The sequence below is a fragment of the Salmo salar genome, chromosome ssa18 (assembly GCF_905237065.1).
Source record: "Salmo salar chromosome ssa18, Ssal_v3.1, whole genome shotgun sequence".
Classification (NCBI taxonomy): Eukaryota; Metazoa; Chordata; class Actinopteri; order Salmoniformes; family Salmonidae; genus Salmo; species Salmo salar.
The window spans coordinates 21,369,450-21,440,557 of NC_059459.1; the positions used below are offsets into that span (position 1 = coordinate 21,369,450).

Genomic DNA, 71,108 nt, shown 5'->3' on the forward strand with positions numbered 1-71,108 from the left:
GTACAATACATTAACACTAGTGCTGTAGACTCTAATGTGTTTTTGTGAGGGCAGTCATATCCGGTCTAAGAGCTTGATCGACTACAACGGAGTAGCCTCACACACAAGTTATTTTCAAAGAGATGGCTAACAACAGCATACGAGTTCCAATAAAAAACACAGTTCCACTTACCAGATGATGATAATTTGAATCTTAACTTTTTGTTGAAAGTTATTCTTGAAAAGGGAGAAGCTAACAAATTAGCAAAAACATCCTCTTTGATAACACCTGCTGCAGTGACCTGGTGGCCTTTGAGAAGGCAGAAGTTTCCACACGTTTTTGTAAAAACTGTGCCACCCTTTACAAGTCAAAATGTGATTGGTTGATTCCACTGTCACTCCAAAATGATGTCCTAATACAGTTGAATCACAGAACAACGAGACAGATATTTCACGGATGTATAAATGTGAAGCATCCGCTTGGCGTTTCCACTACCAAACATGATAGTGAGAGGAAGCCAAGTGTCAGGCAGTGGGAGAAGATGAAACAAGATGGATTTTGGCTGACATTCTGCTAATATTCTCATTAACAATCTCAGTACAGTTTTCTGTTCCCAAACTAGAATCTGTTATGAACAGAGTAGACTAAGGTTTGTAGACTTTACCCTTTGCTAAAGTAATAAAAATTGCATTGTTTGGAAGGAGTGCAAAGCCGAATTGCGTTATTGCACACGGGAACTTTACAGAGTAGGAGTTCCCTAAAGGAAATATGCAAATATCTACTACAACGCGTCAACAGGATCTCGCTAGCTCGTGCTTGGCTCTGCCCACCTCCTTGCTCGTTCTGCCCACTATGACTCATTTGTTCCCATTTGAAACGACGGGCTGTAGTCTATATTGGTTGAGTTATAAAAAATCTTTGGTTGAATGGCAGATGCCTTCTGTCTAGCTTCTGATGACCTAGCCAATGGCTGATTTAGCTAGCTAGATTTATCTCCCCAGGGACAACCAAAGAAAAAATCCTGATTGGATATTTTTTTCTCTCTTCAGTGCTAACCCTGTCCTTTCCAACAAAAATTGAAGAGATTAAATCAGAACATCATTGAAAATAATATATTATTATTATTATTATTATTATTATTTAATAACTCCTTAGCCCTTCTCTGAAGGTGTAGAAGGCCCTCATTGTTTCCCACTGTGTTTGGGTTAGTAATAATTTGTAGTGGCTCCATTTTCCCTCAGTATGCATTTCTTCACCATTCCGAATGTCGTAAGAATCCATATGTTCTTCTAAAATATGAACACAGATATACTGAGCATTGTGAACTCTTATTACAGTGACGATTTGACAAAATTACAATCATTGTCTTGAATTGGACTTTTTCTGGTCTCGGTCTTGACTCAGTCTCGGACCCCTTGTCCCCCTTCCGGTCTCGGTTTTGACTCAGTCTCGCCTCCCTCCGGTCTCGGTTTTGACTCAGTCTCGCCTCCCTCCGGTCTTGGTCTTGACTCGATTTGCTCCTGTCTTGGTTTTGAATCTGTCTCGCTTTAGGTAGTCTCGAACACAACACTGCTGTCTTGTCTTCAGGTGCTACTATAACCCCACTACTTTGCCTACCGCAGCCATGTTCAAACCACTCACATAATGGAACAATATTATTTCACATCAGTGGAACAAAACATTTCAAGCATTGTCGGTATAAATCACCTTCAAGCAGTTGCTGACACTGACACATAAAACATTACAGAGCTGGAAGTCCCTACAAACTCATTTAGTTTAGGACACACTTTCCACTCTTAATATGTGACAGTGATTTCGGTGATTTCACAACAACATGGATGAATGTTTTCACACTTCATTCAGTTCTCTAAATGCTTTGCATTTGGTGTTTGCTGAAACTTGGCACTTATTTGTGAGTATTGCTCAAGGTTTCTCCCTTCCCTCCCTACAAACTGTACAGAGCAGCTGGGATGCTGCTAGCAGATGTTTGTCATTACCTCGCCCTCCCCTCCCTGTTTTAGATTAGTAACACATGATGACACATCGTTTAGTTAAACTTCCAGAGAGAACTGCTACAGTGGTGGCTACAGACCTGCATTGTACAGAGCCTACCTTATGTTGGTTACACACTATAACACAGTGCCCTCTAGTGAGGTTTCAGTACCAACACTACTCTTCAACTTCTGGTTTATTGTTCCTAGGACTGTGAGAAACCCAGTCCACCCCAGAAGCCCCTGCCTGCAGACCCTCTGGGAAGGAGGGCTCGGGTAGGACGCAGCACCTCGGTGGTGGGGGTTCGCCTCCCTGGACCCATCCCTATCCCCATCCCCACCGTACCCAGACCCCTGCTCACCAATCCACAACTGAACAGGTCTGTGCTACGGTGGCCTGGCTGGCACAAAGTTTATAGGTTTATGAGGAGTGGATGTTCTTTTTTTTTTAAAGTAATCTTTGCTCTGCATTGCATTCACTTGTGCTTTTTTCACTTTTCAGACCTGCACCCACACAACCCCTGAGACTGCCAAAGACTCATAATTTTGACCGCTGATCTCAAAGAAGATCTGAGGGAATGGAAAAGTGGAGCGCTCTATGGATGGAGACCCATATTTGCACTACAAGAATATCAGACCTTTGCAACTTTGAAAGTGTCTCAGAGTTTTAGGGAAAGGAGACTGACTTCAAACCTTGGTGCTGTACCTCTGCTTTTGTTGTCCTTGCTCAGGTACAAATGAACTATTTAATGTCTATATTTATTATTACTGTGTGCACAGTGCACTCTGGTAGACCCTATTGACAGTAGCATATTGAGACTTGCATCGCTGTTGGTGATTCTTTTTTTTTACCCCCAGCAAAATCAGAAGACCAGATTGCCATATAATGGAGGGTATGTTTTTATATATACAGTTAAGGCGAGTCATACTGAAAAAGGTATTTTATTTTTATCCTGTGAAGTTCCTAGAATAATTGAATAGAGAAACACAGATTGGGTTAAAGTTAAAGGGAAACAGAGCACTGCATGGAACACTGAGAGTAACTTGTAACTCACTAAGCAGCAGTGTTAGGGACTGGGAATTTTTGTTCAGTTTATCATTAATAAGAACTGCTTTTACATTCAAAGGCGTCCACTCACTTCATAATCAGAAACGGTGTTGACTGACATGTTGGACGTATCAATTGAGGTGTGTTTCGACTAATCCAATTCAGTGCAAAAGCAAGGGAATTGTTCAGAATGGACACGTACTTGAGAATTGACTGTTACGTGATCTTTGTATTCATACATGATCTTTATTCATATACAGTTGAAGTCAGAAGTTTACATACACTTTAGCCAAATACATTTAAACTCAGTTTTTCACAATTCCTGACATTTAATCCTCATAAAAATTCCCTGTCTTGGGTCAGTTAGGATCACCACTTTATTTTAAGAATGTGAAATGTCAGAATAATAGTAGAGAGAATGATTTGATTCAGCTTTTATTTCTTTCATCACATTCCCAGTGGGTCAGAAGTTTACATACACTCAATTAGTATTTGGTAGCATTGCCTTTAAATTGTTTAATTTGGGTCAAACGTTTCGGGTAGCCTTCCACAAGCTTCCCACAATAAATTGGATGAATTTTGTCCCATTCCTCCTGACAGAACTGGTGTTACTGAGTCAGGTTTGTAGGCCCCTTGCTCGCACACGCTTTTTCAGTTCTGCCCACAAATGTTCTATCAGATTGAGGTGGCCACTCCAATACATTGACTTTGTTGTCCTTTAGCCATTTCGCCTCAACTTTGGAAGTATGCTTGGGGTCATTGTCCATTTGGAAGAATAAGATCAGAGAATAAGATCACCTCTTGTAGATGGCAGCTGAATCATCTTCTGATGCAGATAAAACCAGAGAGGCCCCACAGAGGTTGAAATAAAGACCTAATCAGATTTAAGACTTCTTTCAAATGGACATGCTTTAACTTCCTGACTGATGTCTTGAGATGTTGCTTCAATATATCCACATAATTTTCTTTCCTCATGATGCCAACTATTTTGTGAAGTGCACCAGTCCCTCCTGCAGCAAAGCACCCCCACAACATGATGTTGCCACCCCCGTGCTTCACGGTTGGGATGGTGTTCTTCGGCTTGCAAGCATCCCCCCTTTTCCTCCAAACATAACAATGGTCATTATGGCCAAACAGTTCTATTTTTGTTTCATCAGACCAGAGGACATTTCTCCAAAAAGTACGATCTTTGTCCCCATGTACAGTTGCAAACCGTAGTCTGGCTTTTTTTAGGGCGGTTTAGGAGCTGTGGCTTCTTCCTTCCTGAGCGGCCTTTCAGGTTATGTCGATATAGGACTTGTTTTACTGTGGATATAGATAATTTTGTACCTGTTTCCTCCAGCATCTTTACAGGGTCCTTTGCTGTTGTTCTGGGATTGATTTGCACTTTTCACACCAAAGTACGTTCATCTCTAGGAGAAAGAACACGTCTCCTTCCTGAGTGGTATGACGGCTGTGTGATCCCATGGTGTTTATACTTGCGTACTATTGTTTGTACAGATGAACGTGGTACCTTCAGGCGTTTGGAAATTGCTCCCAAGGATGAACCAGACTTGTGGAGGTCTTGGCTGATTTATTTTGATTTTCCCATGATGTCAAGCAAAGAGGCACTGAGTTTGAAGGTAGGCCTTGAAATACATCCACAGGTACACCTCCAATTGACTCAAATGATGTCAATTAGCCTATCAGAAGCTTCTAAAGCCATGGCATCATTTTCTGGAATTTTCCAAGCTGTTTAAAGGCACAGTCAACTTAGTGTATGTAAACTTCTGACCCACTGGAATTGTGATACAGTGAATTATAAGTGAAATAATCTGTCTGTAAACAATTGTCGTAAAAATGACTTGTGTCATGCACAAAGTAGATGTCCTAACCGACTTGCCAAAACTATAGTTTGTTAACCGAGTTTTAATGACTCCAACCAAAGTGTATGTAAACTTCTGACTTCAACTGTACACCTTAATATTTTAATTGGCAGGGTATTGGACCCAATTACAGAACTACCCCAAAGAACAGTATATCTAACCTTGTAATTTTTCTCCACTGGCAAACTTGAACACATTTACTAATTGACAAATGGTGTTGGGCTCTTACATACCCTTATTAGTTCATGTTAGGACCACAAACTTGAAGGATATGGTGTATTCACCACTTTACTAAATAATCAACTCTCTTACACACAGCTTGGAGTATTTGCTGGCAGTTGTGCAATACGTAAGGCTCCCAGCGGAGCTTGGAGTGTGATATGACCTGACACTGCCAGGTTTCAGAGAATTACAGCAACACCAAATAATGCAATATAACAGGGCTTGTGGAGGAGCGTGCTACATGAACTATCTTAACTCACTTGATGCTGTAGTGTCAGGATGACTTCAGTGTTGTGAACAGTCCAAACCCAACCTAGATGGTGTCTGATGTTTTATTCATTTCTGTATTTTCAAAGTTCACTCAGACAAAAGTATGGCCAAGTGGTTTGGTTTATGAGGTAATTCCCAGTACTTGACATATTTATCACTATTCATTTGATATTGGAGCTTGGTGTCACACATTGGCATGAAAATCTATTTTTGAAGTTTTCAAGACTCCCATTAAGTTTAATTTGTCCATTGAAATATTACAGTCTATTACAGGACATACTTCCAATACCTGTATTGAGTGTTGAGTTTTTGTCCCTTTAAACTCGACCAACAATTTGTGGACTTTTAGATTTCCAGTACATTAAAATGTCCAAATGAAAGTAGAGACTGGGTGCATAATGTCTTGGTCACAATATGTTTAATTAAACATAGCTTTGATGAATGCCTAGTAAGAGTGTTCCTCATACTGCTCAGTTCTCTGGCATGGCACGGGGGGGCGTGCGTGTGAGATATGCTTTCCATATGCAGTTATGACCTCACTCTCATAACTACTCATAAGACTGTTTCAACAGGAGGGAACTTTTACACGTAAAAGCAGTCAGGACAGCAGTAAAACAGGGACACATGTGGTTGCATTATTGTAGGTGTAAAACAAAATATCAAACCTGGTCTGCAATGTAGTGGGTCATCACCAAAGTACTGATGTGCTTTAGTTAAATGGATGCATATGTGTGTGTATGCATATGCAATGTACGTCTTGTCGCTCAATATTGTGGAATGTGCTACTTACATTGGACTTGCATCAGAAGTTCATTGCATAGTTGCATTTACACTTTTAGTAAGCACTGTATGTGTTACAGTTTTACAGATGTAGATATACTGCTGTCTGATGTCAGCGTTTGTCAGTTTTGGAAGATCTTCAGGTCTGTTCATCTGTGTAAAAGTTGCTTTTTACAAATGTACTGTATTTTTTGGGGTATAACTATTACATTTTCAAATGAATAGCCATTGTACAGTTAGTGTAAATATAGTATCTGTCAGCAATCATGTTTCTTTTCTTTTATGCTTTATTTTTTACAAGAGCAGTTAGAACCTAAATAAAGTGATGGTTTCTCCTGTTCAATAAAACGTGTGTTTTATTAAACTCCTAAAAAGCTGGGATTTTGGGGCAGTTGGAGTACTTGAACATTGAGATTGCAGAGTCAAATGAGGTTTCTCTTATGCTGTTCATTTGATATATTTGCACTTATTTTGCTGACTGTACAGGTGAATGTAGGCAGACGACTTAACACTAAACATTTTGTTACAAATAATAATACATGACTAATTTGCACAGCAATGTGAAATCTCTGACTCCCTCTTGCAGGATGATGTTTAATCAGACACAGTGAGCTCCAAAAGTATTGGGACAGTGGCACATTTTTTGTTGTTTTGGCTCTGTACTCCAGCACTTTGGATTTGAAATGATATAATGACTATGAGGTTTCAGTGCAGACTGTAAGATTTAATTTGAGGGTATTTTCATCCATATTGTTTAAACCATTTAGAAATTACAGCACTTTTTCTACATAGTCCCCCCCATTTTAGGAGACCAAAAGTATTGGGACATATTCACTTACAGTACATGTGTATTAAAGTCGTAAAAAGTTTAGTGGTTGGGGACATATTCATAACACGCAATGACTACATCAGGCTTGTGACTCAGCAAATGCATCCAACAAGTTTGTAGTTTGTTTTGGTTGTGTTTCAGATCATTTTGTGCCCAATAGAAATGAATGGTAAATAATGTATTGTCATTTTTATTGTAAATAAGAATAGAATATGCTTCTAAACACTTCTATATTAATGTGGTTGCTACCATGATTATGGATAGTCCTGAATGAATCATGAATAATAATGAGTGAGAAAGTTACAGACGCACAAATATCATACCCCCATTACAATAACAGGGGAGGTTATCATTTTTGTGTGGGGGGGTATGATATTTGTGCGTCTTAACCAGCATGGCTACCACAGATTTCTGCAGCGATACGCCATGTCATCTGGTTTGCGCTTAGTGGGACTATCATTTGTTTTTCAACAGGACAATGACCCAAAACACACCTCCTGGCTGTGTAAGGTGATTGTGATTGTGCTGCATCAGATGACCTGGCCTCCACAAGTGCTCAGCATATATGGGAACTCCTTCAAAACTGTTGGAAAAGCATTCCAGGTGAAGCTGTTTGAGAGAATGCCAAGAGTGTGCAAAGCTGTCATCAAGTCAAAGGGTGGCTACTTTGAAGAATTTCAAATATAAAATATATTTTGATTTGTTTAACACTTTTTTGGTTACAACGTGATTCCATGTGTTATTTCATTGTGTTGTCTTCACGACTATTATACAATATAGGAAAGAGTAAAAATGCTTTTGAAAAAAAAAATTCTTGAGGGAATTCTTAATGGTTTATTATTTCATTCATCCTTAAAAATTGGTATACAGTATATGTATACATGTTTTGTTATACAAAACAAATATCCAGATAAAAATACAGCACCTACATACAATATGTTAATAAATAAACAACAGTAATAAAGCTATTAGAATAAATAATGCTGTCCACCTAAGCCCTTTAATAATGGACTATACCATCTCTGACAATACTCTTTAATAATGGACTATACCATCTCTGACTATACTCTTCCGTCCTTCTAATAAACTGATGATATTCTGGAGGGGGAAAAAATTATAATCAACATTTGCTTATATATTCACTATAACAGTAGCATACAACACAACAGTAATGGATATGGAGAAATACATTACCTCTCTTCCAAAGGCCTTTGCCATTTCAGCTGCCCCTGACCCAAACTGCAAACACAAAAATGTCAGTCAATTCCAGAATGATTTAAATTGCTCTAATTGCAACAGAGCCCATGCTGTAAGTTGTCATTACCCCGTTCTTCACATCGTGGTCGGCCCCACTGTCCAACAACAGCTGCACCAGCTCCTCGTGGTTGTTCAACACTGCCACCTAGCAGACACACTCATTATATTGACTGCTTGCCTCCTCTATCAACTTTCCTGTCCCATGTCCTGTTTCCTAAGGGGTCTCGCTGAGTTTGCACCATGAGTGGCACAACAAAGGTTTGTGAAGAGTGTGAAGCGTACCATAAGTGGTGTCTTGCCATCCTTGTCCCTGGTGTTGACATCAGCCCCGGCTCTGATGAGGAGAGAGGCCACCGCTGGGTTCCCACTGACCGCTGACACCCTCATCAGAGGAGTCCAGTGGGACACGGTGTCCCTAACGTCCAACTGAGACAACAATCAACATGCATTTTAGCCTCAAAATTAGAACTCTTTCACTCCCTTTAGTCTTTTACTTTTGATAATGAAACTAAGGGTCTGGTTAAAAGTAGTGTACTTTAGTGGAGCATCGCAGTGCTAGAGGCATCACTGGGCTGTGTTGCAGCCGGCTGCGACCGGGAGACCCTTGAGGCGGCGCACAATGGGCCCAGCGTCGTCCGGGTTAGGGCGTGGGTTTGGCCGCCTGGGATGTCCTTGTCCCATCGCGCTCTAGTGCCTCCCGTGGGGAGTCGGGCGCATGCACGCTGACACGGTAGCCAGTTGTACGGTGATTCCTCCGACACATTGGTGCGGCTGGCCTCACAAGAAGCAGTACGGCTTGGCAGGGTCGTGTTTCTGAGGACGCATGGCTCTCTTACAAGACTGTAACTACCAATTGGATATCACGAAATGGGTAAAAAGTTTTTTACAAGTACAATTTTTTTAATGTTTTTAGTAGTGCACTTTACATGTACAGTAGGGAATAAAGTGCCATTTCAGACATGGCCAGCTTATAAAGCTCATAAATGCTGACACCAGTCTTACCTCACAGCCATCCTGGATCATGTAGGCTATGACAGCAAGGTGTCCTCCGTCAGCTGCCCAGTGGAGGGGGGTACAGCCCCCCATGTCCTGGGACTGCCACGTGGCCCCAAATCTCCTCAGGTACTTCACTATGTCCAGGTGGCCAAAGAAACATGCCAGCATCAGACTGACATAGACACAGTAAATGGTCAATCACAAACCCATTGTTCATTTAACCACAACGTTTGTACTGTAAATGTGAGCAAATACAGTAGAAGTCTATTTGCAAAGGCAAGGTACATAATACTGTATGTGTTTGCAAACCTGTCTTTCCCACTACCGTTCTTCATATTCACGTCTGCACCGTGTTCTACCAATTTGTGAACCAGTCTGAAAAAGATCCATGTTCATAGAAAAGGTTTCAAGCATAATGGTGACATTATTGCATTACTAGGAGACCTTGGTGAGCAAGAGTCGCCCTATAAGGTTTTACCTGGCAAAGCCTTTTTGTGCAGCCACCATGAGAGGAGTGAAACCGTGTTTGTCATTGACGTTCACACTGACTGTCCTGGAGAGAAATAAAGCATGACATTAACCATAAGAGTATCTCAAAATTCTATCCTATAGTCCATCTGCTTATTGCTCACCCAGACGCCAACACTCTGGTCATGTCCTCCTCATCATTCATGTTGACAGCACGATGGAGGTTCTTCCCACTCATAGGCTCACCTGGATGACATTATATAGGCGTCAAAGAACATAAACGCATATCATTTTGATAAAGCAGATATGTCAACTGAAAGAGTGCTGTGTACAGTATACTCACGTGTGGTAGAGACAGACACAGCCGGGCTGTAGAGGGACTCCCCAGTTGGTCTTGTGATTCTCAGTCTGTACTTATAGGACGTGCTGGGCTCCAAACTTTCTACAGTGTGGTGACTACTGTACCCGCTGGTGGTGAGCCAAAAGCACAGTTAAGCCTACTCTTAGATTATGTCAATTAGAATTAGATATTATTCTAGGCACATAGGATGTAATATATGAATAGCTTATACTCACACATAGATAGTCCCATATGTGTGTGATTTGGGGTCCATCTCTTCTACAGAGAAGCGGGTCCATTTCTCTGGTGAGCCCGTCCGTGGTTCATTCTCCTCTGTCTCCCAGCTCAGGTCAATGCTATGGTGACTCACTTTACCAATGACAGGAGGAGTCGGTGGCTTGAATGGTTTATGGCTGCCTAAAGGACAGCACAGACATCGAAAGGGATAAGGTGGGGGTCTGGGAGAGTTGGCCTTAATCTTAACACATTTTACAGGCGAGCTATATAACTTACATTACAGTACAGAGGGTTGCATTTCTGGCCATGGCCACATGATGGCACTACTAGCTGTAAATTACACAAAACAGAAAACTTTCTGAGACTTTGTTTTACCCGTTTTAGCATTTTATTTATTGTAAATAAATGATTGTGCACCAAAGGCCGCCGAATTGCTGAAGGTTAGGTCCAGCTTGCCGTAACTTTAAGCTGTACAGTAAAGTTAGCTAGCTACTAACGCGTTACAGTATAGTATAGCTACTAAAATTGCTAACGTTAGCTAACTAACGTTACTAGCTAACTAAAGCCAGCTCTAAATAACTTCACGTTAGCTAGCTAAACCTGCTGTAGTTTGCAATCCTGAATTTCTGAAGACAGTCTTTGATTCAAGACGGAAATCAAAGTAAACCTAAAATGTACATGCCTGGATTTGTCATTGTCACAGAAAGCAGTTATCTTGTTGATGTCATTTTATGGTTGCTATGGGAACCACATGTGGCATGTGCAGGAAAACCTGACGTGCGAAAATCCTTAGAATTTTTGGACAACACTGTGATTTATCTAGGTTGAAAATATGTACCGTGAAATTTCCAACCTAGCTAGTGATTTATCTTTTGCAGTATTCATCTCATTCTATATTTCGGCAACATTGTTGCAAATGCATAACCGTGCAGCTGCGCACACTCCTCCACACAGACCATGTTCTCTATTTTTGTCCTTTCAAATTATTGTTCTCTATTCTACTATGCTTTGGCCTGTCCGGTCATGGCCTCATCTGTTGGGACTCTTCGGGATTAAGTGGCCACATGACCAATCCATCCTTCCCTGTGTCGCCGGAGCAAGTTTAATTATTCAGGCTCCCCGGCTTTGAGCAGGGCAGAAGCATTCGAAGCGATTTTATTTCGTTTGAACAACCTAGTTTTAAATTATATAAAATCACAAAACTTTCTTCAAATTCATTTTTGAGGCTGTTTCTCAATCATGGCGCAGGGCATAACAACCGGAGAGAAGTATTGGGAGGATAGAGTAGCCTTCGAAACAGAAGGAGCAGGTCAAGAACATGTGGAATATGATGATGTTTTGGCTTTTAATACATTTGACGGACTACCCTACTCCTCTCGATATTACACATTACTGAAAGAAAGGATGGCTCTACCAGTTTGGAAAGCCAAGTGTGATTTCATGGACAAGCTGGCCAACAAGCAGTTTATTATTGTCTCTGGCGCTGCAAAAACTGGCAGAAGCTGTCAGGTGAGTTGATTACTCTCCCTTCTGACAATAACTAGGTTTTATCTAACGAGACACTGAGTATAGAAAACATTAAGAACACCTGCTCTTTCCATGACATAGTGAATCCAGTTGAAAGCTATGATCCCTTATTGATATCTAACACTTCAATTAGTGTAGATGAAGGGGAGGAGACAGGTTAAAGAAGGATTTTTAAGCCTTGAGACAGTTGAGATATGGATTGTCTGTGTGCCATTCAGAGGGTGAACGGACAATTTAAAAAATGTGTCTTTGAAAGGGGTATGGTAGTAGGTGCCAGGCGCACTGGTTTGTGTCAAGAACTGCAACGCTGCTGGGTTTTTCACACTCAACATTTTTTCTTGTGTATCAAGAATGGTCCACCAGCCAAAGGACATCCAACTGTGGGAAGCATTGGAGTCGACATGGGCCAGCTAGCATCCCAGTGGAATGCTTTCGACACCTTGTAGAGTCCATCCCCCAACGAATTGGCTGATCTGAGGGCAAAAGAGTGGGGGTGTATCTAATGTTTGGTAGACTCAGTGTATATTTGTAATACATAATGACTATGGGTTGCATCCCAAAAATCACTCCTTTCTCACAAATTGTGCACTTGTTCAATTCCTTTCATGGATTTGAAAGAAAAGGACTAGTATAAGGAATAGGTCTATTGTGGAATCTCCCTCTAGTCTAGCCCATGCCTATACGAATCCATAGGTGAGAAGTACTGAACCAATGCACACTTCAGGAAAAATAAAGATTGTCCAACTGCTAAGTGAAATGAGGGGTTTAATGAATTTTTATTTATTTATTTATTTCACCTTTATTTAACCAGGTAGGCAAGTTGAGAACAAGTTCTCATTTACAATTGCGACCTGGCCAAGATAAAGCAAAGCAGTTTGACACATACGACAACACAGAGTTACACATGGAGTAAAACAAACATACAGTCAATAATATAGTAGAAAAATAAGTCTATATACAAAGTGAGCAAATGAGGTGAGATAAGGGAGGTAAAGGCAAAAAAGGCCATGGTGGCGAAGTAAATACAATATAGCAAGTAAAACACTGGAATGGTAGATTTGCAGTGGAAGATAGTGCAAAATAGAAATAATGGGGTGCAAAGGAGCAAAAATAAATAAATACAGTAAGGGAAGAGGGAGTTGTTTGGGCTAAATTATAGATGGGCTATGTACAGGTGCAGTGATCTGTGAGCTGCTCTGACAGCTGGTGCTTAAAGCTAGTGAGGGAGATAAGTGTTTCCAGTTTTAGAGATTTTTGTAGTTCGTTCCAATCATTGGCAGCAGAGAACTGGAAGGAGAGGCGGCCGAAGGAGGAATTGGCTTTGGGGGTGACCAGAGAGATATACCTGCTGGAGGGCGTGCTACAGGTGGGTGCTGCTATGGTGACCAGCGAGCTGAGATAAGAGGGAACTTTACCTAGCAGGGTCTTGTAGATGACCTGGAGCCAGTGGGTTTGGCGACGAGTATGAAGCGAGAGCCAGCCAACAAGAGCGTACAGGTCGCAGTGGTGGGTAGTATATGGGGCTTTGGTGACAAAACGGATGGCACTGTGATGGACTGCATCCAATTTATTGAGTAGGGTATTGGAGGCTATTTTGTAAATGACATCGCTGAAGTCGAGGATCGGTAGGATGGTCAGTTTTACGAGGGTATGTTTGGCAGCATGAGTGAAAGATGCTTTGTTGCGAAATAGGAAGCCAATTCTAGATTTAACTTTGGATTGGAGATGTTTGATGTGAGTCTGGAAGGAGAGTTTACAGTCTAGCCAGACACCTAGGTATTTGTAGTTGTCCACATATTCTAAGTCAAAACCGTCCAGAGTAGTGATGATGGACGGGCGGGCGGGCAGGTGCAGGCAGCGATCGGTTGAAGAGCATGCATTTAGTTTTACTTGTATTTAAGAGCAGTTGGAGGCCACGGAAGGAGAGTTGAAGCTCGTCTGGCATTGAAGCTCGTCTGGAGGGTAGTTAACACAGTGTCCAAAGAAGGGCCTGAAGTATACAGAATGGTGTCGTCTGCGTAGAGGTGGATCAGAGACTCACCAGCAGCAAGAGCGACATCATTGATGTATACAGAGAAAAGAGTCGGCCCAAGAATTGAACCATGTGGCACCCCCATAGAGACTGCCAGAGGTCCGGACAACAGGCCCTCCGATTTGACACACTGAACTCTATCAGAGAAGTAGTTGGTGAACCAGGCGAGGCAATCATTTGAGAAACCAAGGCTATTGAGTCTGCCGATGAGGATGTGGTGATTGACAGTGTTGAAAGCCTTGGCCAGGTCAATGAATACGGCTACACAGTATTGTTTCTTATCGATGGCGGATAAGATATATCGTTTAGGACCTTGAGTGTGGCTGAGGTGCACCCATGACCAGCTCTGAAACCAGATTGCATAGCGGAGAAGGTGCGGTGGGATTCGAAATGGTCGGTAATCTGTTTGTTGACTTGGCTTTCGAAGACTTTAGAAAGGCAGGGTAGGATAGATATAGGTCTGTAGCAGTTTGGGTCAAGAGTGTCCACCCCCTTTGAAGAGGGGGATGACCGCAGCTGCTTTCCAATCTTTTGGAATCTCAGATGACACGAAAGAGAGGTTGAACAGGCTAGTAATAGGGGTTGCAACAATTTCGGCAGATCATTTTAGAAAGAAAGGGTCCAGATTGTGTAGCCCGGCTGATTTGTAGGGGTCCAGATTTTGCAGCTCTTTCAGAACATCAGCTGACTGGATTTGGGAGAAATGGGGAAGGCTTGGGCGAGTTGCTTTGGGGGGTGCAGTGCTGTTGACCGGGGTAGGTAGCCAGGTGGAAAGCATGGCCAGCCATAGAAAAATGCTGATTGAAATTCTCAATTATAGTGGATTTATCGGTGGTGACAGAGTTTCCTATCCTCAGTGCAGTGGGCAGCTGGGAGGAGGTGCTCTTATTCTCCAAGGACTTTACAGTGTCCCAGAACTTTTGGGGGTTTGTGTTGCAGGAAGCAAATTTCTGCTTGAAAAAGCTATCCTTGGCTTTTCTAACTGCCTGTGTATATTGGTTTCTAACTTCCCTGAAAAGTTGCATATCACGGGGGCTGTTTGATGCTAATGCAGAACGCCACAGGATGTTTTTGTGTTGGTTAAGGGCAGTCAGGTCTGGAGAGAACCAAGGGCTATATCTGTTCCTGGTTCTACATTTCTTGAAAGGGGCATGCTTATTTAAGATGGTGAGGAAGGCATTTTTTTTTTAAATCACCAGGCATCCTCTACTGAAGGGATGAGGTCAATATCATTCCAGGATACCCGGGCCAGGTCGATTAGAAAGGCCTGCTCGCTGAAGTGTTTCAGGGAGCGTTTGACAGTGATGAGGGGTGGTCGTTTGACCGCTGACCCATTACGGACGCAGGCAATGAGGCTGTGATCTCTGAGATCTTGGTTGAAAACAGCAGAGGTGTATTTAGAGGGCAAGTTGGTTAGGATGATATCTATGAGGGTGCCCGTGTTTATGGCCTTGGGGTGGTACCTGGTAGGTTCATTGATAATTTGTGTGAGATGGAGGAGAGCTTAGATTGTAGGATGGCTGGGGTGTTAAGCATGCCCCAGTTTAGGTCACCTAGCAGCAGGAGCTCTGAAGATAGATGGGGGGCAATCAATTCACATATGGTGTCCAGGGCACAGCTGGGGGCTGAGGGTGGTCTATAGCAGGCGGCAACGGTGAGAGACTTGTTTTTAGAGAGGTGGATTTTTAAAAGTAGAAGTTCAAATTGTTCGGGTACAGACCTGGATAGTAGGACAGAACTCTGCAGGCTATCTCTGCAGTAGATTGCAACACCGCCCCCTTTGGCCGTTCTATCTTGTCTGAATGCTCTCATTATGACTGAAGGATGTGATTAGAGAAAGGAGAATCTGTTTTGACAGTGTTTCGTGTTCTTATCTTTCTTCCTGTGGCATGCTCAGATCCCCCAGTGGTGTGCAGAGTTCTGCCTGTCTGTCCAGTACCAGAATGGCATGGTGGTGTGCACCCAGGACCACAGGCAACATACAGTGGATCTGGCCCTGCGTGTAGCTGATGAGATGGATGTCAACATTGGTCATGAAGTGGGCTACAGCATCCCCCTAGAGACATGCTGCTCTGGTGACACTGTTCTCAGGTCTGTAAACACTATTACACACACTGCTCACACACTCTTTCTCCACCACACTTACATCACCCACCTCTTTCCAGTTTTTATTTTTAAAGAAGTGAACATAAGAGTTGAGGGGCCTCTTTTCAGAGGCTCCACTGCAGCTTCCCAGCTCTAACTCTGACCATATGCCACGCTCCCACATCTCTCACTGCCGTAAGTCAGCCGGGGAACAAAAACACAGGACAAGCTAAGAAAATAGGCAGCCGCGGAGACCTAATGAATCCACTGACCAGACTAATTACTAGAGTAAATGACACTAGCACAAAGCAGCTTCATTAAGGACTAGTTCAGTAGGACGGCTAATGCATCCTGTTGTCTTACACCTTTGGCTGTAATTTGCTATTAGTGCACTAGAATTTATTGCTTTTACGTTTTTGTAAGTCTTCCCTTCTTCACCACCCCAGGTACTGCACTAGCGACATGCTGCTCAGAGAGATGATGTCAGACCCCATGCTGGAGCACTACGGTGTCATCGTCATTGACCAGGCCCACGAGAGGACGGTCAGTACAGACGTTCTGCTGGGCCTGCTCACAGACATCGCCCTGCAGAGGCCTGAGCTCCGTGTGGTGCTCCTCACAGCTACACACCCAGGACCCAAACTACTGGGCCACTACAGGAATGTCCCACTGATCCAGCTGGAGGGGGTGTGTTCAGCGGAGGCGGTGTATACTGGTACCAGCCACAAGGACTACTTCTGCTCTGCCCTGCGACTGGTTCTGGAGATACACCACTCCCAAGAGGAAGGGGATATAGTCGTGTTTTTGGCCACAACTCAAGTAAGAACTGCTTAAAATGTAATCTCCTAGTCTACAGTCTGGGAATGTGGGAGAAGCCATACCATGACAACTGTTGCTTGGAGAATAGCTTTTTCCAACCTTCTCTCCTCTTGTGTTTTCCCTAACTCAGGAGATAGATCTTGCCTGCGATATCCTCCATCGCGAGGAGGTCAATATATCTCCACATTTAGGGGAACTTCTTCCTATCTCGGTGCACCCTGGGCTGGGTGGGACTCTGCCCATGCCAAGTGAAGAGGATGGCCGGTGCAGAAGAGTCTTCCTCACCTCCAGTCCAAACGAAGACCTCTTCTGGGCTGTGCACATGCTAAACTTTGTCATCGATGCCGGTGTCCAGAAAAGAAATGTGAGTAACATATTGACGAATAGTTATTTTAAGAGAAGCTTTTTGGTAACTACATTGTAATAAATTATAGTTAGTGGTTTATTTAAATGAATGAATGTCTGTCTTTCCTAATTTTATAGGTTTATAACCCTAGGATCAGGGCGAACTCAGTCGCCATTCAACCTATCAGTAGGAGTCAAGCAGAGAGCCGCAAACAGCTTGTAGGACCAACAGGTATGACAAAGACTGAAATCAGTATCAAAGTCCAGGAGTGTTACAGTCTGGAGAGTTGTGTTCTTGCTAAGCTGAGCGCATCACTTCCCGCAGGGAAGAGTTTCTGTCTGTACCCAGAGGACACACCCCTGCCCAGCGAGACACGCCCCCACATCCTGGAGTCTGACATCACGTCCACCGTGCTCTTCCTGAAGAGGATGGACATCGGTGGCCTGGGCCGCTGTGACTTCATCGACAGGCCAGGTACGGCGAAACAGGTTGAACAAGTACAGGGTCTTTCTTCACCATAACATTTAATGTATCTACAGTACCAATGTGACAGGAGAGCTAAATGTATACATACTGAATGGAGTGATACCTCAGTACAATGAAATTACATCCATAATGCAATAATGTCCCTTGATTGGTTGTCATAACACCAGTGTTGTTTTGTATGTAGGGTTTTGAGCTCCATGCATCCTGTAGAGAGACATTTTGGGTTGAGCTCAGTTAGTCAGTTTGGCCTGTGTGGTATTGGAGGGCGGTGAGCCGTGCGTAAGCTAAACTGACAAGCCTTGTTCTAGCGGTATTGTTTTCAGAGCTGACCTGCTTCTGTGAGATCTGGCTCTCTGGGCCTAGTGATGCAGCAGAGGCCATGGAGTGCTAACACTCATTAGAGATAAGAGCTTAGCCAAGCTCGCTCGCTCGCTCACTCGCTAACTCACTCACTCACTCACTCACTCACTCACTCACTCACTCACTCACTCACTCACTCACTCACTCACTCACTCACTCACACACACAGCCCTGCCAAGCACTACAGCTTAATGGTGTGCAGCAGGGCAATGTGGGCATTCCACTATAAGCCCCATGATTGGATGACATTTAGATTGAAAGTGTGTGCTAAATTGATGTGTGATGTTATTATTATAATGTTGTGATGCTGTTTCTCAGGATTAGACTATTACCATAATGACCATAACCTGACCGTATATTTGAGATGCTTATTGCCCTGTATACTCTAGTTTTGTTGTTGAAAACATCGTTACATTCAGTAGTGGCAGTGTAAAGCAAAGCCTCTCAGAACATTTATTTTGCACAGTGATTCACATCTGATATAAGGATATTGAGGATTAAGATTACAATCAATTTAGCCTGCTGTTGTACAATCTTACCAAATAATCTGTTTTACAAGATTGTAAACAAACAGTTTACAGATGATTATCTTTATGAAGTCAGATATTTCACAGTTCTGTCAGGCACAGTTTAGATTCATATCCATGGTTGTGTTATTTCCACCAGATCCTGAAGGTCTGATGCAGGCTTTAGAGGAACTGGACTACCTAGCAGCCCTGGATGACGATGGGAACCTGTCGGAGATGGGCATCATCATGTCTGAATTCCCCCTGGAGCCCCAGATGGCCAAGACACTACTGGCCTCCTGCGAGTTTGACTGTGTCAGCGAGGTGATCACCATCGCCGCCATGCTGGCAGGTGTGTGGGACTTCAACTTGTGCTCTGTGGTCTGTATACCACATTACAGATTCATGTTAACATACACACCACCACGCTGTCGTCATACTGCCGCACTTGCTGACCTCATACAAAGTGAAGTCATGTCAAACCTCACATATACTTCATAGTGTACAATATTGATGCACTAACCCCTTCTATCATGTTGCCCCTCTCTTAGCACCAAGCTGCTACCTGGTCCCCTCAATGGAGTTGAGGCTAGAGGCCTCTCAGTGTCACCTTAAGTTCCAGCACCCAGAAGGAGATCACTTCACCCTAATAAACATCTACAAGGCTTTCAAACAGAACCAGCAGGAGCCCTGTGAGTTCACATAGGCCTACCTTTAGCCACAAACAGCTTGAAGAAGAACTAGGTTAACATTGGCCATAGACTTGTCATTGATTGATGCTTGTAATGTACATTATGCAACCCTAAATTCCTCTCTGGTTTGGCGTGTTCCAGTTGTCAGTGTGGAGAAGTGGTGTCAGGACTACTTCCTGAGTCTGTCTGCCCTGCAGACAGCTGATGCTATCCGCTCTGAGCTGACTGACACCCTGAGGAGGATAGAGCTGCCTGTCTCCATGCCTTCCTTTGGTTCCAAGGGAAACACTCTCAACATCAAGAGGGCGCTGTTAGCCGGCTTCTTCATGCAGGTACGGTAATATGGCTTCTACCTTCTAGCATTAGATATCTATTGAAAACTGCTAATACTATGACACTTGAAAAGGTACAATCTACCATTTACTTGGAGTGATTATAAAAGACAGATACTGTACTGTTATGACTTTCAGGTGGCGAGGGATGTGGACTCATCAGGGAATTATTTCATGTTGACGCACAAACACGTGGCCCAGATTCACCCTCTCTCTGCCTACGGCACCAAGACGCCCAAACTGGGCCTGCCGGAGTGGGTCCTCTTCCATGAGTACACCTTCTCAGAGGACAACTGCATTCGCACCGTGTCCCAGATATCACCAGAGGAGTAAGTAGACTAGGTCTGCAGATCTGAAGTAACCATTTGTGAAAGATAAACATCAACAAAACAAACAGAAAATCAAAATATAGTATATCAAAGATAATATCCAAAAACAACTCAATAATAGGCTATAACCATGTGTAGCTTCAAATAGATACCTACAGGTATTCACTTCAGGGAGAGACGAGAGTTCCCAGACACTACTTTCCGTTTTGGCCCAGGCACATTATAGTCAGATTGTAACTGGAAAGGGTCTTCTTAATCCTGCCCTTAAAAAGGGATTATGGGTAGCACAGCTACAGTACTTAGACAGTGCTGTGTTAATGGGGACAGTTAATGACAGAGAAAGCCTGGTAGCTTTCACATGCTTTCTTAGGTTACACACCTAAAAATGTAGCTTTTTAATCACAAATGTTTACCCTCGCAGCTGTTTGATGTTGCTGTAAGTGCTATATCCAATAAAGAGTCATTCATAGGAAACCCTGGATTGAGAGATTCTGGTACGGTTGTCTTTGATCATCTCAAACTCATTTCAATTCCCACTTAGGTTGCTCTCCGTAATTGCAGGTGACCCAATGTTCCGGTGCTATGTTAAATGTGCACTTCAAGTGCAAGTGAATAAGATAATACTGTGTGAAATCAGAATGGAATGAATGGAAATCCAATTCACCAATGATTCCCACTCCCTCCACCCAGGTTCATTCAGATGGCCCCACAGTACTTCTTCTTCAACCTGCCTCCCAGTGAGAGCAAGGACATCCTCCAGAACATCTTAGACAAGGGAGCTGAACACTACAAAGCGAAGAAGATTAAAAAGAGCCCCAGCCTAGACAGCATACCAGAAGTCACAGCCAGTTGTGTCATACAGTGATTGTGAATGCCTTGGATGGGGACCTCTTTAGAGGCAGAAACACCCTACTCATTCCCTGGTACTGTATTATATGATCATTCTCACCTGTGTTACTTTTGCGTCATTGAAATTTAGAATCATGTCAAAATGTCAGGCTATAAAAATTCATATAATTCCATTTGCTAATCACTTGCATTTATATATAGGAAAAAAGTGACTGTCCAGATTTCCAATGTTTGTTTTAGTGATATTTATATAGGCAGTCCATGTACCTGTATGTGTTATTTTTTGGAACTTGCACTTTAATGATAAATTCATGTTTGGGGAGTGCTCAACCTAAATGCAGAACTAGTAAAAAAAAAGCCTATTTTGTGCAGTCCAAAAGCTGGGTGGTTGGAGCCATGAATGCTGATTGGCTGACAACCGTACCACAGGTATGACAAGTTATTTTTACTGCTCTAATTACGTTGGTAAACAATTTATAATAGCAACAAGGCACCTCAGGGGTTTGATATGACCAATATACCTCGGCTAAGGGCTGTGTCCAGGCACTCCGCGTTGTCGTGCTTAAGAACAGCCCTTAGCCATGGTATATTGGCCATATACACCACACCCCCTCTGGCCTTATTGCTTAAATAAGGGTGCATTCTCTGTACTTTTCCCTTACTCGCCACTGCTTTTTAACCATCTGTCCCTTTTTGTTAAATTCCTCGAGTCAGTCACAGTCCCAGACAGATTAGAGGTACAGAGCATCACAGGGACACAATTTGAGTTTGTTGAGCCATTTGCTGTAGAAAGAATGGGTGTGGTTGACCCAATTCAGTGACAGGGCATTACATTATTGTAGGTACACGAGGCATTACACCACCATGTGACCTCTTTAGTCCTGCAGACACACTTACAGACTCAAGCCAAGATCCACAGACAGAAATAGGTTGAACTGCTTGGCACCAAGGTTGGTGTTGTGTAGTTGTGTTCATACACTGTCAAGACCAACATGCATCAAGACAAGGTGATAAGAAATATCATTCAAACCTTTATTTCAAGTCAGGGCAAACATGCAGGCACACACATTCAAACATATAGCAATGAGTACAAATCATCCTTTGAATGGATAGTTCGCAGTCAACATTGCCTGCAGGCTATTGCACATTATCAGTTTGAAACGTTCTTACATTTTATCCAGGTTTATAAGACCAAATCCGGTACCGGTACTCCAAAGTTTGAGTCATGCGCATGCATCTCGCATTTAGAGAGAACAAAGAAAATATACATTTTAAAAGGTAATTTTCCAATCCTCTTTACAAAACTAGGCCAATTGAAATGTTGAAACGCTGCAATTGTAAAATAAACGATCTACCAGAGACTAAACTGTGGATTGCGCAGTCTGGAAGTAAGGCACAGCTGGTGATGCTTTCACATTGTAGGTGTGTAGAGCAGTGAACACCTTGGTAAGGGTGTTATTTTGGTTGTCGTCATGACGATGCCCCAAGGTCACCACTTCCTGTCTTTGGGATCAGCTGTTGCAGGAGGTCCAGGAAGAGCTCAATGCGGCTGAGGAGTGGAGCAGTCTTTTCAGCACGCAGTATCTTGGAGTAAACATTCTTATAGGTCTTCAGGAGCTCCTCGTCCTTATTGCTATTGTAAAAAAAGAAACATTCTGAAGAGATCTTGATTTGAATCAAAGCTATGCTTACATGTATTAACATTCCTTATTAATGGTGTAGGGGTACTGAGATTGATACCCTGACCCCTACTGCCACTGTGCACTGTCTTACAGAGACAAAGCTTTCTGCTAAAGAAGCATAACAATGATTGACACTTGTTAAAGAGAGGGCTAGAGGAACAGCTCTGTGTGGAGGGACATCTGTCACTGGGAGAGCTGTGGCAGGGCAGGACAAACACACTGGGGTTAAAATGCTACGGGTTCTTTAGATACTCAAGTTATCTGCTGGTCGTAGTACAGTGTATTGAGGGCATTCAGTGAACCAGTAGTGCTATTAGAAAGTCTACCTAACGACCAGTCTTACACAATGACCTTTTATGCATCTCTTATCTTCCCACTGAGTTCCCCTGCCCATTTTACTCCTCCTCCAAAACAGTGACCAATCCATCCAAGAAGAAATGGATAGAAAATAGCAGATGCTCTGAGCTGTCCTACAAAGACCAAGCTACTACTTACTGACTGACTAGTCTTAAGATGAAAAGATTTCGGGAAGTTTCAGTATTATGCTTCTACTGGATCTCATGTTTAGTCCTGGTTTAGCCCCCTGCAGGACAAGGTTAACCAGGCTCGGTACAACCAGTCCTTTCCTCACCTTGGTTTGCGCTTCATGGCCGTCATCAGCTTGACCAGCTGCAGCAGCAGGAAGGAGAAACTGGGCTCAAATACGCCAATCAATTTCATCACTTCTATGGTGTTCAGCCCTGAGGAGGTGGTGCCATCTGCACCACTGTCAAGGGGTCTTGTCAACTCTGGGCAGTCTGTCTACAAAATAAAAAAATTACATTCATGTGGAAATGTACACATAGAAATGTGAGTTATAGATCTATTATTCTACTTGAATGCAAGTCTAAGAAGCGACCGATATATTCTATGTGCACTATTTCTATGTTTCCCGTTCTTAAGTTGTGTTTTTGCGTATTTTACTTTCAGTTTCGTAAAAACGACTTCAAAGCAGAAACAACAATATTTTTGGTTATGGAGCGGTTTACATGGTACAATGACTCTCTACACCGGTGGTTCCCAAACTTTTTAATAGTCCTGTACCCCTTCAAACATGTTAATTATTTGACTAGGATACCTGTATTTGACATTGTGTTGTTATTTCGCTGAACTCTAGATTGTTTCATTTTATTTTTGGCAGTGAAACGAGGCTACTCAGGCGAGAAAAAAAAACTCACGCAAATGTATAGCCCCGTTGGACTGTTTGTTTTCTTTTTTTCCACATTTTCAATGTACGAAATACATTTTTTTTCCCTTCTTACATTTTTTTTTTTTAAATCCCATTTTTATTTGGCCTACCCCCGACGGCATTGTGCGTACCCCAGTTGGGAATACCTGCTCTACACTATACTTGCTTATTTTGTCACAGACTGAAATTAGGCAAACTATTAGTTTAGCAACCAGGAAATGGCGGCGCGATTTCGGCATAGTACAACAAGTAGGAGGAGTTGTGGAAGTAGTTGGTGGTTAAATGTAACCGATGACTGTCAAACAGAAGGGGAGTTCCTTTGCAAAAGCAGTAGGTTCTATTTGTGTTTGTGTCTGTACCTCTGTGTGGTCCTCTAGCAGCTCTTTGTGGATAAGCAGGAAGGCATGGCGAGTGTCTGTCAGTATATCCAGGGCTCCTGTCAGGGTCTTCAGCTTGGCCCCACTGCTGCTCTGACCTGTAAACATACATTGTTACTCAATGACACCACCTTTTAGGAGACTATGACAGTTCTGACCAGGCTGGGAGTGTGCCTGGCCCTGGCCTGGGTGAGTGAGCCTGACTGACCTGCCATGGTGAACTCGGCGAAGGCCACCCTCTCCAGAAGGGTGCGGAGCAGCTCGCAGGGCGCATCCTTCAGGCTGAGGAACAGGAGGACAGCCTTGCTGTAGTGCAGCTCTGCCAGGCTCCTGTGCTGCTTCCTCAGGTGCTCATCCCCCACCTGGCACAGAGGAGGAAACATCCAGAATGTACTACACAGACTGAACACCTTAATGCTTTTCTACAGATGCAACCACATTTAAATGGTTTAAAAACAGGACGACTGGTAGATATCTTGCTCTAGATAGATTGTTTGTCCTAGGTCAGGTCCTTACCTGGTTGCGGAAGCAGCTGTGGTACATGGAGGCCAGGCGGTGGTGGATGGTGGCAGCTCTGTACTGGTAGAGGGGCTGGCGGGCCGACTCGGTCTGCAGGTCACAGTACTTCAGAGACTTCAGCATGGCCTCTGTCACCTCCCGCTCAATCTGGCAACCCACAGCAATGAAAACTTAGTTATGGATTACTGTGCTCCTACAATTTTCACACCGGCGCTAACCATTTCACCTAAGGCAGAATGTAGAGTCCGTATGGTTAGTTAACTTGATAGACTTTGCCCATTCTGTTCATTCACCTACCGTAATTTCCGGACTATTAAGCGCACCTGAATATAAGCCGCACCCACTGAATTTTAAATAAAAAAATATTTTGAACATAAATAAGCCGCACATGTCTATAAGCCGCAGGTGCCTACCGGTACATTGAAACAAATGAACTTTACACAGGCTTTAACGAAACACAGCTTGTAAAAAAAAAAAAAATTAGCAGTAAGCTTTAGTTGTCTTTTTGCACTGAGTCAATTCCTAACGCTGCTGTTTCCAACGTCTTATCAGACTCATTAAGACCAAGCTCCCGTGCAGCAGCTCTATTTCCTTTTCCAACAGCCAGATCAATCTCCTTCAACTTGAAAGCTGCATCATATGCATTTCTCCGTCTCTTTGCCATGATGAGGGTGACAAAATGACTACCGTAATCAGAATGATGGGAAGTTTGAGAGCGCTCGATTTAATCTAAACAGTAAACAAAAAAGTTGTTTGACCTTAACCCGTTCGGCAATTTCATTGGTCTAATGAAAGCTTCATGCCGCCAAAAAACTGAGCACGTCGCAGAATGTGTTTTTTTGGAGAAAAAAAAATGGAAAGCGGGAAAAATACATATTAGCCGCGTCATTGTTTAAGCCGCGAGGTTCAAAGCCTGGGAAAAAAGTTGCGGCTTATAGTCCGGAATTTACAGTACTATGAATCTATCCAAGTGTTACCTGTTCCTGGGCCTTCCTGGACAGAGGGGCGTAGTCCTGCAGCAGAGTGGCCAGTGTGAAGTAGGTAGTGGACAGCTCCCAGTTGACTGAGTCCCACACTGCAGGGTGGTTCCCTCTGGTGGCCAGGGAACGCATAGCCCTGAGGTAGTAGTCTATAGCCTGGAGGGGGAGAGAGCGAGTGTAAAGGTCCCTGCTCCATTTTCATTAGCACCAACTCTTACTGAAAGTGTGGTAATGTTAAGTTGAATTTCCCTACTTAAAAACCTCAGAGCATTTATGCAGGAGTTGCCAATATGACAGGAAAGTGACTGGCACAAAGATAAGCAGATCGTTTAGCCTTCATGCCTTTCTATTTATTGTGGAAAGCAATACGGGGTTGGTGTAGTCACAGAAATCATGATATGTCTGTTACATAATGATATTTCTATTAGTGTGGTAGCGGTACCTTATTGTAATAGAGAGACTCCTCCGGGGAGAACTCTCCTCTGCTCAGGTCTGCAGATGTAGCACAGTGGGCCTGGGCACAGATCCTCATCAGCCTGCCTGTGTTGCACAGCAGCAGGGAGGTGTTGGTGCTGTCCTCAATGGCCTCAAAGTCCTTCATACCCTTCTCAAAGCACGAGAAACTCTTCTTCCATATCTCCTGTTCAGCTATAGATACAGATGTCTTCACTGAAAAGGAAGGGGGTGGGGCGAAGGGTTTAGAGTGAGGAAGAGGTTCATATTTGTTTATTTTAGGTCTGTTTCCTGAAGAAAGATATCGTATTTCAGAAATATTTCTTATATTGTTTACAGCATTCCTAAATTAAATCAATAGTCAACAAATAAACCATTTACACAAAATCATCCTCCATAACTGATAGGCCAGACTCCCTACCTTCTTTCTCGGTCTGCATGGCAGCAGCCTGGTTCATGTAGAAGACTCCTATCTCGTTGCGAATGTTGCCCAGTCTCTTCAGTACCTGGGCTAGCTGTTCAGGGCCATGTTCCTTCACCACCCCGGAGGTCAGCAGCTCGTAGGCCGCCTCGTAACACTTACTGCTCACAAACAGCTGGTACTCTGGGTCCGTGGCCAGGTCACTGGCCATGTTAAAGGCTGGGGGACAGTCACACAGGCCAGACTGATCTAATTTGTAACAACAATGATGCACTGCATTTATATATAGGATTGTTCAAGCTTTTAAATATTGTAATGTTAGCATTTGTTATTACAGGTTCTTGCTTCTGAAAAGCACCACAGCAGGGATTATCAACTAGATTCAGCCGCGGGCCTTCAAACCTTGCTTTCATTTGTATACAATCACATCTCTCTATTGTGCGTGGGAATACTTGGAAACACATTTCTTATATTAAAATCATTTGGAGCTGATTTCCTGGTGATTTTCCAGTCTTATGTCCAACAATGAAAAATACTCAAAACCACCCGCGGGCCACCAATTGGGGAACCCTGCAACATTAAATGGAAAATCTACAGAATACTGAAACCTTTTGTGTCAATTGTGAAGGAATGTGTTATGTGTTTATTGATGAAAGGTGTGAGTGTCTCCTCACCCTGGCAGCTGCTCTCTCTGTGCAGGCTGTGCAGCACCTCCTGGTCTTCCTTGGTCTGGTAGCTGTACTCCTCCAGGTAGGCAGCACGGTTACTGGCATTCTGGGCAAGCATCAGCTGGATGTCCCCACACAGAGACAGACACTGGCTGTGGAACAGCAGCACCCGCGAGTGCAGGGTACTGCTCACTGAACAGTAGGCATCTGCAGAGGAAGGGAGAGAGCGAGAGAAAGAGATGGATGAAGGAAGGGAGCTAGCAAGGAAGGTTCAACCCTATTTCAACAGGTCCCTCATTATCCATCAGTTCAATCTCAGACAGCCAATCCGATCACAGTTAACTACATTTCCCAGAATGCCTAACTGAACCAGAGAGGAGACACTGACCGTGGCACTGCAGGGCCAGTTTGATGTAGCGCAGGGCCCGGCCGTACTTGAGCAGGTTAGTGGCAGCGTCTGACAGTACGTAGTAGGCCTTGGACGCCTTGAAGAAGAGCTGCAGCTTCATACGGTGCTGCCAGGACCCTGGGATCATCCCTGACCGGGTCGGATGCTTCCGGTCCTCCTGGAAGGGACCAGCTGTACCCAAGAGATATAGGGGCAGAGAGAGGGGATAAGAGAGATAGATAGGGAAAGAGATAAGGGCAGAGAGAGGGGATAAGAGAGATAGATAGGGAAAGAGATAAGGGCAGAGAGAGAGAGATGGGGAAAGCAATATAGGGACAGAGAAATGTAGGTATTTATTAGGGGCTCTTCACATATAACGAGGAACCTGCTAATTATGGTACAACATCCTTCATTATCAATATTGTAGTATATCTATGCTTCTTGATGGGGTCAGTGATGGCCAACCTCTGTCCAGGAGGAGTGCGATCCCTTTCTCCACGGCCTTACTCCCATCCTCGTACTTCAGGGGGATGGGGGTGTTTGGGTCAGCAGCTGGGAGGTCACTCTCCTTCTTAATGCTGCCGTCCACTGCTTTTAGGCCCTGCCAATCACATCCAAACATTCAAACAATATATAAAACATATACAGACGCACACAAACATCAACGACGTCACACCTGCCCAGACCCACATGTTCCCACAGCATCCATCTCCAGTGCTTGAAAGACTATGCCAAATGGCTTCAAATTGCGCTATTCTGTTTCTCTCCGTCGCCCATACCTTTTCAATATTTAACTAATAATGCCTTTGATTCTTCCACAGTCTTAACAATGGAGGATCAGTTGATTTCAAGGGTCTTTTTTTTGTTGATGATGATTTACGAGAAAACTATGGTCCAACCCATTGGCTATCTCACCGCACCCTCATATGCCATGTCTTGAAATAAGCAGATAGACGTATTAAAAGTACATTTACATAACTATCACTACACTGCAGTAGAGGCTCACCTTTAAGACATAGCTGAGGACATGCCGACATCTTTCCTCCTTGTCTTGAGAGACGGGAAATGCGTAGATGGGCTGCAGCGGGGGGAGGGAATATTACTTCATTGTCTAGATAGATGTTCTTAAATGTTCTAAGACTCACTCTGTGTAGTGGCTAGTTTCTAGTTAGGTCAAGATATGTCAACAAACAGCGTAGCTAGCAATAAACGTGTGACACTCACCCTGATCTGGTGAGTGGACTTGTACTTCTCTGGAACAGACAGCTCCCCCACTGATTTGATAATAGCTACAGCTTTGCTATCATCCTGTGAGTCCAACGTGGTACTAAAGGAGCCGTTCTCATCACTGTCCTCTGGTAGGTCTTCTGGATCTTCTTCATCATCCTCGTCACTGTAGCTGTCCTCTGAGCCCCCGGCCCGCAGCGACTCCCCCCCAGCTCCCTCCTCTGGAGACTCGTCCAACTGGAACAGCTCTGCCAGCATGTAGTGGGCCGATGCTATGATCTGAGCCAATCAGAAAAGGGAGAGGACAGTTAGAGGGAACAGGCCAACAACAGAGAAGGAACAGGCTAGACGGGTTGTTCAACAAACGTGTAATTTATTTTTCTGCAAATTTCTCGTCTTTCGATATCAACGATTTGCACAAACATTTTAGAAACAATCAAAGGCCTTTGGTCTTGTGGAGTAAGTAAGAGTACGAGTCCAGTCCATTACCTGGGGGTGCCTGTCCTGGTCCAGGAGCTTCACACAGTTGAGGAGCAACGTTCTGATTGTTCCATAGTGCTTCCTGTTCTGGCTCTTCTTCAGCATCATGTTGCTAGCCACTCTGCAAGAACAACAACGCACATTCTACAAAACAGAATGTATAGTCTGGTGCCACCTGTTGGACTTAGTGTATTTGCAATTACTGCACTGACTGATAACCCTATGTTTTGTGTACTGGTTTCAGGAATGTGTAGATACTGTTCCAGGTTGCAGGTACCTACTTGTAAAGGAGCACAGCCACTGGCAGAGTGAATGGGTTCTGGCATTTCTCCTCTGCTGCTTCCTCACAGAGAGTGGTGAGGTCATACAGCTTTACGATGTCACTTCCACTAGCTGAGGAAGCACAGAAACAGGAGAGTAAGATTAAGTAGGGCTACTGCCACATAATACTGTTTAATTACCAGGTAATTATCACGTTTATTTTGTAAGTCCTACAGGAGTTAGCAAGTGTGATGTGTTATCTCCCACCTTTGAAGAGCCAGTAGGTATGGCCCTCTTTGGTGCAGTTAGACTTGAGGAAGGACAGAATGTTCTGAGCGATGTCTTTCACAACCCTCGTTGAGAAGGTGGAGTTCTCCAGATCAGGGATGTCTTCCGTTTTGATCATCTCATATTTCTGACCAAAGAACAAATCAGCGCTAACTTTATAACAGTGTTTACATTTTAATCATTTAGCAGACTCTTATCCAGAATGACTAACAGGAGCAATACAGGTTAAGTTCCTTGCTCAAGGGCACCGACAGATTTTTCACCAAGTCGGCTCGCGGATTCAAACCAGCGACCTTCGTTTACTGGCTCAACGCTCTTAACCGCTAGGCTACCTGCCGCCCAGTGTTAAATTGTGAATATGTACAGTACCAGTCAAAAGTTAGGACACACCTACTATTTCCAGGGGTTTTATTTAATTTTACTATTTTCTACATTGTAGAATAATAGTGAACACATCAAAACTATGAAATAACACATATGGAATCATATAGTAACCAAAAAGGTTTTACATCAAAAAATAATTTGAGATTCTTCAAAGTAGCAATCCTTTGCCTTGATGACAGCTTTGCACACTCTTGGCATTCTCTCAAACAGCTTCATGAGGTAGTCACTTCAACTAATTGTGACACATTTCAATTAACAAGTGTGCCTTGATAAAAGTTAATTTGTGGAATTTCTTTCCTCCTTAATGCGTTTGAGCCAATCAGTTGTGTTGTGACAAGGTATGGGTGGTACACAGAAGATAGCCCTATTTGGTAAATGACCAAGTCCATATTATGTCAAGAACAGCTCAAATAAGCAATGAGAAATGACAGTCCATCATTACTTTAAGACATGAAGGTCAGTCAACCCGGAACATTTCAAGAACTTTGAAAGTTTCTTCAAGTGCAGTTGCAAAAACCATCAAACTCTATGATGAAACTGGCTCCCATGTGGACCGCCACAGGAAAGGAAGACCCTGAGTTACCTGTTCTGCAGAGGATAAGTTCATTAGAGTTATCTGCACCTCAGATAGCAGCCCAAATAAATGTGTCTGTTACTTGAACTCTGAAGCATCTCAACATCAACTGTTCAGAGGAGACTGAGTGAATCAGGCCTTCATGGTCAAATTTCTGCAAAGAAACCACTACTAAACGACACCAATAATAATATTAATAAGAGACTTGCTTGGGCCAAGAAACACAAGCATTGGACATTAGACCAGTGGAAATCAGTCCTTTGGTCTGATGAGTCCAAATTTGATATTTTTGTTTCCAACCGCCGTGTCTTTGTGAGACGCAGAGTAGGTGAATGGATGATCTCTGCATGTGTGGTTCCCACCATGAAGTATGGAGGAGGAGGTGTGATGGTGCTTTGCTGGTGACACTGTCTGTGATTTATTTAGAATTCAAGGCACACTTAACCAGCATGGCTACCACAGCATTCTGCAGTGATACGCCATCCCATCTGGTTTGCACTTAGTGGGACTATCGTTTGTTTTTCATTTACATTTACATTTAAGTCATTTAGCAGACGCTCTTATCCAGAGCGACTTACAAAATGGTGCATTCACCTTATGATATCCAGTGGAACAACCACTTTACAATAGTGCATCTAAATCTTTTAAGGGGGGGGGTTAGAAGGATTACTTTATCCTATCCTAGGTATTCCTTAAAGAGGTGGGGTTTCAGGTGTCTCCGGAAGGTGGTGATTGACTCCGCTGTCCTGAGGGAGCTTGTTCCACCATTGGGGTGCCAGAGGACAACCAATTTTTCCACAGGACAATGACCCAAAACACACCTCCAGGCTGTGTAAGGGCTATTTGACCAAGAAGGAGAGTGATAGAGTGCTGCATCAGATGACCTGGCTTCCACAATAGCCTGACCTCAACCCAAATGAGATAGTTTGGGATGAGTTGGACTGCAGAGTGAAGGAAAAACAGCCAACAAGTGCTCAGCATATGTGGGAACTCATTCAAGACTGTTGGAAAAGCATTTCAGGTGAAGCTGGTTGAGAGAATGCCAAGAATGTGCAAAGGTGTCATCAAGGCAAAGGGTGGCTACTTTGAAGAATCTCAAATACATTTGGATTTGTTTAACACTTTTTTGGTTACTACATGATTCCATGTATGTTATTTCATAGTGTTCATGTCTTCGATTTATTCTACAATGTATTAAAAAGTAAAAATAAAGAAAAACCCTGGAATCAGTAGGTATCTCCAAATGTTTGACTGATACTGTATATAGGGTTAAAAATGACACATTTGGGCATTAAAGACAGGGCTTATTTACCTGGACGATGCCATTGACATGAAAGCACATCACGAGCTCTGGAACATTGCACATCAGATTGTCCAGCCAGTAGTCAATACCTGTGAGAATGTTGATTGGCTTGTTGTTATCCCTGAAAAAGAAGGAACCTTCTAGGTATTTTGCAGGAGAACATTGCTGTGGAACAGTAGTAAACCAATTAAAATGTTTTATATTGACTGCCATGAATGATGTTTCTGGGGCTTTACGTAATGTTCCCTGCTTTACGTAATTCTGACCTGAGCCGCAGGCTGACAGCTGGGTAGCGCCCTCCTCCAAAGATAGGCATGTTGGACCCCACCAGCATGTGGATGTCCTCAAATGTCCACAAGATGTTCCTCACAAAGTCATTCCTCAAACCCTGTAAAATAAGTTGAGGGAAAAGTTGAATGGATTCTTTAATTGAATAGATTAAACTAATGCAAACTAAAGATAAGACAGAAAATGCACATCTTTAATCATGCTGTCGATTAAGTTTCTTAGCAGTAGCCTACCTGACTGTTCTCCCCCTCGTTGAACAGTGTGGTAAGGTTCTGCTCTTTGGAAGCCACTTGTCCCAATGCATACTTGCTATCCATGGGAACCCCTTCCTGTAAAGAATGGACATACAGTCACCAAGGAAGACACAAACTCAACAAGAGCACAACAACACACAGACTTAAGGTACTGCGATTCCTGCTCATTTCCATAAAGGGAGACCTACCTCTTTGTGTGCTGCAGACTCCTCGGAGTCTGAAGCGGTGCTAGTGAAGGTAGCGGGCCAGGAGGGACCAAACTCCTCCGCCCCACACCCCTCATCAGGGTTGTCTGAGTCAGGGACAGGCTCTGCGGCTCCATCACCATTAATACTGGAGAATACATGGAGGAGTTAACCATTAGGATTTACTCTGGCTAAAATAAGGTTCTTGTTTCTATTGCAAGTCTTTTGTTCACATTAACAAGTAGGCTAGTAATCCAACTACGGCTGTGGCGGTCATGAAATGTTGTCAGCCGGTAACTGTCATGCAAAGGACTGTTGGTCTCACGGTAATTGACTTACATTTACATTTACATTTTAGTCATTTAGCAGACGCTCTTATCCAGAGCGACTTACAGTAGTGAATGCATACATTTCATACATTTTTAGGCTTTAACGAAACACGACTTGTAACAAAAAAAAAAAATTAGCAGTAAGCTTTAGTTGTCTTTTTGCACTGAGTCAATTCCTCACACTGCTGTTTCCAACGTCTTATCAGACTCATTAAGACCAAGCTCCCGTGCAGCAGCTCTATTTCCTTTTCCAACAGCCAGATCAATCTCCTTCAACTTGAAAGCTGCATCATATGCATTTCTCCGTGTCTTTGCCATGATGAGGGTGACAAAATGATTACCGTAATCAGAATGATGGGAAGTTTGAGAGAGCTCGATTCAATCTAAACAGTAAACAAAAAAGTTGTTTGACCTTAACCCGTTCAGCAATTTCATTGGTCTAATGAAAGCTTCATGCCGCCAAAAAACTGAGCACGTCACAGAATGTTTTTTTGGAGAAAAAAACTATTGAAAGCGGAAAAAAATCCATATATTAGCCGCGTCATTGTTTAAGCCGCGGGGTTCAAAGCGTGGGAAAAAGTTGCGGCTTATAGTCCGGAATTTACGGTAACTAATTTACTGCCTGGTGATGTCACCAGGAAGGCCAAAACTCCATCCCACCAAAACAGGCTGACATTTGAGGCAGTCTTTTCAAACAGAATTATCATCCTTTTCACAATTTCATAGTATTATTCCAACCTCATACTGTGGAAATCTATATAAAACACAGGCAAATCACATTTTCAACTGCACTGGGCCTTTAACTTAGGAACAACACCGGTGTGGAAGCACCTACTTTCAATATACTTTGTATTCCTCATTTACTCAAGTGTTTCCTTTATTTTTGGCAGTTACCTGTACATCTGACAAAGTGATGGTTAATAAGCCACTAGCGTTAAGATCTACTAAAATCCTGGAGTTTGTTTGTGACTAAACAAGTAGACAGATCCATGTTCGTAACCACAACCCTTTTCAGCAAAATTTTTAGCAGTGCTGCAAATCTGAGAGCCAGAGCTGGTCCCAGTGATCTTATCCTACTCCGGGTACCTAGTTCAACAGTCCTGCTGGTTTTGGTTTCTCTTGGGTACTTGACGTGATTGATTGGCCAGAGTGGTATCCCTGATAGAAATCCGTCCCCATTTAAAAGGCCAGGTGAAAATAAGCAAGACGGTGGACTTGGAGAACTGGATCCTGGGAGCCTGAGCGTGAATGAGGGTAAGAGAATATAAACAATATGATATGTACATTTCTCTGTAACTGCTGGGCTGGACAAATTGATAACTGGATGTTTTACAGTTACTATTTGAAACTGCAAATTATTGTCGATACGTATGTGTGGGGAGGTTTGTGGGTGGGTTTGTATCTGCAAGCATGAAGCCAAACTGTATTTTATGTGAGTCTCTGTGTGTGGGAGGGAATAGTGTGTGTTTTGTGTAAATAATTCAGGACTGGATGCCGCAGCGTGTGGAGTGTGTGTGTTCTGCAGGGTGAAATATTTATCCTCATATAATAACACCATCAGGGGGGGTGACCCTTCTGTTCCCCTGTCAGCACACACACACGCCTGCAAGCGTGCATGCGGACACACAAATCAATCTCTGCATAACTATGAGTGAACTATAACTCAAGTACAACACCATTCTCCAGCAAAAATAACCAACCGGTCACCACCATCCTCAGTCACTGAATACTATACATATCAGGGGAAAATATCATGTTTATAATATGGTCATCTATTATACGGAACTTACTTACTGACTTAATTAACATAAACACGTTTAGCATCTCCGGGCTTCCACACATAAAAGCTGCTGATATGCGCCTTTGGAACATCTAGGCCTACATTTTAATAAGTCGAATGGAGCGGCTACTGTGCTGAGCGTAAAAGTGACCATTTGAGACAGGTCCAATAGGCTACACTTAATTTAAAGTTAATTATTAACTTTTGTTGTGATAGGCCTACAAACCTCAGAATGTCTTAGAAATCAAAACATTTGGGTTGCATGATACGACTATATTGCTGATTTGTGTGGCAAGCAAGTTAGGAGATATCTAGTCAATGGAAGATGGAATTAAAATGACAGAATTAAAAGTGAAATCAGAAGGAAAGGCTACAATGACCAAAAGCCAACAGGCAAGCTGCTATTTATAATCTGAATGGAGTTGTTATTTGTAGGCTAACTGTAGGATGGTGAGAAGCACAGTAGCGTTATGGCTAGCCTCAATTAGCCTAGTTACCTAGTTTCTCTGTTTGATGCAGTCAAAGCAGGTACGGGATGATAAATAACTAGCACTATACTAGCATGAGTTAACAGTGGTTGCCGTCTCTCTCTCTACCCCTGCTCCGGTGCTCCGAGCCTCCCGCGTCTTACTCACACACACACCGCACAAGCCCTCGACCACTCCATGCCAGCTACAGCTGCTCACTCTGTGCCTCTTTCGCTCTCCCTCCCTCCAGTTAATTGCTCTGGTTAATAAAGTAGCAAAACAATTGGCTTTTCTGCTGCTTCCCTCACTTGGATTGGACCGAGTGTGGACCTGACCGGCTCCATACGATGATGGGTCTGGTTGTCCTTATGTCCATTCGTAATGGGTTTTAAAAATGTATTTACCCATATTGGGTGCAGGGCTTTCCCGTGTCCATTTCAGAACGGGAGCTCTAACTCCCATCACCCATTCCTCATCACATAGATTATTTAGATTCAATCATAAAGTGTTTAGAGAGTGATTAGAGAAGGACTATAGAGTGCTGAGTACCAGGCCATTATTGAGGACCGTTAGCAAACAGGGTAGGCTACCCATCAGCGCCATTAATTTGCGCAGTTTTGGATGAGATTACCATGACCAACGGTCAGAGGGAATTTGACTGCGGTCATGACTCATGACTGCCAGTGTGGTGGTAATGCGGTCACTGTGGCCCTAAGTCCAACCTCAAATAACTCACCTGTAGTAGAGGAACTTGGACAGGATTGCTTTTTGGTACCAGTGTTCCTTGCTCTTCTTTTTTCTCTGCCACTTTTGATCTATTAGTCTCTGGTAAAACTCCTTCAGCCATGTCCAATCGCCTGTCTGTGACAGAGCATAAATATAGATCTTACTACTATACTGGCTACAATCAAAGAAAAACACAATCAAATGTATTTCTACAACCATTGTCAATCAGACATTTTCAGGCTTTCTTGCTTCCATAGTGATATTAAAACAGGCTTATTCTCCACTGGCGGTCTAATTGTACCTGAGAGGACCTCATGAAGAGCTCCTGAATGTCCAGTTCATCAAGGAGGAGAGTCCTTCCCACGCGGTGGACGGCCATACTGACATGGGACTTACTGTAGGGGATCTTCAACAGCTTCTTGATGTTCTGAGGAGAAAAGAGAATGAGACTGTTAGGGTCAACAAACCATTTTGATTACCAAACATGTCAAATACATAACACAGTAGCAAAACAAATTCTTAGATAGACCTACCTCAGAGTCTGACACCACATCAACATCATCCCCAATAGAATCAATGAAGTCATAGGCCATCCCAAAACTGTAGATAGAAGAACATACAAGTACATGAGCACCTTGCAACAATTCAGTGATGATGCATACCACCAGATACCACATCTTGTTTTGAGGACTGAATAACCAACCAGCACTTCACCTGGAGAAAGGCTTGCTCTTGCTGCTGGACCCTAGTACAGTGGACCCTGCAGGCCCAAGCTGGGGACTCTCCCGGAGCCAGTTGGCAGGAGGCAGCTTCAGGTCTGTCTTCTCCTGTAGTAGTGCATAGGTGGTGGGTGGAGGGGCAGCAGAGTACTTCACCACCGCACGGCTCTTTATTTCGTTGTTGCCAAGGCACATCTCCAACTCCTTTGATACACGTAAACAATGGTAGCATTGATGGTAAACTCAAACAACTTGATTCAATATAACGAGTAGATAGCTAGATTATTGTGAAGTTAGATGCAACTAACTTAATACATGTAAATATCCCATGTATGTACAGCTAGCTAGCTACAGATATAACATGCATAGACATAACTGCCGTTCAAAGCTAGCTAGCTACTGTACAGTTTACCTGTCTGCCAGTAGTACTGGCAATATCACCCCCACTGTCATCTAACGTTACGTCTTCACTTCCACGGTCTGGAGGGACGCCATCCTCTCGGTTCCCTGGTGCTGAACTCATTTTCTGTCTGCAATTCAAGCTAGCTACTTGTCACAAAAACGAATGCTGCCTAAGGGGTAGCCGTCCTTAACTAACTAGCTTCCTGAAAATGTCAACAACAAAAACACAGTGACAACCTAAATGAATTGCAAGTGCTGGCTAGCTAGCCACTGTAGTTGCTAATCTACCACCAGCTGATTAGCTACCTAGCTAGCTGCCTAACGTTATAGCTTTACACACCAAGCGACATATTGGTTCATCTAAGCCAAACGATAAAATTGGCAAGATGGCTAACACTATCTCCGTTCTGCAGTCATCCAGACTGTATCAACACCACTTGCTGCGTTATTCTGTTCGCTGCTGTTGACAGAACACACGTTTGCGTAAAGACACACATTATCCATTATATTGACCAGATATTCTAGCCGCCGCTCTAACAATAAAATGAAGTGAGGGGTGGGACAAGATGGCGGAGTGAGTGGTTGCATTAAACTGAGCTCCTAAACTTTAAATTGAATTCAAGCCCTAATTTGAGTTTGACGACGAACACAGAGTTAAAGTTGCGTTTCTTACTGTATTTTTTTATTCTTTCAATTAGTTTAGTGGTTCATCGAACATCTGTTTTACACTTTGTTATACTTAAATTCAGCCAATAGAAGCTAGCAATAAATCAGCGTTAGCTAGTTAACGTTGTTAACATTAGCTGAGATAGAAGCTAACAGTGTAGGGGGAGCTGTCGTAACCGAGGTGAGTACTGTCAACTATATGGACGATTTTGACACCCCCAGAAGTAACGGTACCGAGGTTACAGAAATTCTTCGGTACAGGTGTCCAAATAACCAATTCGAACCCCCCAACCTGAAGAGACTACGAGAAAGTGACGCCGGGCAGACTCAACCACCCCAGCAAATGAAGCCATCTTCAAGGAAATCCAAGGTTTAAACAATAACGTTACATTTGACGAACACGATATTCGGCTGAATGGCTTTGATGAGAGGATTTATTAAAAATACCCTTTCGATTGCAAACGTTTCCAAAACTATAGAGTTTAACGCAGCAGGCATTAAGGATATCACTAATGATGTGAAACTGTTGAAAAATAAAGTTGATGCTGGCAAAAGAAAACGAGGAGCTGCGCACAGCCAGTGCTGAACCAGACTGCTGAGACTGAACGGGCTACTTGAAACTGATGGTGAGAATATCAAATAGATTGTGATTGACATTATTGGGAAGTTTGTTCCATATCCCCCTACTACCCTGAACATCGCGGTAGATGTTGTACACTGTCTCGGAGAAAAGATAAAGGAGAACAACAGGCATGTCATCATATGGAGTCTCTCCCCACTCAAGTGCAGTTACGGTATATTAACTATAGAGTCAGAGCATTTATTGCAAGACCAATGCAGTGTGATCATTGTAAAGCTTTTGGTCATGTATCAAGTGTTTGTAGAAGGGAAAAGCCGAGATGTCCAAGTTGTGTTATAAAAGTGATGCATATGTGACATGAACCATGCAGCCACGTCTTTCGAATGCCCCACAAGGGTGAAAGAGAATGAGGTGGCCAAAGTCAGGGTTGCACAGAGCATTTCATATGCAGCAGCTGTGAAACGAGTTGAGGGTTTGAATGGTGCACCAGAAGAGTCCATGGTGGTGGATAGGCCTACACTGCAGGCTGCAGGGGTTGCCTTTCACCAGCAGGATCCTGACATTTGAAAAGTTAAGAAGGTGGACTTTGTGGCCTTTATAGCTATGGTAATTAATGGTACTGTCAAGGCAGGGGCGAAAATCTGATATCAACTTTGGAGGGGACAATTACATTACATTTTCTCAAGAGCAATTCCTGAGGGGGACACCAAAAGTAGTGCTGTAACACATAGCCTATGTTTAATATGGTAAATGTATATTGAGGAACCAAAGAAATAAGGTGTTTGCCGTACTCCTAACTACCGGTACCCAAAACTACACAACTAATCACAACAGCAATACCATTGCCTTTAACAAATCTTAGTTCAGTCACCAGTTTAAGTTGAGAGTGGGGGTATCCATGGCATTTTCCAATTATGTTCCTATTTTACAAGTAAAAAAAATTGAGAACCTTTCATAATGTTGCCAAACAAAGACTCAACAAACTTACCTGAGACTCCCTGTCTCTGCCAGTCTGTCCCTGCATATCTGTCCCCAACTCTGCTGTCTGTGTGCCATCTGTTGCCTGCTCTGCCTAATGACATCATTGTGAAACATTTCCATTAGAATTTCATTTCTTTCTTATGAACATTTTATCAACTAGTCTTTGAGATATTAGGATACTAGGGTTCTTACTTTGCGTTTTGGTGTACTGAAAAATACTCTGATGTCCGTCTTTTTTCTGCCATTTTTCTGCCATTTTTCTACCTGGTTGGCTACACACACACAGTATGTAGGTTATTTACAGTAGGAGATGGGCTTCTATCATCTTATCTTCTATCATTCTATATGGGCTTCGATCTAAAAGGTAGCTAGCAAATGTGAAACGGATTGCAGTGACGAGTTGACAGCTGTATGAGTTCACCATTTACACAACATATGCTGCAACCTTTTGTAATTTTAATCGTTTGTTTCATATTGGCTGGCTTCTAACAATAACTGAATTTGCAAAGCTAGCGAGCACCAATTCAGTGGTGTTTGCTATAATCTTTGCTACCCGGGTTAAATAAAGGTGAAATAAAATATATAAATAAAAGTTCCCTTGCGACAATTTAGCTTTTGCAATGAGACCATTAAATATATTTAAAACAATGGTAGAAGAGAGTGTAGTTCTGTTCAGTTTATCGCTAACCTTATCACAGGGACTTTGAAGCACTAACTTACATGCATGCTGATCTTGGAATAAATTGACGATAGCAAAGATTCCATCTTTGACGACGCCACATAAATGGAATAGGTACTAGCTAGCTTAATAGTTAATATTTGCGAGCTAGCTCTGCATATTCAGCTAGTGTGTGTGCGCGATTGACTGGATTAACCTCACGTCAGTTACGTGCATTGAGTGCCTTTCAGACAGTAGATACGACCTCTACGTTACCTCGCAAGCTAAGGAACTGGCAGTGGATCAACCCATTGTGAGGCAAAGGGTGGGGGGGTCGCAATCTTTTGAAACTTAAAAACGAGCTATTAAGTGTCTATAATCAGCACAATTGCTTTCATTGCGTATTATTAATATTATTTAAATTACATAGTTATGTTTCAGTGATATATTGGGGGGGGGGCAAATCATATTTTTCCCAGGATGGGGGGGTCGTGTCCCCCCCGGGATTTCCGCCCCTGTGTCAAGGTGGAGAGAAGACTCTGGGGCGATTCAGAACAGGTGTATGTATGTATGTGTGTATATATATATTACTGAAATCATGTGACTTCTGAAGGTAATTGGTTACACCAGATCTTATTTAGGGGCTTCATAGCAAAGGGGGTGAATAAATATGCAGGCACCACTTTTCTTTTTTTTCTTTTAGAATTTTTTTTAAACAAGTTTTTTTTATTTTTTTTCACTTCACCAATGTGGACTATTTTGTGTATGTCCATTACATGAAATCCAAATAAAAATATATTTAAATTACAGGTAATGCAACAAAATAGGAAAAATGCCAAGGGGTTGAATACTTTTGCAAGGCACCGTACTCATTCAAGGGTTTTTCTTTATTTTTACTATTTCCTATATTGTAGAATAATAGTGAAGACATCAAAACTATGAAATAACACATGGAATCATGTAGTAACCAAAAAAGGCAACTGACTATAAGTTACTAGCCCATGTCTATGCCAATAGGCAACAAAAAAAAGGCCTTGATATAATAAGTGAAACTCAAATCAGCCTTCATTAAAGGAAGGAGTATTCATAACCATATACGATTGGTATTAGATATTTTAGATAAGTCTTCTATGTTGTTTTTTTGATTTTTTTAAATGATTTTTATTTAGAACTCTACTTTTGGATTCAGGGAGAATTTCTGTAAAGTGATTGATCGACTGGTATTTCATTTTTTCATTGTATTCACAGGAATGTCCCTGTATTGATGTGTATTGTTGCAATAAAAAAAAGAAAAACATTTTTAAAAAACAATGAAAAGAAATGTCTTCAAAAATGGAAGGCAGTCGAGAGGAGGCAAAATTCTAGCCAATGAGAGGGCAGATACGCGTTTGAACAACAGGCACAAAGGTTTCCACTAATTACCACAACCACAAAGCTATATGTAAAAATTCATGAAAACAAACATTTGCTTTTTATTCAAGGTTAGGGTTGGGTTTCAAATCACATTTTAAGAAGATATTTTGCAGAAATATGCGGAGTTTATTACTTTGTGGCAACTAGTGACGACCAGGCACAACTCCAATATAAAGTGTTTTTTTTCTCAATATCAGTACACTCGTAACAACCCAATAGTTACGTAACTTCTATTCGATCAAATAAGACACACTTAGTAAATAATTCATTAATTTTTTTGCAAACCAAATTCGGAACACTCAGTGACCTCCATACAAAAACTCCTCGCTTGGTGAACGGGGAAAAAAAAATAAAACGCCACCTGCTGGAGAAGACAGATTTTGTGCCCAGTTTCGCCTCTTCCTCTCTGCTAAAGCTAGATGTCAGAGCAGGGATAATTTTGAGGAGATTGGAAACTCTATTGTAATCATATTTCAGGACACTGTGGACGTTGCCCGTACGTCGTCAACGGGCCGCGCGGCGCATTCTGGGTACACTCCGAGAAGACGGTCTCTTCAAGGAGTCAATTGAGTGCTAGCACAAAAACGCAACATGAGCATGAATTACTTGCACAAAAAGCTCAGAATTACAAATATTTTCCAGGATTTGAGATTAATTTGTCCTCTGTAATATCGTATATCTTTAAACTCGTGTCATTACGTGCTTTCGAGGAAAATAGGAGGTTTCTCGAATCATACCCAGATTGACGATTAGCAGCATAACGTAAACGCGGTTGGTCGAAAGTCTGCTGTGCGGAGCGTTATGCGTTCCTCCATTTTTATTCATGCTGGGATTCTTATATCCTGCTTTTATAATGTCTCTGTTCAAAGTAGCGAGAGAGCTCACAAAAAAAAAGAGAGCTCACAACTTCCGGGTGAAAAAACGAAATAAAATACTGCATTTGCAGGATTATGAATTGAGCCAAACTCCAAATTAAGCTATGAAGGATAAGTAGCTTTTAATACAACCTGATATAATACAGTATCTGATATAATTGGATTTATACAAACACATATACAAGAATGCTTGTTTGGGTTGGACTTTTATATTGACAGAACATGTTGGTTGTGATGTTGCAACCGATGTACTCTGGGTCTTGTTAATTGCTGCTACCTTCACATTTGTTTACTTTTGACCCGGATATGCCATTTCCTTCTAGAAGTTTACTTCCAGTGAGTTTCCAGAAAAGGCTACACAAATTGAATAACTTTCTATTCATTATCTTATGTTCTGATAATTGTATTTGTCTATTCTTTACCCTGACTTATCTTTAGCAACATTAATTATTCCTTTATTTTCGTATTCCCTTTCCCCCAGTTAAATAATTGGAAGGGCCAATGCAGCCGTTTTTATCTCAATATCAAATCATTTCTGGGTAACAATTAAGTAGCCTACCTTACTGTGGTTGTTTTCAATTAAAATGCTAGGACTGTCTGGTAGTAGTCTGAGTGGAGGGGAAAACATCAATGTTATTGGCAGAGAGGTTTGGAACTCCCTTTGTTATTGGTTTATTAACACATTTACTGCCTGGTAATGTCACAATTTCACAGTATTATTCCTCCCTCATAGTGTGGAAATATATATAAAACAAAGAAAACTCCAGTTTTTGATTGCACTGGGCCTTTAAATTAAACTGTACCTAACTAGTTTCAAATTAATTGAAGTAAATTGGGATAATACAGCCACTACAAAGAAAACAAAGACATCATCTTTGGAAGTGTGAGTGGCGTGGGGAAGACAAGGGAAGACTTCTCAGCCTATCAGACACACTAACAGGACAGCCAGGACACAGAGGGCACCACCAGCAGGCGTTTCCCAGGAACCATCTGGAGAGGTCCACTGTGGCAGCTGCTGCCCAGGCAGGAGAGCACTTTATGTGGTTCGGGAGGCATGATGAGGACCGTCCTGTGTCCCTTGGAGTGCTGGCAGCTTCCAACTGTTCTTCCTCGTCCAAGCCTTCCAGATACTCCTACCATAGCAGGCATTAGATGAATACACCATATTATCCAGATACTCTTCTTTAGGAAATCTGAAAGCAACACATCTTGATAGTCTTACAAGTGTAAATAAAAAACGTAAACATTGAGATACGGAGATGTTGAATTGTATTATACATTTCTCTTAATGGGTTCTTACTGGAATACAGATATCCCTTTTGTTCCTCAGTAATTCATCAAGTCCAGATTAATTACGTAATGAAGGGCCATCTAAAGTACACCATTCATCATAGGATTTAATGAAGTAGATTTAAAAAAAACGTGTAAATCAATCACGTCATAAATGAGAAAGATTATCAGATGTGATGTATAAAAGACAAAAGAAGACACTGAGTAGACATTATGGCATTATATTCCTCTACTTATAAAATATTCACCAATAAAATGCAAGCTTTTCATTTAGAACTTTGTCGAATTGATACTGCCACAATCCATCTGAGGAACTTACACTAGCTGAATAGCAAACACGATTGAGGTGCAATGCGAGTGTGTGATTGCGTGCCTGCATGTGGTTTGCTCTGTCTTCCGTACTGCGCCTACAGAGTAGTGATGGGTCGTTCGTAGGTGAACGTTGGGAGCCGGTTCGCATATCAGAAGAGCCGAATCTATTTATAAATAAATGTAAAAAATTAAGATATGAATAATCAAAATATTTAAATAAATAGAATTAACAAATAAAAATAAATAAAATAATATAGGCCTAAATGCTCAAGCACACACATTTGTTCTGACTGTCTGCTCAGACTAACAGCCTCACCTGTTGTTCCTGTCAATCAGACACGCAGCGTCAACCAATGAACCAAAGATGCGTGAGGGAGGGCCGAGCCAACTCACTCACAGTCACACACTTAGCAGCCGAAGAGAGAGGAAGGACAGCTGTGAAAACAACAGCTGGAAAATGAGTCGGAAGCACAGTAGCATTTGGATGCATTTTAATAATGTAGACAATGTTAGAACACAGTGTAGAATTTGCCAAAACAAAATCTCATATAAAGCCGGTTCTACCCCAACCTACACCGGCATATGCGAACTGTGCACCCAACTGTGAAGCTAGCTGTAGTGGAGCTTTGAGAAACTAGCGGGCCTGCTAGTGATAGTGGTGGAACCAGCACCTCCACACGTCAAGTCAAGTAGTGAAACAGCAACGCAGTCTTCTATGGACCAGTTTATGCCAAAGTCTATGTCTGTAGCAAAACAAGGCCAAATTGATATCGCATTGGCTAAAACGATTGCCACCGATTTACAGACATTTTCGATCGTGGAGGACAGTTTTTAGAAATTATAGCAATAGTCTAAATCCAATGTACACAATTCCAAGCAGGAAAACCCTTTCAAAATCACGTATTCCACAACTGTACGAGAGCACACAGGCTTCAGTGCGGGAAAGAGTCCAAAAAGCTACTGCAGTTTGCCTTACCACTGACAGCTGGACATCAAGGGTAACCACTTACATGTCGGTTACATGTCACTTCATATACGATTTTTCGATGCCTAGCTGTCTTCTGGACTGCGTTGAGTTCAGCGACAGACACACCTCAGAGAACTTGGCAGATGAACTGTTGAGAGTGGCCAGAGAATGGCAAGTAGATGGAAAAGTGGTCTGTTGTGATAGCGACAATGCAGCTAACATAACTAAAGCCATGAACATTTTAAAATGGACCCATCATCCATGTCTTGCCCACACAATCAACCTGATTGTAAGAGATGCTCTGAAGGTGATGAAGCCCACTGTGGCCAAAGTGAAAGCAGCTGTGGAAAACTTCGACAGGAGCACAGTAGGTGCTGAAAAACTAAAGTCTACACAACGCCAGATGGGGATGCCTGAGCTGAGGCCTAAACAAGACTGCACTACAAGGTGGAATTCAACATTTTATATGTTGAAGTGTTTTTTTGAGTCATATGATGCCATCATCTTTACCCTGGCCGTTGTTAATGCCCCTGTTGATGCTCTGACCCAAGAGGAATGGGAGGTGGTGGAGGAGGTGTGCAGAGTCCTGGAACCCTTTGAGCAGGTCACTGTGGAGATCAGTGGAGAGAGATACAGTAAGCAGTTATTACTACATCATTATTTAATCCAGTATTATATATGTATTTGAGCAGTAGATGAGAATGTAGTATCAGTAGACAAAACATGAACCTGAACTAATAAGTTACTGTTCTCTCTTTTCAGCTATGTGACAGCCTTCAAAATGATACTCCTGTGTAAGGGCCTGCAGCGAGTCACAGCCAGCCGCCAGAGAGAAGCAAATGTAACCACAGGACATGTGACAAAGTTGATGGACACCCTATGTTCATCAATGGACAGAAAGTTCCACAAAATGGAATATAATCACGTGCTATCAGAAACCGCTGCACTTGACCCCAGGTTTAAGAAGTTAGCCTTCAGTGATGCCAGAGCGATTGATGAGGCTCTTCAAAGAATAACCTCAGCAGCAGGGAGGGACAGCCCCAGCAGTCAGTTGGCTCAGGCACCAGGGCATCAGGAAGAAGAGGGATCAGATGGAGCAGAAGCACCAGCAGTTGCGCCACAAACGTCTGCTGTTTGGATGCTGTTTGACGAGAGAGCAACTGGGGATGCAGCATGAAGGAATCCCTCAGCAGATGCCATAATGGAGCTCTGATCCTATTTGGAGGAGCCCCTCCTCCAAAGATCTGCAGATCCTCTGAGCTGGTAGAAGAACAAGGCCTCTGTCTACCCACGGCTTACTAAAGTCATGACAGGAAGACTCTGCATAGTGGCCACATCCGTTCCCTCAGAGGGTCTTCTCGAAAACGGGACAAATAATTACTGAGAGAAGAAATCGCATCAGCCCCTCGAAAGTGAGGCAGCTTGCATTTCTGAATGCAAATCTCTCATAAAAGCAAAATATGGTCAGCATTGCTGTGTGCTGCTGGTTATAACATGGCAATAAAGAAGAGAGAGAAAAGAGGGACCAGTTTAATGTTTTAAGTGGGATGTTGGAGTTTTGCACATTGTTATTTATTTTTCTTTGATGGTGCAATATTCTATTATTATGTTGTTCAGATTGTATTCATTTTGAATTGTTACATTTATATGAACTTTGTTTATATACATGTAAAAAGTTATACTTTAAATGCAAATGTTTAATAGCATTCTTTTTCATAACAAACCAATGCATTTTTAAATACATTGTGGATAAGGTAGATTATGATTTCATTTAATAATTTAATTAGAATTGTTTTAACACCAATCATAGTCAAAGAATCGCAAACTGTTTAACTTGAAAAAATACAAAACATATATTTTTTAAAGCTCCATTTGGGAGCCAAAAGAGCCAGAATGCCCATCACGACTACAGAGGGTTTCGTGGCTAAATTCACAATATCTCCAGCAGATGGCAGCTCTGTATGAGTAATGGTTAAGGTCTGACAAGTACAATAGTTATCTTTTATGTTGTGCATGACCTCATCAAGAAAGACGTCACCTGTCGGGGCCCAGTCTTGGGAAAGAAATCGGGTTTGAACTTCATGTCAGAGACAGGCAGATTAGAGCATCTGCATGGAAGGGAGCTTGATGATGTCTATTAGACATGCTACAACATGTCCCAAAGGCTGGCAGATACCCCTCAGCAGCAATCTGTTTCACTGTAACCACTTAAAGAGGACATGGCCGACTGTACTGGGGAGAGGAGAGAGAGGAGGGAGGGTCGGGTGTAAGGCAAAGAGAACACCTGCTTGGGATGTCTGTATATTCTTTATGCGGGCAAAAAGAGAGAGAGAGAGAGGTGGGCTGGGGAGCAGCTGCTCTCCTTCAATGAGCACTCTACAGGGAGATTGTTTTTCATTTTTTTCTTTCTCTCCAGGGTCTCTATCTTGCCTGACCTTTACTTCACTGTTAGATCATGCAGTATTTATAGAAGAGATGAATTAGACAATGAGCTGACCTTTTGAACCATCCATTCTCTCACAGTTAGTAGGTTTGCGGCTGGAGACGGTGGATTGACAGAACATGTGTTCAGTAACCACAGGAGCAGAGAAAGAGTTAGATAGTCATCTGTCTTCTATCTAAGATCATCCTCTTATCTTTTATCTTCCACCCTATGGGAGACTTGCTAAAAATATAACTCAACGAAACAGTAATGTAAGGAAAGGCAAAGATGTATCCACCTAGAATCGCAATTCATACGGCACCATCAAATCACCATCACATATCTTAGCTTACAGAGGCAGTTGAACTGAATTTGGATAAGGGAAGAAGAGTGGAGGTGGTATCAGGGTTTCTGTGGCCTTTCTTTGATTGATGAAAGTTATGAACCGGTAGATTGTGTGACTGTATTAATGCTTGGGAAGAGAATTGTACAGTATTCATGAAGAGGAGCCTTTAGCCGTATTGAGAAGCAGGTGCTGCTTACAAAGTAACACCTGCACCTCTCTGTCTGGCGGTCAGTCTGTCCATCTGTCTGTGAGTTACTTTGGACTGTATTTTCTGCCTGCACCTGCTGGATAGTGAGGCTATAGTGCTGGTCTTGGCCTTACCACAACATGCCTGTTCCATTCATTGACTGTGCACCACACCCCAGCCTCAAGCAGCTCAACATCAAATCAAATCAAATTGTATTTGTAAACAACAGGCCCTTCACAACCAATCAGAGAGAAAGAAAATAGGGAAATAATAGAAAAGCAATAACCCCCCCCCCCCACACACACACACTCACACACACACACACTTCATAGAGGAGGAAGAACTCATAGGGGAACACATTGAGAACCATGAACTCAATTACAGACGACTTGACCCCTTTCTCTGTCTGTATATTTGTAGGTAGCTTTGTTTTTGTTTCCTCTGCCCACTCCACCCACCCTCTGTCCCGATGTAGTGACGTATTTTAAATCTCTGTGGCAACAGCGTCCTAATTTATTCAGTTCACAGAGAGGTCATGAACAACCCACCCACCATAACTCTACAAAACACAGCAAAACCCATTCCCCCATCATAACCATGATAAGTGAAAGAACCCATACTCAATGGACCTGTTCGAGAGGATCAAATCCATTATGCATTGTGGGTAAATGGTGACTGACTTACTGATCTATTAATAATAATGAGCAGTTATTTATGATGCAAGGTGATCTGCAGATCAGGCAGTCTGTCAGCTGCAATGTCGAACAAGCCCAATGTGGTCCATCCATACCATGTTTGTATGCATTTGTGTATGTGCGTGTGTATGTGTGTGTATACACGCGCAAGTGTTACTGTGTATTTGTTTGTGCGTTTGTGTGTGTTTGTGCATGTTTGTGTTCACACTGTGATGTGTAAATATGGACCAACAAGTGCAAACAGATGCCAGCTGGCGTATCAGACTTCCAATCACTGTCTCTCACAGACAAAAGACACAATTCAGTAAACAAGCTTTCAACCACCAAAGCGTACCTTGATGAATATTAAATTAGACACTTTGAAATGAATCGTACCTCTTTGTTACTGGAGGTTCTAGCCTCAATCCACCCTGTCTGTTTGCTGTTATTTATTTGCAGGTGTGTCTCTTTGATGTGACGAGTTGAGAGGTTCTGCACCTGCTGGAGAGAAAAGGCTTTGATAAGGACCGGAAGATTGTCAGACAACCAAAGTTCTCTGTATCCCTCCCTGCATGAAGGTGCTAAAGCAAACGAAGGTGGCCTTCATGTTATTGTAAGGCACTTTCCCTCATCCTCTACCTCCCTCCGATTTTGATCTGTAAATTGAATATACAATTATTTTTGTGATCCTTCCTAAGTACATTAGCATGATAATATAGGTCAGCCTTGAGGGAGCAAAGTGCAAGGTGGCAACAAAATGAAACATGCATGTTTGGGTCAACAGTTCAGCATAACAAAGGTCCTTTTAGTAATAATATGATTGGATGATGTTCTTGGAACACAAAGCATAACATTGTCAAGTCTTTCCCATAAAAACAAATAGACCCATGTGGATAGAAAAAAGAGAGACATGTTGCAACAAAAAAGTATTGGTCAAACATTTCAATAACAGCTGATATTGTCTGGAGTCTGTTTCGTCAAGGATTCAATTTGCGTAGTCTTAGTGATTGGCTGTTCTCTGGAAAAAGCTACACTGTTTCCTCATACCACTATCTCCACCACCACCTGGACTAGCTGCCTATTCAGAGGTACCCTCATCTACATTATTAACAAAGAGCTCCAATACTGCCCTTCTCCCAGTCCCCCTAAACACAAGTTTACCCTCATGTTGTACCGGACAAATATTCAGCAAGCCAATTTCGGCAAATGACAGCCTCTGTAATTCCCTTTTATTGCAGATGACCGTTGCAGTAATGAAGTTTTGCGCTTTGCATTTCTTCCATTACCTATTCATTAAAGATGCGACTGGAAAATAGAGTTGTCATGGAGATGGCTCGGCAAATTCACACAACATCCTACGAATGTTTTCTGTTTACTCTGGTTCCAAGATAACTAATGGCAAAATACCCCCTCCTCCTCTCTCCCACCTACTTTGCGGCCTCGCCCTCTTTTTTTGTGTCCTTCCCTGCCCTTTTTATAAATTCTCCCTCTATCGCTCTCTCTCTTTCTCTCCCACCCTCACCCTCTCTAATGAAACAAATTTGAACTGATGCAATGAGCTCACATTAAGATGTGTGTTTATTTCTGCTCAGGCTGGTTCATTACAGTCTCAACCTCCAGACAAAAACAGTTCTCATCTTAGGCTGAAATGAGAAAGAGCCCACTCCACTCAGAGGCAGAGAGAGAAATGTAATTTAACAGCAGTGCTACGTGGTCCAACTGATCTGTCTATCTCTACTCTCTGTAGGACATGGCAGTCAGTCTGCATTCCCTGCCAACCCAAAGATCCTTGTTACCGTGTGCCTAAGCTTTCCAGAGGCTGTGATAAAGGTACCAGCTATCTCATTCCTACAGAGGACCAGAGGATAAGATGTCCTGCAAATGTCCCCATCATGGAGGGAGTTTGCAGAGTCGAGATAAGAACTCCCTAGTTAACCTCTATATGGCAGTAACATTGCTAGGAAGGTGTGTGTGTCCGTGTGTGCATGTGTGTGTACTGCACAGAGTAGTGGTGGGGCTTGTTAGCTGTGGTCTTGTCCAAGCTGCTGCCTCGTGTCCCAATTGGAGAGCCAATTGGTCTGGCGTGTTGTCTCCAGGCAGGATAAAACACTGGCTCCTACTCCACATCACACACACTTGTTTTTCACAAGTCCACTCTTTCATTTTTAGGTGATGAATAAGTAGTTGTGTATGCAGAATCACCTGTGGGTTGTGTGTAGGATAATATGACCTTATGTTTAGTGAAATAGATAGATGAATATACAACCTGAGGGGGAATATACAAAGAAAAACATCACAAGGATGGGTTGATCCATCGCGAACACACAGCACATGGAAAACATGTCAAAAGGCGTGAAGACTGTGTCAGTCAGTGAATCATTTAATTAGCTGTAATCAAATAACAGCATCCTTTTTATCAGGGTGAATGGGGACGGTTCATTTGAGTGTGTACATCATGTTGAGTGCTTGGCCTATGCCTTTAATCAGCCTGTAATTATCAGACAGATTCCCAATGCCACACTAATTAAGATATTCAAACGCTACATGGGAAAACATTGTAATATGGAGATTTCCTGCACAACACCAGGGAAATCTCTGTAATTCTCAGACCATTCTCAGTCCAGCTAGACAAAGATTGAGCGGATTTGTTATAGAGAATGTCTAAATGACATTGCATGTGTAATTACATCCGTATTAACTATGCATTAGTGTTCAGTCCTGTATATTATCATTTGCAAATTATTGAATGAATCCTTTCTAATGATATTGCGTGTTTATTATTATTATTATTATAGTCATTTTGACAAATTATTTTTTTAAAATGCATCAAGATGTTCATCCAAAATCATATTTCTAAAACAATTCTTGACAAGAAAAACTATCCCCACACACACTGCAAAACTTAGCCAATGGTCTTCCCACATATTGACCTGACAGCATTGTAGATAAACCCTCTCCCTCACTGTGCTTTTCTTATTTCAGCCAATAGCTTCCTGCCATTGCCGTGTGTTCATTCAACAGAGGACCCCTCAAGATTTCCACATTTCTACTTCCCTCAAACCACTCTCCCTCCTCAGTAAACCCCTGCCTCACAACACTTTAATCCCATTACCAAAGCCTGTTAAACCTATCCAGTTTTACAGATTAGGAATGCAACACAACTCTGCTCCCTACTCTGATGTTTGCTGCATGTATGTCAAAGCGAAGGTGTCTCAAACATTCAGATCAAAATGTCCAACAAGCACAGGTGTAGGCAGGTTAATTAGAAGTCAGGTGCTGTTGGCAGCTTGTAGCACAAAGCTTCTTCATTTATCCTTTTCCAACGTTGTTTTCTTCAGTGGCCTACTTGATATTGCCTGTGACCAGTGGAGGCTGCTGAGGGGAGGACGGCTCATAAAATGGCTGGAACGGAGCAAATGGAATGGCGTCAAACACTTGGTAAACATGTGTTTGATGTATTTGATACCATTCCACTGATTCCGCTCCAGCCATTACCACAAGCCCGTCCTCCCCAATTAAGGTGCCACCAACATCCTGTGCCGGTGATGTATGTGACAAATGGAGTTCGGGAGTGTTTGTCCTTGGAGTTGTTTACCTCATTTGAGCAGCACCACCGACAGTTCAATTAACCTGAACAAATATGTTTTTTGATTAGTCAAGCTTTAAAGCTGGCTGGCTTCCTTTGAAAAACTCAGAGAGACAATTATCTTATTTCAAATTAAATGTAACTTGCTTTCAAAAACAATTTAACTGCAATTTTCTACATTGTTATTATATCCTCTCTCATCTGGTTCTCCATTCACAGAACCTCTGCTCTTTAGAAGTCAGCATTGTGGGAAATCATAGTGAAGTAATAGGATACCCTCACTTTAAACAGCACTTGTCCTGTTTCCAACACGTATTTATCTACCGTAAAGAGACAGTCGTAAAGAGACTGGATCTCTCATTAAGGAGTAAACTGAACTCTCACACTCCTGCCAAAAGCTTAAATATTGAAACCCAGTCAGAGTTTCGGAGCATGAACATGTTGCTGTTTTGGGAGAGGGGCTATGGAACACAGCACATTTGGCAAGAAAACAAAAGAGAGAAACATGTGGGAAGGAGGAGGATGTGTCGGTATTCTCTTAGAAGGCTCTTTGAAAGTGTCAGAGTAGTTTTCACGCAGTAGACACCATGACATGAAACCAATCATGAAAACAAGGAGTGTCGTAAGCGTGCATTTCTCACCAGATAGTGCAGTCTAAATGAGAATGTTGAGAGATTGAGTATTAATGTCAGACTGTAGGGTTTAGACTCTAATGAGCGCCTTCAAAGCAAAAGATAAATGTGATGCACACACACGTACATACCAGATGGACGCACAGACACACACACACACACACACACAGAAACACACACACGAGCACACATTCACATGCATATGTGTAGGTGGTACATTTAGAGTTTGTATACTGTTCAACTTTTGAATCTAAATGATTCCCCATGAGTTAATCCTTGGGATATTGCATGCGTGTGTGGGTGTTTGTGTGTGAGGGGCTGTAATGTGCTGCTGAAGGGGAGTTAGGTTAAGGCAGAGTTTTACCTCTCATAAGTAAAGATAAACTTAAAGATAACTCCCTCATCGTTCTTATTTAATTAGACGTGGGGAGAGATACATGGGAAAATGGGTATAACAGATCTGACTGACCTCAGAAATGATTGATTATGGTGATGTAGCTACGGTACTTAAAAGCAGAGACTAGGAATGAGATTGAGAAAGAGGCCGTTTTATGAACTTTAATGCTCTTCTGAAATCAGTAGTCTATATGGGAGAGAATGAATAGACTGCAGGCTTCACTTTTTTGTGTGTGAAAAAAGGGAGAAGGAGAGGATAACACAATGAAAGCTGGAGAGGGAGCCTTGGTTTGAGGTAAAATATTCATTTAAATGACGTAAAGTGTGGAGCAGAATAAGAATAACCTGTCTTTAAAGATTAACATAACCCTTGAAGGTGTTATTGTATCCCCATAACCAAGTCAGGACTTCGAAAGTCATAAAATATCTCTCCCTCTCTGTGAGTTAAGTCCCTCAAATGCACTACCACAATCATGAGCCGCCCATTCGCTCTCCCAGTTGGAGAATTGTTTTGCATTTTAAAAAGGTCAAACACTCAGATGTCTGCCATGAGGAAAGAAACAAGGAGACAACCTTGTAATCCGTAGAAATATGCAGTCGCATACTACAGATCCTGTGGGTAGGGCTTAGCGTTGTGTTGAATGGTGTGTTTACCTTGCTCTGTCAAATGATGACAGATGCAGCACGTTGGTGTAAATCTTTGTCAACAACAATTCATCTTTCTTTTCTTCTTCTTTACGCGTGACTGTTCGCAACTCAACACCTGTTTCCCCAAAGCAACTCTAACTGATAGAGATGGGAATAGATATGCTAACATATCAGATATTGGAGAAAGAGCTTTTGACCACCAAATTGTTTGTCTTTTATTTGGGTGTTTGTGCATGCGTGTGTGCATCGTCCGTGTGTGTGTGCGCATGTGTGTGTGTGCTTCAGTGCCTTGGAACTAATCTAAACATCCCTGCTGTGTTTCTCAGTGAGTGTATCAGTACAACGATCATGACTAGTTCATTGATTTCACAACATTGTCCCTGCATCGATCTTGGTCTCCTAGAGTAAAGGAGTAAAAATGTGTAAAAGAGAGAGAGAAAGAGCACTTACTATATTATTCTACTCACATCACCAACAAAATACTGTATTACCTACTGTAGGCCCTACAGTAAACAACAAAGCACACACTGGTTATGAGACATGATAAACAGCCTCATATTCCACATATAAGGCTGTTTATGGGGTGTGAAACAATATGAAACAATAGTTGATCTGATTTTGAATATTTATTCTAGCTTTCGTTTTAGCTCATGGGATTTTTAAGTCAAATGCTGGTGTTTTTTTCTCTTAATGCATTGTTTTTCTCTTAATGCATCATCCTTGTGCGAAATCATGGTAAGTACACACCGTTAAAGTTAAGTACTTTGTTACACCCAAAACTAGTGGCAACTGAGCTGCTACCAGTCTGAAGGAGACGAAACCTTAACTTTGATGCAGTATTGAAACACATAATCCTGAGATGTTTTGAAACATGACATGGTGTATTGTTACACCGTATAATCAAGTATTGTGAAACAACTTGCCAGGGACTGGGAGCACTACCGGGAAAGGTTGAAAACACTATTATGGTGTTTTGAATCCTGTCTAGTGCAGAATTAGATCACTTCTTCTGGAGTATGTTTAACATTGGTTTATGTATCTGATCATTTGCCAGTTTAACCCATTTTGTCAGGCATTGTTGAGCACAGTGCTCAAACCACCAGTAGTGACTAGAGGTTTTACATTAAGCATTGCAGGATAAAACATTTTAATGTGGGAACGGGTTGTCTCATCATGAAACTTTATTTTGTCTGACTGTTTTGATATACGTTCATCATGATCCATTAGGCTTACACCTATAATAATTTTGTCTAAATGTTGAATTACCCATAATCCTTTGAAACAGAGCCACGTGTCAAGATAGGAAGGAGATTAAAACCAGACTTCCAATGTGTTCAATCACAAAATGTTCTCTATCTTTGTTATCTTAAAAAATATATACATTTGAGCAGCATATTAAGTTGGATTTATTTTTATTTTATTTTGTAAAATGAAATGAACAAATCACTGAAACAACTTGCATTCATTTTTTATTAACTATATGTTTTATTATTATATATTTTTTTTAAATAAATTTCAATTCACCACATAATACTTTTCTACAGTGTAGCTGTGTGGTTGAGTGTGTAAAATTCCAATGAAATTCCAATTAAATGTACCATCTTACTGCCCCAGAAGTCGGAGTTCAATTCCCACTTTCCACCTGTCCCACTTTCACTCCTTCTCTGTCTCGTCCTGTTTGTAATCTGTCTAAATAAAGCATTGGAAAATTAAGTTGAAATTCCACAAAAAAATATTCTCCATGTGCCCTTATCATCAATCAATATTTAGGCTATAAACCATTTGCATTTCTTAACCATTTGATTGTATGAGAGACACAGTCTGACAAAATAAATAATTGCATTGTGTTTTGATGCAGCCTTTTACATGAACTGAAATCCCCAAAAGTGTTTTCACAACACTCTCTTAAAAACACCAATATTCAGTTTGAAGAACCACTGGGTGTTTCAGAGTGCTTCTGTTTTGAAACACTTTTTGTGTATCAGAACACTTCCATTGGGTTTACATTCATTCACCCTCCAAACACCAGATCTCAGGTTAGATGCACTACTTTTCATGGTTTCATTATACAATCATGGTGTTTTGAGTCTTTCTATTTTTACATTGCAGTCTATGGAATGCTAGCATATTCTATCCACACCAAATTTAAATAATCAAACTGCTTAAAATGCTTCTATTTAACAACTCCTTTAATTAAAAGTAGATGGTAATAATGAATCATTGTGACATGCATTGTAAATGAACTTAGGCACACATTTATTACATATTTAATCATGTATGTCACATGCCATCCTTTTATAAAGTGCTACATTATTGCACATTCATCATCAGTTTTTCTCATTTAGGTGTGGCAATGGAACCTATAGACTTGGGCTCAATTCTTGAACTAATTATCAATATGTTGAACTTGCTTTTGACCAAAGCACCAAGCATCTCCCCTCCCTCCTCCTGAATGGCGCAGCGGTCTAAGGCACTGTATCTCAGTGCTTGAGGTGTCACTACAGACACCCTGGTTCAAATCCAGGCTGTATCACCACCGGCTGTGATTGGGAGTCCCATAGGGCGGTGCAAAACTGGCCCAGTGTTGTCTGGGTTTGGCCAGGGTAGGCCATCATTGTAAATAAGTAATTGTTCTTAACTGACTTGCCTAGTTAAATTAAAAAATCATACCTGTGCCTTCTCTTTTCAATACAAACATAATTATGCTCTGTCTCCCCTTGAGACTGCTCTGCTGTTGGTTTTGTCAACCTAAATGTTTGGGATGGTTCCCAGACAGACAGACAGACAGACAGACACACAGGCAGCAGTGCACAGCGGTGGTGTGCAGCACAGAGGGACAGACAGACAGACTCAGGGCCTACACACCTAAAGGGTAAATACACAATTAGCAGCATCACCACACTCCATGACTAATTAGACAGGACAGGCAGCAGCTGTTAAAGGTCCAGTGCAGCCATTTTTATTTATCCTTTAAGAACCAATTCATATTTACAATGACAGCATAGGAACAGTGGGTTAACTGCCTTCCTTGTTCAGGGGCAGAACAACAGATTTTTACCTTGTCAGCTCAGGAATTTGATCTATCAACCTTTCAGTTACTGGCCCAACGCTCGAACCACTAGGTTACCTGCCGCCCCAGGTAGCCTTTTTCATCTCAATATCAAATCATTTCTGGGTAACAATTAAGTATCTTACTATGATTGTTTTCAATTAAAATGGTCAAAAAGAACAAAAATAGCTTCTTAGCAAAGAGCTATTTCTCAAGAAAGAATGTTGCTAGGATTGTATAATTCCAACCTCATAGTGTGGAAATAAAACAAAGGCAAGTCACATTTTTGACTGCACTGGACCTTTAAGGCAGGAAGGGTGGTAAGGGGGTGGGGGGGGTTAATCCTATTTCTCTCTGTGACTCTCTCTCGCTCTCACTCTGCAGAAACATTGTAACTGAGTGATGTGTAAAGTATATGATGATGTCAGGGACAAATGCTGTTCAAGCATTGATTGTTTTCATTTGTATCAGTTTGATCTTTCCTTTTCACCTTTCTTAAATGTTAAAGGGAAATGTTATGCTAATAATGTACTAGAACACCGTAATGTGCATTAACCAATGGCCCTACAACTGCTCTCTGTCATGAAGTTACGACACTACTGAAATTCACAGTGGTTAAAATGTTCACAGACCTTGCTCTGCTCTTAGTTCCGTTTTAACCCCTTAAATTCCCTCCATTATTGGCAGGACTGATTCCTTGCTGCCTCTGGGGTTGGTCAGGGTATGTCTTGGTGCTGCTGTCAAGGAGGGAAACTCATTTGAGCTCACTGTATTTCACAAATGTAAGTGGACCAAGTCCCTCACTGATCATGCCCTCCACCATCCGTAACATATTTTACATTTCAGTCATTTATCCAGAGCGACTTACATGGGCAATTAGGGTTAAGTGCCTTGCTCAAGTGCACATCGGCAGGTTTTTCACCTAGTTGGCTCGGGGATTCAAACCAGTGACCGTTCGGTTACTAAACCAAAGCTCTTAACCGCTTGGTTTCATTGCAAATGTTCTAGAATTCTATTTCAATACAGAAAGTGTCAGTCCAAAGAAATGGACAGGAAACTGTACAGATTGCATGTTTAAAACATGACATGGACATGACTGCAGCTGCAGTGGATGCCCTACAAGTTGCCGGCAGTGAGTGGAGCAGCAAGCTGTCTCTCTCTCTCACACACACATACAAACACCACAGCAGAGAGACCATGCAGATGATTAAACACCATTGCTGTGTTAGCTGGGGTGGCATAAAAGAGAGAAAGGAGGGAGTAGTGAGTCTTCCATGGGTTCTAGTGTATAATCAAATAAATGTTTGTTGGGATGCAGACATGTCCATACTAGCCTCTCACATACAATCGGTTTAGGGCCAATGAGGATGACATCATCAAACAGATTTAGAGCATTGTCTTTATAGCTATTTGACAAAATATGTTCAAATTTGTTAGAAATGTATCCATCCTTATCTGATGATAGGTGACCCATCTGATCTGTGTGTGTGTGTGTGTGTGTGTGTGTGGCGAGGCGGGCGGGCGAGGCGAGGCGGGCGCATGTGGGGAGCCATTGGTTTGTATGGGCAAAAGCCCCGCCTCATTCAAAATTCGAGAAAAAAAAAGAAAAGAAAACTGATACACACCTCTCTCAGTCCTTGCAGGAGGGAAAGAATAGGAAGGAGTGTGCACGCATATAAACGGTGTCGCAATCTCAAGCATAGGCTATTTTAAAGGAAAAGGCTACTTTCTCCCAACAATCAAGATTAGGAATCCATTATTTATGCGACTGAGATTGGTCCTGTTGCTCTAGGATTAAGTTTTTGTTGCATCTAAAGGTGGATCATTAGCCTAATTAATATCCAACATAGGAAGCGATATTTTATAGCGTATGATGATATTTTCGGACGCCTAAAGCCACCGTTTGAACTCTCAATAAACATCTAATCGAGGTAGGAAGAAATATAATTTTCTAATGATTAAGAAAACCTCTGTTGTTCCACTGGTGTAGTTTTGAAAGATATCTTAGACGCTCGTCGGTGCCCATGTGTCTCTGCGCCATCAAGAACGGGAGGGACGAGGGAGGGAATTGTGTGCTATTCCGAGGACATCTTTGTGATAAGGAAAAACAATACAGTGGTGAAGGCATAACGATATCATTTCCGTCTCTCATACCAACAAAACAACCGTCTTTGGAACTCTTCAAAAAAGATTGAATAGAAAAATAGATGAATAAGAGGACAGAAGAATAATTCTATTTGAACTGGAAGTGCTAATTTCAACACGTTGATGAAGTCTATTTTAGACATTTCACATTATATCATTGGATAGAAAAGAGTAATTTAGATTTAAAAAGTTATATATCTCTAACCATTTCAGTAGATTATGAAAACAGATCAGTGTCATAATACCATGCCACCATGCAGCGCTTTGCTTTATTCATTTGAGGTTTACAAGTGTAGTCTCTCTCTCCCTCCCTTTACTTTTATTAACTTTAGGTTTAGAAGTGTAGTCTCTCCCTCCCACCCTTTACTTTTATTAACTTGAGGTTTACAAGTGTAGTCTCTCCCTCCCACCCTTTACTTTTATTAACTTTAGGTTTACAAGTGTAGTCTCTCCCTCCCACCCTTTACTTTTATTAACTTGAGGTTTACAAGTGTAGTCTCTCCCTCCCACCCTTTACTTTTATTAACTTGAGGTTTACAAGTGTAGTCTCTCCCTCCCACCCTTTACTTTTATTAACTTGAGGTTTACAAGTGTAGTCTCTCCCTCCCACCCTTTACTTTTATTAACTTGAGGTTTACAAGTGTAGTCTCTCCCTCCCACCCTTTACTTTTATTAACTTTAGGTTTACAAGTGTAGTCTCTCCCTCCCACCCTTTACTTTTATTAACTTGAGGTTTACAAGTGTAGTCTCTCCCTCCCACTCTTTGCTTTATTGCTTGCATCTACAGCACACATCACAGATGGAAGCAGGTGGGGTGATTTTAGAGGGCCAAATCACTTCTTCCAAGTCCCCTGGATTCAGCTTTTGTCATTGATTTTACTAAAGTATCCCACATAATCACTGAAAACCAATAATGTGCAGAATTCAGATTCCTCATACAGTGATTACTGTGGTGCAAACCAACATGAGCTTTATTGGACTCTCCATTCCCCCTACTTCACAATTTGGCATTATCATGTTAAAGGACCTGGCAGGGATTGGTATGAAAATATATCCTTTTTTTTCTCCATTTGAGGCTCAAGTGGAAGGAAGGTCCTTGGGAGAGGGTTCTTTTGTCTGGGCGTGGAAGGGGTCGAAGGGGTGGGGACTGTGGCTGTATGCAGATGTGCTGCTGGCAACGGACATCTGCTCTCCCCTGTGGGCATTGTCATGAAGTTTGTTGGTGCTGGCCTGTGGTGAAAAGGCCCTGTCAGTAACGCCTTAATACCCCCGCTGCCCTCTCCTCTCAAGGGGAAACACTGGGATGAACAGACCTCTGTTCCCTTGCCCTATTTAAGTATTTTCTGGGTTGGTCTAGAGTGGGAATGTTTTGATTTCAAGGTTGCTAAATTTGCCTGTTCATTTAAGTTTCTGCCTTTCTCTATCCTACATATTCCTACTAGGATTATTTGTGTGCTTAACCGAGAATAGAGTCTCTCCTCCCCCCATACCCTCTGTTTCACCCCTCCCTACCTCTATCCATCCTCCCTGTTGGGGGTTGAATTTCCCCTCACGTATCCCTGGCCTTTATGTATTCAGATATGAAAAGAGTGTTTTCCCCCTCCAGGCAGAAGCATCACACACGGAATCACAATGTACATGGCAGCTCATATCAGGGTGTTTGATTTATCCCAGACGGCAGGAAAATGCAAACCAGCACTTTAATATTTATTTCATCCCGGTGCATCCCAGAGTTGTGCAAGAAGGGTATCCAGGGAGTCGCTGTGTTGGAACTGATTCTCAGGTGGATGTGAATGTGTATCGCACAAACTTAAGTAGAGAAGGTGTAGCGCATGACTTGTCAATGGTGGATAGGGATTTATTGGTAGAAACCTATGAGTGCCACTGTGCTACTTTTTCATGTAAAATGAAGGCTGTTTTTATTGGATAACTGTATTTTGACTAAATGGTGATTATACAGTTGCATATTAACAATCACATGTAGCAAGAGACATTCCCAGTGGATCAACCTAAAACACACCTAAAAATAGGTGTGACACACAAAACATGTCTGGACATGTTGGTTCTGAACGTACTGATCTCCTTGAAGAACACTTGGTGTCTGAATAGAGGGCACCTTGTTCACAGCACATAGGCAGATGTCATAAGTGATTGTTTGACATGTATTGTAACTGGTATGACAGTGTTATGTAAGCTTCATAACTGAGGTGTTAATGCATGAAACACACTTCAATCATTTTTAATTTTATTTTTTTACAGATGATTGACTGTGTTGTCAGATTGCTGTCCATTAAGCACATGTAACATCTAGCCCTGTTTGAAAAGAATGCTATGTAGACAGGCAATTGAAGTCACACAATTGAGTGGCAAAGCAATTACAATTATTAATCATATCCTCACATCCCAATACTCTATTTAACGCATTAATTTGGGCACTCCTGAAATTGCTCTAGTGGAATACACTAAGGGTTTCTCAAAGGCAAAAGCACAAACCTCTTTAGCGAGTTACCGTAGGAAGTCTTCTGAGACCGTTTCACTACCCTGCGATTGTGCAATGCATTATGGAGAGGAGGTAATTGGTGTGAAATTACAATATACCATCTGCCTAGGGAGGACATTTATAGCCTGATGTCACTCACAGCTTTTCACATTGGAGGGATACAGGGGCTGTTTCTCTCAAATAAAGATTGATTTACAGTTAGATTTAAAACATCCACACCTTATTGTTCAGGAGATGTGACTGTGGTATGGCCCTGTTTGTTCTAAGATATGGACTATAGGTTGAAAGGTGTAGCAGGCTAATTCCTGGAGCGATAATGAACTACAGTGATGTTTGACAGGGTGTTGTCATGGTGACCCTGCTTATACAATTGTTACTGATGAACTTTATTAGCAACTGATTTCTGCAAAACCTGCAGGGATCACAAAGTGACGATACTCTCTACAGAAATAATTACTTCCCCACTATGGCCATTGCGGAATGAAAATAAGCCACTTTAGTGTGTGTGTGTGTGTGTGCTCATGTGTAGAATTCTGTTTGTGTACAGAGGGATAATTGCTGAAGGTCATAGACTTTACCCTGCAGATTCCTGGTTCTGCATGCCTGTTGATAAGACCTATTTGCCAAGGTGAGTGGAGCTGGTGCTGTGTGTGTGTGTGTGTTTGGGGGTTAGTCTTGTTTCTGGCATGGAGGAGAGATCAGGGCTCGACAGTAAGGCTTATCTGGGGCAAGTAAAACAAATAGTCGGACAACCAGAATACATATTTCAGTTGTCCGAACGGACAAGTAAAAAAAATCACGATATCAAACAATTACTCCAATCAGAATTGGATCAGGCTGCCGCAGAGCACAGCTGGGCAGTGTGTGGTTGACATTCTGAGTAAATGAATACATTTCCTATATTCCTATTTGCTATAGCCTCTTTCAATAAATATGTTATAGTTACACAGAGCAAGAAAACAATGTAGACAGAGATAGTCTCACCAAAGCAGCGCAAAATATCCGGTCAGAAAATGTTGTTGTTTTTCTCTCTCTCTAATGTCGGATGATCTGGGTCAATAGCCGAAGTCTATTTTTATAGCGGACACTCCAGTGTCTTATTGTTGTAGAAGCCGATATGTTCTATTTTTCTCCCATTTGATATGAGTATGACTTGGCCTACTAAGCCACTCTTTCAGTTTAATGTATGCTTTATTTCTCCTGCCGCGCTATTTCATCAGAGTTCTAGGCTATCTCAGAAAGTTTTATGTTGTTTTTGAATAACCCCAAAACATGGGAGGCCTAAGGTAATAATGAGAGAGATAGAAAAATCAAATGAGAAATTTGAACAAACCTCAGAGTCGAGCAAAGCGTCATAAGACAGAAATGTTGCATGCATGCGAGGCCAGAAAAATAAACACCTTTCTTGCCATTGCGAGCATGTGACTTCAACTTTCAGACAAGTAAGAAATCAGTCTGAAGGACAAGTGGCTAAAAAAGTTAATGTCAAGCCCTGAGAGAGGGTGTGAGGATCAAGGAAAATATATTTGAGATTCACCCTCACTGAGAGATAAAGAGCTCGTACAGCAGTGGGAGGCTTTTACAGCCTTCTCATTGTATTACTGGGTCCATGTCATGCCACTGGGCCCAGTAATGGCCTCCCTTCTAGTGAAAAACACTGCTCTGTAGATTTCCACTCCTCTCCTTAATGACAGGTCATTTTCATCTAAACAAGTAATGAATTGCTCTCAACAGCATGGCGGCTTGGCCAGGGCTGGGTGACAGGGCTCGCTAAGGGGAGTGTTATAATAGATGGAGATTAAATGATTATGTTCAGACGGCGTGTGAGTGCACAGAGACTCGGAGTGAGGGAGACATTGTTATTCTGGTCAATAGAATTTCAGGTCATGCAGCAAACTTTTCTTTTTGCTCTACAACTCTCTCTGCTCTCTGTCTCTGTATGTATCTGTGTGTGTGTGTGTGTGTGTGTGTGTGTGTGTGTGTGTGTGTGTGTGTGTGTCTCTCTCTCTCTCTCTCACTCACACACACACACACACACACACAGACACACACACACAACCAGATGTGTCAAGTTTTTCCTCTTTTCTTGCTTTCTCTCTCTTTCTCTTTCTCTCTCTTTCTCTCTCTTTCTCTTTCTCTCTCTCTCGTTCCCTCACTTGGCAAAGTTAGTTCTCTCAAGACCTTTCGTAGACTTTCGCATACCATGGAGGATTATGAATCAATAGCAGCACAGGCCTCCAACAACATGGAACAGTTTTTTGGGTGTACAGTATGAATGAGCACACAGACGAAGCGCCATCTGTACCCAGTGGGGTTCCTGACTGACATGCTCTATGCAGGCCAGGGCAGGGAGAGGCTCCCCGTTAGCATGGTTATGAAACCACTGCTGCCTGCCACACAGCACTGTTGAAGCTAGGAACATAAGCATTTCGCTACACCCGCGCTAACATTTGAAAAATGAGGTGTGCGCAACCAATAACATTTGATTTGAGACTGTAAAATAGACTGTAACATTTGAGACTATAAAATAGTCTGTAAAAGACCGTCTGGTCAATGACATGTACAGAGGGCTGTGCTTCTCTTTCCTGGATTTTGCTGTGCCGTGTTGGACGGTATGGTATAGCTGTTCTATGTTGTGCTAGAGATGTGCGAAATAAATTGGTCAAGAGAGGGAGAGAGAGATACCTAGAGGTGCACTTCTCTCCATCTGTGCTGTCACAGCCTTCAACTTTGGTGAAGAAAACCAGCCAATGACACACAAACACTGTCAATTCACCAGGAATTGTTTTCTCTTTTTCCTTCCTGTACCGTCTCAGCGTCTCCGGGGTTAGTTGGAGCTAAGAGGATGGGCTCCTCTGTGCTTTAGCTGTGCCTCATTCAGTTCCTCTGACTTGGAGTAGTGTCAGGATGTTTCCTGCTGTTGTCGGGACTAGCTAGTCAACTACGAGATAAAAGGCTATGGTGTCTGGGAGGCCGAGGCCAAAGCGATGGCTCTGTTCACCAATTTTGCTGAGCTTCACTTCAAGAGAACTTGAGTACTCACTGTGAGAAAAGAAAGGAGGGACTGTTGGTGTTTGTAAGTCATGCGTGGATACAACACTAATTGTGGGAATTCAAATGTTTGGCATTTCTCTCCCACAAAGTTTGGAAAGATGTTTTGGTCCACTGTTTCAGGGAAAGGAATGCTGTCTGTAAGTGGTAACATTATGGTATCAACATAGCTGATCAGTCATGCCAAGGCTAGTGCAAAGGGATTACATGCATTCTTTATATACAACCTTTCATAATTTTTTTTGTATCTACAATTGTGTAATTTAGTACATTAACTATTGTAAATGAATAACAATCCATCTTGTCAGATAAGCAAAATGCTGACTGCAAATATCCTGTTTTGGTTTACCTGACACTTCACTCTTCTCTGTGCTGCCAGAGCAGTTGAACTATCTCTCTGAAATGCATATGAATATGCATGATAATCCTTCTTTTCGTTCTTGGAGTAGTTGTCCGAAGGACCTGTCATTTGAAAAGGTCTTTGAAGAAAAAGCTGTCTATGACAACTCCAGATCTCTTAGCAGCATGATATAAATTGTATTGTGAAATGAGAACAGCTCCTGCATATTTCAATGCAAATACATTTTTTGTGAATGTGCATTCTGACAAAATGATTTATTTTGAAGGAAAAATACAGTGTTTTTATCTTATAGTTTAGATTTCAATATGTTGGAGTGCTCTTAGAAATCATGGACATCAGGTCTGCTGGCACCCCTATAGTATATTAACTTAACAGTTATGTCGTAGGTAGAGTTTTACAGCTTGTTTTACTAGTCTGCTGTTGCTGTGTGGCACAACGAGACAACGAGGAGGCCCCTGAAGTTTTTGGAGGGCAGCCCTCTAGTGAAACACCAGTCTCTGGCTGTTTAATGGCCTAGATGGGGGTAACGCCTAGGGAAACCAGAGCCCAGAATTTGTGGACTTTGACCTGGTTGTGCAATACTTCATTGAGAAACTCCCCATTACTTATATCAGGAACCGTTTACCAGAAAAATACCCTGAAAGATGCAACTGAGAAATCCTACACAAAACCAGATGCTGACAGTAATACAGATGCTGACATTGATACCCAGATACTGTTATCTTAACCTCAGGGACTAATGACTGTATTTATTCAGTCTTAACTGCCTCGACTACTTTGTATACACTCAATTTTGGCATGAGTCCATCGAGGCAATCTGGCAAAAGTCCAGAGGCCATCGACTACTAACCGCTATTGGGTCAAATACTCTTATTTCCTACTATGTGAACATCAGTGCACACTGCATAGACTGTCTGTCTGCCAAACATCTTTACAGAGCACTAGTTATATATGTATTACTTTTTGTAGAGAAGAATGAAAGACTGGGAAACTGCCACTAGCAAAAAAAAAAATCTCCCCTCTGAAAGCGTAGATTATCTCCTTGTCAACAAAGTGACAGAAGTGCTGCCAGAGTGGTGTATGTAACAGTATGGATGGATCTTATTGCCCCGTTTCCAGCATGAATATGGATAGGAGGAGTATTTGGCATGCCTACAGGGTAATCCTTTGATACTTAGCTTTGGAGAGCGCAGTGGGATGGTTGACTTTTAACTTGTCTGCTTGTTCATATGGCGATGTTTGATTTCCCTCGTATGGAGATGTTTGATTTATGATCCGGAACAAAAGTGTAGGGAATTACTCTATATTTTTCTGAGCTAGCATAGCAAGGATCCAAGGCCCCACAGACTCATCCTCCTCTAGTACCTCCTACTCAGCCATCTTGGCATATCTAAGACTTTCTATTTGAAATATTAGGGATCAGTATACCAAAATATATTTTAAGAGTTTTTTTTTTTACAGTGCCAAAAGTAAGATAAGATGGTTGCTGGAATGCTGTAATTTTTTCCTACCAGTTATTTTTTATGAAGAGGGACGAATTGTCCACATTTTATGAAAACAGATTTTGCTGTAATTTCTATGACAATATACACTACCATTCAAAAGTTTAGGGTCACTTAGAAATGTCCTTGTTTTTTTAAAGAAAAGCACATTTTCTGACCATTAAAATCACATGAAATTGATCAGAAATACAGTGTAGACATTGTTAATGTTGTAAATGACTATTGTTGCTGGAAATGTGGAAATGGCTGATTATTTTTAATGGAATATCTACATAGGCGTACAGAGGCCCATTATCAGCAACCATCACTCCTGTGTTCCAATGGCACGTTGTGTTGGCTAATCCATGTTTATCATTTTAAAAGGCTATTTGATCATTAGAAAACCCTTTTGCAATTATGTTAGCACAGCTGAAAACTGTTGTGCTAATTAAAGAAACAATAAAACTGGCCTTCTTTAGACTAGTTGAGTATCTGGAGCATCAGCATTTGTGGGTTCGATTACAGGCTCAAAATGGCCAGAAACAAAGAACTTTCTTCTGAAACTCGTCAGTCTATTCTTGTTCTGAGAAATGAAGGCAATTCCATATGAGAAATTGCCAAGAAACTGAAGATCTCGTACAACACTGTGTACTACCCCCTTCAAAGAACAGCGCAAACTGCCTCTAACCAGAATAGAATGAGGAGTGGGATGCCCCGGTGCACAACTGAGCAAGAGGACAAGTATATTAGAGTGTCTAGTTTGAGAAACAGATGCCTCACAAGTCCTCAACTGGCAACTTCATTAAATAGTACCCGCAAAACACCAGTCTCAACATCAACAGTGAAGAGACGACTATGGGATGCTGGCCTTCTAGGCAGAGTTGCAAAGAAAAAGACGTATCTCAGACTGGCTAATAAAAATAAAAGATTAAGATGGGCAAAAGAACACAGACACTGGACAGAGGAAGATTGGAAAAAAGTGTTGAGGACAGTGGACAGACGAATCTAAGGTTGAGGTGTTCATATCACGAAGAACATTCGTGAGATGCAGAAAAAATGAAAAGATGCTGGAGGAGTGCTTGACGCCTTCTGTCAAGCATGGTGGAGGCAATGTGATGGTCTGGGGGTGCTTTGGTGGTGGTAAAGTGGGAGATTTGTACAGGATAAAAGGGATCTTGAAGAAAGAAGGCTATCACTCCATTTTGCAACGCCATGTCATACCCTGTGGACGGTGCTTAATTTGAGCCAATTTCCTTCTATAACAGGACAATGACCCAAAGCACAGCTCCAAACTATGCAAGAACTATTTAGGGAAGAAGCAGTCAGCTGGTATCCTGTCTATAATGGAGTGGCCAGCACAGTCACCAGATCTCAACTCTATTCAGCTTTTGTGGGAGCAGCTTGACCGTATGGTACGTAAGAAGTGCACGTCAAGCCAGTCCAACTTGTGGGAGGTGCTTTAGGAAGCATGGGGTGAAATCTCTTCAGATTACCTCAACAAATTGACAACTAGAATGTCAAAGGTCTGCAAGGCTGTAATTGCTGCAAATGGAGGATTCTTTGACGAAAGCAAAGTTTGAAGGACACAATTATTTAAATAAAAAATCATTATTTATAACCTTGTCAACGTCTTTATTATATTTCCTATTAATTTTGCAACTCATTTCATGTATGTTTTCATGGAAAACAAGGACATTTCTAAGTGACCCCAAACCTTTGAATGGTAGTGTACAGTCGTGGCCAAAAGTTTTGAGAATGACACAAATATTAATTTTCACAAAGTCTGCTGCCTCAGTTTGTATGATGGAAATTTTCATATACTCCAGAATGTTATGAATAGTGATCAGATGAATTGCAATTAATTGCAAAGTCCCTCTTTGCCATGCAAATGAACTGAATCCCCCAAAAACATTTCCACTACATTTCAGCCCTTCCACAAAAGGACCAGCTGACATCATGTCAGTGATTCTCTTGTTAACACAGGTGTGAGTGTTGATGAGGACAAGGCTGGAGAGTTCGAGTTAGAATAACAGACTGGAAGCTTCAAATGGAGGGTGGTGCTTGGAATCATTGTTCTTCCTCTGTCAACCATGGTTACCTGCAAAGAAACACGTGCTGTCATCATTGCTTTGCACAAAAAGGGCTTCACAGGCAAGGATATTGCTCCCAGTAAGAATGCACCTAAATCAACAATTTATCGGATCATCAAGAACTTCAAGGAGAGCGGTTCAATTGTTGTGAAGAAGGCTTCAGGGCGCCCAAGAAAGTCCAGCAAGCGCCAGGACCGTCTCCTAAAGTTGATTCAGCTGCGGGATCGGGGCACCACCAGTACAGAGCTTGCTCAGGAATGGCAGCAGGCCGGTGTGAGTGCCTCTGTATGCACAGTGAGGCAAAGACTTTTGGAGGATGGCCTGGTGTCAAGAAGGGCAGCAAAGAAGCCACTTCTCTCCAGGAGAAAACATCAGGGACAGACTGATATTCTGCAAAAGGTACAGGGATTGGACTGCTGAGGACTGGGGTAAAGTCATTTTCTCTGATGAATCCCCTTTCCGATTGTTTGGGGCATCTGGAAAAAAGCTTGTCCGGAGAAGAGAAGGTGAGCGCTACCATCAGTCCTCTGTCATGCCAACAGTAACGTATCCTGAGACCATTCATGTGTGGGGTTGCTTCTCAGCCAAGGGAGTGGGCTCACTCACAATTTTGCCTAAGAACACAGCCATGAATAAAGAATGGTACCAACACATCCTCCGAGAACAACTTCTCCCAACCATCCAGGAACAGATTGGTGACGGACAATGCCTTCTCCAGCATGATGGAATACCTTGCCATAAGGCAAAAGTGATAACTAAGTGGCTCGGGGAAGAAAACATCGATATTTTGGGTCCATGGCCAGGAAACTCCCCAGACCTTAATCCCATTGAGAACTTGTGGTCAATCCTCAAGAGGCGGGTGGACAAACAAAAACCCACAAATTCTGACAAACTCCAAGCATTGATTATGCAAGAATGGGCTGCCATCAGTCAGGATGTGGCCCAGAAGTTAATTGACAGCATGCCAGGGTGGATTTCAGAGGTCTTGAAAAAGAAGGGTCAACACTGCAAATATTGACTCTTTGCATCAACTTCATGTAATTGTCAATAAAAGCCTTTGACACTTATGAAATGCTTGTAATTATACTTCAGTATTCCATAGTAACATCTGACAAAAATATATAAAGACACTGAAGCAGCAAACTTTGTGGAAATTAATATTTGTGTCATTCTCCAAACTTTTGGCCACGACTGTAGGTTCTACTGAAGTTAACTCTCCAGTCTCCACAATTACAAAATATAGCCCTACAGTACAGTACTGTGTAGCTCAATAGAGCTAAAATAAACTCCATTAACTATAGGATGATGTTAGACAGAGGAGTCCATTAGTATCCGTGATTGCCATGCTCTGTGGCTGTGTGCAGGAATCTGCTGACAAAGCATACTGTATATTAAGGTATGCCACACACCCAACTAGGGCTGGGCAATATGGCCTAAAAATCCTATCTCAATTTCTTTCAAACTTATGGGCATTTTAAGATATACTGCTTTGTTGCGCAATTAAAGGTCAATACACCGCATTTCAAACAGTCAGGAATAATCTAATGAATACAGAGCTTGTAAAAGTATACTTGGGCTAAATTGAAGCCTTCCACAACCATAAGACCCACTAATAATTAAATTATTTAATCAAAATTGTTTAAACAGTTTTTTTTGTTTTTTTTTACAATAATTATTGATCTGGCTTCCAAGTCTGTCTATGAAAATGCCCTTTTTGTTTCAAATGTAACCAGATCCATGCACATACAGTAATAATGTCCACCTTCTGGTAACAGGCATTATAGAACATTAATACGGGTCTCATAAACAATCTCTCAAGCACAAGCCCACTTGCTAGTGAGTAGCCAGCTAATCTTTATATGTAAAGTCTAGCCAACCTGCATCTATTTGCTTGCTAACCAGGTAGAACAGTTGAACTGTTATGAATACACCCTCCTGCCTGTCTCCAACTGTTTGAACAACATGGCCTGTTCACTTTGTTAGATGTAGAAATCAAGTGGCCCACCTGGATATGAAGATGAGAACGAGTTGCCAATGCCCTATATAAATGCGTATTTTTCTGCTCATTGCACATTTATAAAACACATACTAACAGCTAGCACATAACAGTATGTGGCTAAAATGCTGTTGCGGTACATGGTAACACAGAAACTGAGCATAACCTTTCCACAATCATGTTCATTGATACTCTCGTTTTAGTAGGGTCTGCTCTGTTCTAGACATTTGGAGTTGAGACATAAAAAGGGTATCGTTAGAAAGGGAATCGACCAATTCTATTGGACCAAACGTCAAATACAAATAGCAAGTTGAAACTAGGCTTGGGCGGTATACCGTATATATACCGTATACCGGGGTATTTGGGAAAAGCCACGGATGGTTTTTCAATACCGTCAATACCGTTAAAACAATTGTTTTATATATATATTTTTCTACATTTGAATGTTTGTAGCTCCATTTTAAGGAAGTACCTGCAGTTAACTTGTGCAATACGTTAGGAGTTGAAGAACATTACGTTCTTCATTTAACGTGTCACATTACTGTAGTCCCCAGTCACGTGTCACGTGGGGTTTAACAAGCATACAATGACGAGAGACCGGACGGAGCCTTGTTAGTCACTCACTGTTGTGCAGCATGCGCCATGGGATCTAATTACAGTATGGAATTTACAACTAAATGTTTGCCAGCTAGATATCTTATAACTATTAAGTTAACTGTCTAAAATGTGTTAAATGCTCTGCGGTTGTGCATTTGGTTTGCTAATTTAGTAGG

The 71,108-nt window shown here is 42.0% G+C and overlaps 5 protein-coding genes across 8 annotated transcripts in view; 3 read left to right on the forward strand and 2 right to left on the reverse strand.

The window, feature by feature from the left end:
- The window catches only part of LOC106577034 (disintegrin and metalloproteinase domain-containing protein 12), a 158,452-nt gene extending 154,924 nt beyond the window's left edge, over window positions 1–3,528 (forward strand). Inside the window, exons 22-23 of one of the 2 annotated variants that reach the window (XM_014154703.2) lie at window positions 2,182–2,351; window positions 2,474–3,528. In XM_014154703.2, coding sequence (XP_014010178.2) covers window positions 2,182–2,351; window positions 2,474–2,528 — 225 coding nt within the window. In that variant the 3' untranslated portion in view covers window positions 2,529–3,528. The remainder of the gene's footprint in view (window positions 1–2,181; window positions 2,352–2,473) is intronic. The other variant, XM_014154704.2, reaches the window with a different exon arrangement.
- A 4,276-nt stretch (window positions 3,529–7,804) lies between these two features.
- On the reverse strand, window positions 7,805–11,066 carry LOC106577036 (fibronectin type 3 and ankyrin repeat domains protein 1). Of its 2 annotated transcripts, none has more exons than XM_014154706.2 (11): window positions 10,966–11,066; window positions 10,283–10,463; window positions 10,050–10,174; window positions 9,871–9,952; window positions 9,717–9,791; window positions 9,548–9,613; window positions 9,245–9,410; window positions 8,525–8,668; window positions 8,310–8,387; window positions 8,180–8,224; window positions 7,805–8,083 (listed from the first exon to the last, which is right to left on the reverse strand). In XM_014154706.2, the coding sequence occupies exons 1-11, from the start codon at window positions 10,976–10,978 to the stop codon at window positions 8,021–8,023; spliced, it is 1,038 nt and encodes a 345-aa protein (XP_014010181.2). In that variant the 5' UTR covers window positions 10,979–11,066; the 3' UTR covers window positions 7,805–8,020. The 2 variants fall into 2 exon arrangements, with proteins under 2 accessions (XP_014010181.2, XP_014010182.2); XM_014154707.2 differs by lacking the exon at window positions 10,966–11,066 and adding an exon at window positions 10,560–10,616.
- A 237-nt stretch (window positions 11,067–11,303) lies between these two features.
- LOC106577035 (putative pre-mRNA-splicing factor ATP-dependent RNA helicase DHX32) lies at window positions 11,304–20,819 on the forward strand. The gene is made up of 11 exons (XM_014154705.2): window positions 11,304–11,792; window positions 15,740–15,933; window positions 16,374–16,746; window positions 16,877–17,110; window positions 17,230–17,323; window positions 17,417–17,566; window positions 18,605–18,796; window positions 18,996–19,136; window positions 19,278–19,468; window positions 19,607–19,797; window positions 20,488–20,819. Exons 1-11 carry the CDS (start codon window positions 11,523–11,525, stop codon window positions 20,660–20,662), a joined length of 2,205 nt encoding a protein of 734 aa, XP_014010180.1. The 5' UTR covers window positions 11,304–11,522; the 3' UTR covers window positions 20,663–20,819.
- Window positions 20,820–21,657: 838 nt separating this feature from the next.
- On the reverse strand, window positions 21,658–38,389 carry edrf1 (erythroid differentiation regulatory factor 1). Of its 2 annotated transcripts, none has more exons than XM_014154709.2 (25): window positions 37,040–38,389; window positions 36,623–36,831; window positions 36,442–36,508; window positions 36,210–36,335; window positions 35,919–36,043; window positions 32,610–32,754; window positions 32,401–32,496; window positions 32,146–32,267; window positions 31,889–32,000; window positions 29,598–29,745; window positions 29,351–29,462; window positions 29,079–29,190; window positions 28,587–28,868; window positions 28,369–28,440; window positions 27,828–27,963; window positions 27,363–27,554; window positions 26,981–27,181; window positions 26,307–26,525; window positions 25,875–26,101; window positions 25,430–25,588; window positions 24,450–24,599; window positions 24,142–24,295; window positions 23,916–24,031; window positions 22,960–23,129; window positions 21,658–22,279 (listed from the first exon to the last, which is right to left on the reverse strand). In XM_014154709.2, exons 1-25 carry the CDS (start codon window positions 37,148–37,150, stop codon window positions 22,117–22,119), a joined length of 3,726 nt encoding a protein of 1,241 aa, XP_014010184.1. In that variant the 5' UTR covers window positions 37,151–38,389; the 3' UTR covers window positions 21,658–22,116. The 2 variants fall into 2 exon arrangements, with proteins under 2 accessions (XP_014010184.1, XP_014010183.1); XM_014154708.2 differs by having other exon boundaries at window positions 26,307–26,555.
- A 19,950-nt stretch (window positions 38,390–58,339) lies between these two features.
- Window positions 58,340–71,108, forward strand: part of LOC106577038 (C-terminal-binding protein 2) — a 101,546-nt gene continuing 88,777 nt past the window's right edge. Inside the window, exon 1 of the mRNA XM_045700861.1 lies at window positions 58,340–58,642. The gene's annotated coding sequence lies outside the window, so the exon portion shown is untranslated. The remainder of the gene's footprint in view (window positions 58,643–71,108) is intronic.

Excerpts from the sequence above, each read along its gene's own strand:
- LOC106577036 (XM_014154706.2), bottom strand. Across the intron at positions 9,953-10,049 it reads TGTGTCTGTCTCTACCACAC|GTGAGCCTATGAGTGGGAAG; the intron begins GTGAGTATACTG and ends AATGTCATCCAG. Across the intron at positions 8,669-9,244 it reads TGATCCAGGATGGCTGTGAG|TTGGACGTTAGGGACACCGT; the intron begins GTAAGACTGGTG and ends TTGTTGTCTCAG.
- LOC106577035 (XM_014154705.2), top strand. The coding sequence starts at position 11,523 with ATGGCGCAGGGCATAACAACCGGAGAGAAGTATTGGGAGGATAGAGTA. Across the intron at positions 18,797-18,995 it reads CATCGCCGCCATGCTGGCAG|CACCAAGCTGCTACCTGGTC; the intron begins GTGTGTGGGACT and ends CCCCTCTCTTAG. Across the intron at positions 19,798-20,487 it reads TCCCAGATATCACCAGAGGA|GTTCATTCAGATGGCCCCAC; the intron begins GTAAGTAGACTA and ends CCCTCCACCCAG.
- edrf1 (XM_014154708.2), bottom strand. The coding sequence starts at position 37,150 with ATGAGTTCAGCACCAGGGAACCGAGAGGATGGCGTCCCTCCAGACCGT. Across the intron at positions 32,001-32,145 it reads GCTGTCAGCCTGCGGCTCAG|GGATAACAACAAGCCAATCA; the intron begins GTCAGAATTACG and ends CTTCTTTTTCAG. Across the intron at positions 25,589-25,874 it reads AGTCTCTCTATTACAATAAG|GCTATAGACTACTACCTCAG; the intron begins GTACCGCTACCA and ends CTCCCCCTCCAG.